General features: G+C 43.8%; 1 protein-coding gene and 1 long non-coding RNA gene across 3 annotated transcripts; one reads left to right on the plus strand and one right to left on the minus strand.

The window, feature by feature from the left end:
- Positions 1 to 46233: 46233 nt before the first annotated feature.
- On the plus strand, positions 46234 to 58739 carry LOC142184573 (uncharacterized). Of its 2 annotated transcripts, none has more exons than XR_012711841.1 (5): positions 46234 to 46258; positions 46423 to 46514; positions 46598 to 46848; positions 46989 to 47087; positions 58540 to 58739. It is a non-coding gene; the product is annotated as an uncharacterized LOC142184573 (long non-coding RNA). The 2 variants fall into 2 exon arrangements; XR_012711840.1 differs by having other exon boundaries at positions 46598 to 46762.
- LOC142184210 (small ribosomal subunit protein uS3mA-like) lies at positions 51227 to 51840 on the minus strand. Its single transcript, XM_075258967.1, has one exon. The coding sequence runs from the start codon at positions 51826 to 51828 to the stop codon at positions 51313 to 51315; it is 516 nt and encodes a 171-aa protein (XP_075115068.1). The 5' UTR covers positions 51829 to 51840; the 3' UTR covers positions 51227 to 51312.
- Positions 58740 to 72089: the final 13350 nt, after the last annotated feature.

A 72089-nucleotide genomic window follows, 5' to 3' on the forward strand; every position in this document is an offset into this window, starting at 1 on the left:
AGCTGATCACTCTTTATAACATTCTGGAGTATATGCAAATTGCCATTAGAACAACTGAAGCAGTAGACTTTGTAACAATTAATATTTGTATCATTCTCAAAACTTTTGGCCATGACTGTATATATGAATACCTCACTCCCATAGGAATGTGTGTTAGCGGCCAGCAAATGTTCACAACGCTTAACCCCTTGGTGTTCTGCCGCTTCCACGCATTCCTATGGGAGCGAGGTATTCGACGAATAGTTTCAAATACTATTCGCTTAACACTAATCATCACATTCAGGACTCTTCCTTCAAACCACAACGCGCCAAATATTCTATTTAGATAAGTCTTTTGTTGACTCGCTTCACTTTCTCAATTGATAAAAATAAACTATTAAAACTGCAGCAACAACTGCACCAAAAATTGCTGCATTTCCGCAACGTGTGGCATTAGCCTGATACTGTTTACAGCAGAAATTTAGATTAGAGAGTCTTGTACCGGGTTTATCACAGTAGCTGATGTGGTGCATGTATAGACTGTCTAGTTGATACCAGCCATGATGTCCTAATTGTGGTCGGGTTATCTTCTCATACATGTAGTGTCCTCCTGATAACCAGCCATAAGGTCCTAATTGTGGTCAGGTTATCTTCTCACACAAGTAGTGTCCTCCTGATAACCAGCCATGATGTCCTTATTGTGTCCAGGTTATCTTCTCATACATTTAGTGTCCCTCCTGATAACCAGCCATGATGTCCTTATTGTGGTCAGGTTATCTTCTCATACATATAGTGTCCTCCTGATAACCAGCCATGATGTCCTTATTGTGGTCAGGTTATCTTCTCATACATATAGTGTCCCTCCTGATAACTAGCAATGATGTCATTATTATGTCCGGATTATCTTCTCATACATGTAGTGTCCTCCTGATAACCAGCCATGATGTCCTTATTGTGGTCGGGTTATCTTCTCATACATGTAGTGTCCTCCTGATCACCAGCCATGATGTCCTTATTGTGATCAGGGTATCTTCTCCTAGACATAGCATCCCTACCTCTTCACAATAAGGAAATCATGGCTGGGCTTCTGACAAGTGCCAGACCATACAATATTCCTTCATTCTTGATTGTATCCCTTCTCAGTGGAACAAGACTAAAGACTGTCATACCTAAGATGGTTGGGGGAAATCTTTAAAACTCTGCAAAGTTTTGAATTACTTATATTTGCAAAAATGTTTCACTTTTAATTGTCTACATAATTTAAATATGGTTATATATAATTTGTGGGAAAACATGTTTAAACCTGTGGAAAATCCCCAGAATATGCCAGAAGTGCCAGACATGGAAATATTAGGTAGAACACAACAGGACTCATACATTAGACTTGGTAAGTGGCGTTAAATTCTAAGCAGTTGCAATTTTCGGTATCAGACAAGAGAAGAATATTTAGCTTGTAGAAATCTTCAGTGTATTGCTCTTTGGTAGTATAAGCCATTTTAATGAAGTCTTATGGGGAAACTCTAATGCGATTTGAAAAAGCTGTTAAGTACATCAATATTAAGAACCAACAACCCATTTTATATTGGGTAACATACATAAACAGTTGTGTGTAGAATCCTATTAACAGCGTGCATCCTGCTTTACACCCGTCTCAGAGGCTGCGACCTGAATGGAATACTGATGCTTTATCTCAGGGTTTATAGGAAAAAAAAGAGTTGTTACGTCTAAAGTATAAGCCAACATAGCAACTGTAAGCCAACACCGGGGGAATTTCATTATTTTTGAGGTTTATTTCTAGACTTTTCCTCTAGGTTTAATATTGCTTTGCTTGCGCCCTCGGAAATGGGTATTTGAGCCGCTTTTATACCCAATGGATTCACATCAGTGTTCCAGAAATAACAGCTATCCAATGGGCCAAAGTGCTCAACCTTCCTTTCTTTTAGAAACTGTCAATTTTTTAAAATTTTCTTTATGGGTTCAAGTTTTAATTGTGAAGGGTTTGTCAGAACAATGCTTGAGTCCTTGGCCTATGAAGATCATGAAGAGCATGACCAATGACTTGCTACGGATGACACATGTCTACGCCTGCCAATGTCCTCTGATCGGATATGTGAGTATGATAGGAACGTGGTAACATGGTGCATGATTGTTACTTCTGGTAATAAGTAGAGGTGTCAGTATATACACTAATATATATACAGTAACATATACACTAATGGTTTGTTTCATTGCATGAATTCCCATGTCTGCTGATGGCAGTCTGTTTCATCCGTCTCATTTGCACACTTACCTCTCATTTCTTGCAGTTTATTACTGTTTATAGCATGTTCTATGTATCTTTAATTCAGCGATTCTCTGCTTGTGTTTATTGTTATAATCCAGGGTATTCCGAGTTCTGTTCTTAGTTCTAGTTTCTTGTGTTCTGTTTATTTCCAGTTTCCCTGTAGAAATCTGTTCCTTGTCTTATTTCTGGTGTTCTGGTCTGCTTGGGCTTTCTTGTCTCTGGTTGCTAGTGCCCTATGGTTAATGTATTGTAGGTAAAGGATTCAATTATGGATATCTTCAGGGACAGCGAGGATAGAAGTGTCTGTTGCAAGAGTCAGTATTTAAGGATAGAACAAGGGAAAGATAGAGTCAGGGTCGCTTTTGTGTTCATCATGCTATCACCACCATCCATTTGTCCATCATTCCATTATCATCACCATCCTGTACCAGATACGGTCAGATCCCCACTATAGGTCCTGGTCCTGAACCAGACATTGCAGTAGTCCTGTATGTGAAGTCCAGTTCTTCACTCTTCTGTCCATGTTGTTACAGTCTCCTTTCTATAATTTAGACATTGGGATGGTAAGATTTTTTTTCCTGTCCTAGCGGTCACACACTGTGTGAAGCAGATGGAATATAAGACATTACATAGTTTCTTATACTCACTTATTTATGTTTCATGCAATGTTGGAAAGTACTAGGACAACTGCATTGCACTTGTAAAATTAAGGCACATGCACGTCATGATGGGATCCCCCTAATAGATTCACTATACAGTACTATGCAATACAATACAAAGAAGATTTTTTGGCATGTCCGAATAGGTATTTGGCATTGCCAAAGCAAGTAGAGTGGGGGGAGGGGGTGGAGCGGTCGTAGAGTGAATGGATGGGTGGGAGGGTGGGTGGTTTGGCGTACAATAGTCCTTGGGGTCTCGTGGTTCTCCTCATTTGGTGGCAGGTGGACAATGAACACATGGTGGGTATGGGTGGGTGAATGGGTGGGTGATTTAGGGTATAATAGTCCTTGGGGTCTCATCTTCCCCTCAGTTGGTGGCAGGTGGACACATATTGGGCAGCAATCTCCGTCTGTCTTTTCACAATATTGGCCACTGCATAGGAAACGGGTGGCCAGCAGCAGCTGAATTGTCATTGAGGTCAATGTGAAAGAGGCTTGTTTTTATGTGACAACCAACTAAAGATGAAATCTTGGACCATTACTGATGTTCGGAAGAACCTATAGAAAGCATCAACAATTCACTTATCTACCTATGTAGAAAATAGAATGTATATGAATACTGTTCCATTGGCTTGAAAAACAATCTATACATATTGGTCTTCAGAAAGGTGTTTTCAGCAGATTTGTCGTCTTCATCTCTGGATTATCTTTTAATGTGTATCCACTTCTACGAAAACAATCCATTGTTCTCTAGTCATTACCCTATGAGCTTCATGAACTTGTCTGAAATAGTGAGTGTACTACTTCATGAACACCTTATTCTTGGTCCCACCACTTAAAAAAAAAAAAAAAATGCACATCAAGCCAATGGTAATAAATTCCACCCTTGTGATCATTGCTTCTTTAGCAACAATAAAACAACATTTCTATCCCCAATGCATTCATATAGTATCATCAATTACAGATTAAATAGAATATTATTCTGATTGCCTTTAACCTTTGCGATTCTTTTCATGTGTCTCTTCTTGATGTTCTGCTTTTTATGGCCTCCAGATGTCACCATTTCACTGAAGCTTTGTCAATGACTCGAGTCTATTGCATTTTTGCCATTGGCTTTGTGTCTCTTAAATGCGAAATCTTTAATTTTAAGAATCAAATAACGGTAAAACATTGTAGATATTTTTTTTTTTATAGCGGCAAAGTAGGAGGATTGGTTACATGGAATCCACAGTAAGAGTTACATATTGGATAAAACTATTATTTTGGGAACAGGAGAGCACATGGAAGATATAAATGTGATTGACAGCTCATGAATACTCATGAGCTGAACAAAACGAAAATATGTAATAGAAGCCATATATCGGCACATTGTCACATTTACAGTGCAAATCTCCTGTAAAACCTGTGAACAGGTAGGATAAGACCTGTATAGAACGTATAGATGATTAGTCAAAATCACTGATGAGCAAGTAGTATTCGATCAAATACCTCGCCGGCATAGGAATGCGTGTAATCGGCCGAACACCAAGGGGTTAAACGCTTTAAATATTCAATGCATTTAACCCCTTGGTGTTTGGCCGATTACACGCATTCCTATGCCGGCAAGGTATTCGATCGAATACTACTCACTCATCTCTACTCATAATCCCATCCACTTTGCAGGTACGGTGTGCAGTATTTTTTGCCACAACGTTTACACACCACATAAGGCCTCTGTGTTTCCAATAGAATAACACTTATTAGACCTAACTGGTCCACAAAATTCTTTCTGGACTGACAAAATTGAATAGGGTAAGAACCCATGAGCTGAACAAGTCTGGTGCCCACCAAAAAGACTACATCTATAACTATAACAAAGGTAAAAAATCTCAAGAGCATAGCTCACGTGAAGCTGACACCAGATACTTTTCTGGCCCTCATTCACACTTAGCCCTATTCAATTTTGTCAGTCTAGAGGAAATTTCTTTGACCAGTTAGAAATTGTCTTGGAAACATCGAGAAACAGAGATATAGGATAATATTTCAAATCCACTCCTAGTATTTTATAAACTGTCCAGCTTAACATGCCCCACGTGGCACAGCATATATGTCAGCACATAATGATAATAATGATAATTGTAACAACATAGGAAATAGAGAATAACCTTTTCATGCAAACTCTCTTTCTTCTAGATTAATTCACCACTTTCCATCGCAGTGAAGGAAAAATGATGATCCCTTTATCCAACACTGGCTCTGTATACCTGCAACGCTGAGCCTTGTCACATTACATTATACTGGGTTATGTCAAGCAGGATGTGGCTCTGCATAATGTGACATGGCAGAAATATTAATGGATTGAAACACTCCATCAAGATTTGCTTTCATACTGCAGATGTGTTACAAACCTTTGTAGATGTGACTACAGACATCTTTTGCATCAATTGGAAAAATGTGAAGGAGTCTTATTGTTATACAAAGTATCCATAGGGTAAGGGCTTCACAGCGAACGTTAGGGATTAGGTAGCTCATGTATCAGAAATGGGATGGAGATACTAAGTTCTTTGCCCTTTTACTATTCCTGACTACAAAAACTACCATTGGATAGAGGGACATCTTGATGTTAAATAAATGGGCCCATGTAAATAAATGACTGCACTTTTAACTGGGACATAAAGCAAAGCTGTCACAGTTAACAATGCAGGCTGTTATAGCGCAGGAGGAGCTGATCAGATTGATATATAGTGTGGGGGGGGGTTCTTTCATTTTAACATTCCCAGAGCCATATAGGGGCTTATGTTTTAAAGGATAAATTGTATTTCCTAATGACACTTAATATATTTATTGCTATATATCATAATCCTCTATCTGGCTGCTGCACCTTTAATATTACTATGCCAACCTTGAAAGCTTTTGCAGTTTCGGAGGCTTCCTGGCTTTTGGTCTAGTTAGCTGCCGAGGAGGCCATGCCCTCCTGACACTAGTGCCGACTAATTTAGTTTGTTTCCTAGTTTGGCTCTCCATCTTGTCTGTGTATACCTGTTTTCTTACTGACCTCTGACTTGCTCCCTGGATTCCATATTTTCCGCCTGATTCTGCTTTGACATTTCCAGTTGGCTTGTTTCCCATGTATTGCTTTCGTCTCCTGTTTCTGCTTGGTTTTAACCCTGCTAGTATGACTTCTTTTGTCTCCACACCGCTCTGTAAGTTTTAGTGGACTTTGTGTTTGTTTCTGCACCAGATTGGTGACAATTCAGATCCCCAGATTCAGCAAAGGTCCATCTTTCCTTGCAGTGAGCTCTGGTGAAGTATAGAGGCATTGAAAGGTTCCGCCATGGACATTGCTAGCTATTGCAGCACATAAATGAATTCCGTGAAATCTGCCATGTGTCATATCTGTCTCCGAGGAAAATATAATATACTTCATACAGAAATGTTACCATTTTAACGCACGTAACAACTGTAACTGTCCTTCCCTCCTGGAAATGCGGGAAGTCAATTAGAAAGTAGATTGATTTTTCCTTCAAGGAGAAGCCGAATATTTGACATATAGAAACATAACACGAAGCTTTGAATCATAATAGGATTATCTGCAACAAGTAGTATGTTTATATGTCAATGTGATGTTATGGACACCTTTATATCTAAGTCTAAGATACAATATATGCATAGTGAAACCTCGGAGCCGACCACCCAAATCTGCACAGAACGTCCGTCACATGGTCATGTGAACATGGCCTTATGGAACGAGGAATAGGCAAAGACCCAAAACCAGCAGGATCCATATATGATCTCTAGCTGCACTAAATTTATTTTATTTTCTCTCTCTCTCTCTCTCTGTTGATTCGAATACTAGATTCGAACACCTCGCTCCATAGGAATGCATGTTAGTGGCCGGCGCTTAACCCCTTGGTGATTGGCCGCTCCCATGCATTCCTATGGGAGCGAGGTATTCCAAACTCTAGTTTCGAATGCTATTCGCTCATCTCTAATATATATAGCCATCTAATATATATAGCCATCTAAGGAGGGATTGTGTTTTTCTTTGTAGCGATAGGTACTCTTTAAATGAGGAGATATTTCGGAGATCCTGACACCACAGGGAACATTCGCACAGTTGGATTTCTGGTCCGTTTCATCCAAATCCTTCTTGCACAAAAATGAGACGTTCTTCATATCAGAACAGGCTGAACTAAAAAGTGAACAAAGTTCTAGGTAACATCTATTTGGCTCTATCCTAATAAATGCTGTGCACTATAATATATGACATTTACCTTAGCTATATAAATATGACAGAATTTACTCATTAGAATCTGGGTACAGCGCAGCACCCACTGATCAATTATAAACAGCGGAGGGGGAGGATTATTTCTAGGACACAAGAAGTTGTCATGGAGATACATGTCGCTAAGCTTAGTGTGGTACCTATTTAAAACCTGTTATGTTTCCATGCAAGATGTGTGGGTTAATAGTAATGTATTGGAGAAACGTATCCAAACCCGTAAGCGCGATATCTTAATTAGGGCAACATGTGAAAGGGTTCTTATATAGGATTGTATCCAGTAATCATTCTATTCCATGTTTATGCAAGTAAGGTCAGACACAGGGGTGTAACTACCAGGGTAGCGGCTGCCACAGGGCCTGGGACATTAGGGGGCCCGGCGACAGCCGCTACCGCTGCTTTTTTTTTAAAAAAAAAAAAGGCCGTTACCTGCTGGTGTAACTCCATCAGGTAACGGGCCCTATTTACTTATCGATCCTGGCTCCTGCTCACAGGCACTGTCGCTTATCCTTCTACAAAGGCTGTTAGCAGGAGTCAGGATCGATAAGTAAGGCCGTGGGCCTGTGATCCCCACAAACACTATCATTATACTTGGGGGTCCCAGATGTCACATGGACCAGGCTTGCTTCATTATGCATCGCGAAGCAAGCCTGGCTCAAGTGACGTCCCGTATGTCATTGAAGATGGCCGACATCAGCAGGGACTGCACCGGAGCCAGGGAGAGGTAAGTAACAGTGTTTTTATGTTTGTATCCTCCCCTGGGTCGTCCAACTATTATACTCTGGGGTCTGAAATAACCAGTGGTGAGCTAGAGTCAAGCTTAAATAGCCCTGGCTCGCCGTCTGACCCCCTGACCCCGGAAGTCCACGCTCCGGTCCCAGGAAGAGATTGGCAATCCCTGCAAACTACCATGGAGGTTCCAGTTTCTGGAAGCGCCGGACCAGGCGCAGACAGAGGAGCGGGCAGGCAACCTCTATGCACAGTCACAGAGGCTCCGATGTTCCCATGCCGTACTGCCCATATACATTAATTGGCATTAACTATACAGTTCCTATAAGGTAATAATAAATCATAGGGTCATGAAGCACAAATCCATTTTCAGCTGATATCACCAACGATCGAGAGAAAAATCTGGATTTGGAGCACTATCCCTTATATAAATCTCTATGCTGTAATTATAACTATAGTTATCCTCGAGATACCATATATACAGTGAATTAGGCTGTTTGTGTTACTGAACATATGAACGTTGCGTCTCTATCGTAGCTTTATTTTATAAACGTAAGCAACACAATCCCATGGGTCCTGACAGATGACTGTAGGTGACAATGCAATATGTTAATGTGTCATATTAAAGCTGGGTACGATTTTGTGCCAAGAATGAACACACAAATGGTAGGGGGTGAGAATTTTCTGGGACACAAGAAGTTGTCATGGAGACACACAGGCTTAGTAGAGAACCTATATTAAAACCTTTCGCATTCATGTGCTACATGTCTAGAATTCTGGGCGAGTTTGGATTCAGTGTTTCATTTTTTCTGGCAAACTTTAGATCCCAAGATCTATTGGATCTCTTGGAGCGCAACTACAGAGGGTTGAAGGGGTATATAAAGACAACCAGGAATAATAAGGTATATAGGTGGAGGTCCAGGGGATGTGCTCATGTAACCGATGAGGCCCAATCATGATGTCACCAGGAGTGCGCCGGACACCACAAAGAGGCCTGTAAGAGGTAATGGAAGGTGAGTATGAATGGTTTTTTCTCTTTTCGTCACCTTCATTGAGCTTCTACCTATTATATTGTATAATAATGTCACTCTTACTTTGACATAACTTTGGCTGTGTTTGCCTTCGAGAGCTACAAATTGGATACATTGATCGGAGATTGGAGAGTGTTTTTCACTATGTTTTAAGCATTTGTGGCTAAAGACCCACGTTGCGGAAACTCAGCTTTTTTATTGCAGTTTTTTGAGCCAAAGCCAGCAGTGGATTGAGCAGAAGGTTGAGTTATAAGAACTTTCTATACATGTCCAATTCCATTTGTAGCCAATCTGATCAGGATACTGATAATTGTAAGGGATACAAATATATATTAGACAATGATATACTGTATATACATTGTCAGGGTCTGAGGTTGTTAGGTGGGGGGGCATACACACACAAGTCCAGTTTCTTTAGTCCAAAACAAAGAGAGAGTTTATTTTCACTCTAAAAAGTAGTGCAGCAAAAAGGAAACAATATAAAAATAACTCCCTGCCCGGCTCTAGCTAAACATAGAATAGGTGACCTCACCTAGAATAACAGTAATCAAACAGCCAGTAGAATCATTCAGGACACAACTCCAAAAATATGACCTCTCTGTTGACTCTTCCAGCCAAGCTCTGCCAAAGTCTGCTGTTGGAGCTGGCTTCTTAAGCCTCCTTGACGAGGAGACTCAACAGCTGAGTCGCTGCCGAAACACCCCCAACGTGTGGACTGGAGGGGGGTGGAATGACAGGACCCACTACCAACCTACCTGCCATTCCTAAAAATCCAGCCCAATACTGAGCATTTACCAAAATGCTCAGCAGACAAAAGTTGTCTGCTGAGAACAAACATTCCTTCTGGAGTTTTCTCATCTCACCCACCTTAGTAGTCTGGGCGAGATGTACACCCCCTCCATTACCTGACCAGCCATCCGCTTACACCCCATCCATTATCTGACCAGCCATCGGCTTACAACATATATAAAGGATAAGCTTTATTTGTAGAAACCATTAACTGGTTTGCATTAAATGATGCAATATATTCTTGTCTTATTTGCCCTTGGGTTGGGATTAAATAAGATCTAGTTGCCAGTGGCCTTCAGATAATTTTGTTACATGTTAAATTCTATTAGACCATTGGGTTTTTTTAGCGTACCAGAAATCTACAGGCTACCGGACTATCATGTCTGCACTTGGTTGTATTATACACTGTCTGATCAAGAGACTCCTCAGGACCACCAGAGATCTTCAAACCAAAAAAGGTTATTGTTATATCCCCTGAATACAATAACTGCAAAGAAGTTCCGAGGCTGACCCAGGAGACTATGTACGGGAAGAGAGGGAGACTTCCTCCCCAGAGGAATGCTGCTGAAGAAGACGTGTCATGACAGAATGAATAAACTGGTATATATGCTGTTCTGTTGTAACCTGCAGCTGAGTGGCCTGTACGGGCTGTCGTCACTGTCATGGCCGGTTTTAGACAAACTGTGGTCCTGGGCAAAATTACAATAGAGCCCCAAATGCTGATATACCAACAACACCATCATATTTCTAGTGGCAGCCCCTTTAATAACGCCTCTACAATTGAATGGACTCTAATATAATTCTTTATTGGCAGAACGGCACAATTGGTTTCATAACAACACCCCCTTTTAGACCAAGCTTATCCTGATAAATTTGTCAACTCTGTCGAGCACCCGCTGGATCAGTTGTTTTGCACTTGAGAAAGGGCTTTGTACAACCTGAAACACATCATGCTGTTCTGCCAATAACGAATATATTATAGTCCATTCGAGTGAGTCGTATGTCGGGACCAGTGAGTGTGGAGGTTGTGTTTTTGGGATAGTCCTATCTTTTACTGTATCCATCCGGCCTGTCCGTGTTTGCCCACCCCCATTGCCACCACTCTCGCCAGGGACCACAGTGTTCATGCAGGTTTTGGTGTTGTGACCAATTCACAACACCCAAAGGTGAGGAATCACCTGGTCCGAATTTAATCATGTGATTTCCTTATATCTACTTGATGGTGTTACACTATAGTGTGCTCAGTGTCTGTTTCCTCTTTTGTCTCTTACAATAGTGCCCCTTATATTTAACTAGAGGGAGGACGCGGCTTTGCACGGGTATATTACATTTTATGTTTGTGTAGTGGCCCCATAAGAAATGTCCAATTTAGCACTGGTGTATTTTGTATGTGGTTTGTGTGTATGTCCATAAGCGTCATGTGATTATGTGTATCTCATTATGGATATCAGTGAAAATCCTTCCCCGTGTAGTACTGTGTTTAGATGTAAGTATCTAATACTTCTTGGTGTGGTACTGTGTGCAGATGCGCATATCTAATCCTCCCCCGTGTGGCATTGTGTGAAGAGGCATGTATCTAATCCTCCGGTAAGTGAAACTGTGTGCAGACGTGCATATCTAATCTTACGGCATGTGGTACTATGTGCAGATGCGCGTATCTAATCCTCTGGCGTGTGGTACTGTGTGCAGATGCGCGTATCTAATCCTCCCCCTGTGGTACTGTGTGCTGAGACGTGTATCTAATTATCTGGCATGTGGTACTGTGTGCAGAGGCATGTATCTAATCCTCCAAAGTGTGGTACTGTGTTCAGACGCACGTATCTAATCCTCCCCTGTGTGGTATTGTGTGAAGAGGCACGTATCTAATCCTATGGCGTGTGGAACTGTGAGTAGACACGCGTATCTAATCCTACAGCATGTGGTACTGTATGCAGACGCGTGTATCTAATCCTATGGCGTGTACAACTGTGTGAAGATGTGCATATCCAATCGTCTGGCATGTGGAAGTGTAAGCAGATGCACGTATCTAATTCTACGGCATGTGGTACTGTGTGCAGACATGCTTATCTAATCCTCTGGCGTGTGGTACTGTGTGCAGATGCGCATATCTAATCCTTCCCTGTGTGGTACTGTGTGCAGATGCACATATCTAATCCTCTGGCATGTGGTACTGTGTGCAGATGCACATATCTAATCCTCTGGCATGTGGTACTGTGTGCAGATGCACGTATCTAATCCTCCCCCGTGTGGTACTGTGTGCTGAGACACGTATCTAATTTTCTGGCTTGTGGTACTGTGTGCAGATGCATGTATCTAATCCTCCAAAGTGTGGTACTGTGTGCAGACACACATATCTAATCCTCCCCTGTGTGGTATTGTGTGAAGAGGCACGTATCTAATCCTACGGCATGTGGAACTATGTGTAGATGCACGTATCTAATCCTACGGCATGTGGTGCTGTGTGCAGATGTGCATATCTTATGCTCTGGTGTGTGGTACTGTGTGCAGACGCATGTATCCAATCCCTCAGTGTGTGGTACTTTGTGCAGACGCGTGTATCTAATCCTTCGGCATGTGGAACTGTGTGCAGAAGTGCGTATTTAATCCTCTGGTTTGTGGGACTGTGTGCAGATGCGTGTATCTAATCCTCTGGCGTGTGATACTGTGTGCTGATCTGTGTATCTAATCCTCTGATGCGTGAATCTCAGTTTGGATATCAATGTTGGGTTGTGTATATGGAGTGACCGTGTGTATTGCAGTTGGAATATGAGTGAAAGACTTGCAGGTTTGTATTGGCTAAGGGGGGGGGCACTGTGTTTGGAATGCTGTATCTCAGCAACGGTACGTCCGAGCGAGTTGGAGTCTCATCGTAAACCTTCCCGGATGCTTGAAGTATCTCTGTACCAAATTTGGTGAAGATCGGTCCAGTCGTTTGGTTTGCATTAGAGAACAGACAGACAGAAATTCATTTTTATAATATAGATAGTCCCCACCCATAAATAATAAATAATAGTTTGCCTCCTCAGCAGGTGATCCCTTTCCCTTACCAGAAAACAATCTTGTACTCACCTTACCATGGTCCCACGATAAGCGGAGCAGTCAAAGACTCTCCCTGTAGTAGTGGCACAGGGGGTATAATGCAGTGATGTCATCACGCCACCTGCACCACAACGTCCTTTCAGCTCCCTGCCCTGTCATTAAATTAAATAGTATTGGTGGGCACTGCACAGCACAGTGCGCCGATACACCAGTGGACAGTGGAGGCTAAAAGCATGATGCTTCGGATCCTGGGCCCCCCCACCCCAGCCTAATGCTTGGCCTTGGATGCCTGCTGCAGAAACCATTTCATTTGCAAATACAGTATATGTGAATATATCCTTACTTTACCACTGACTATCTGACCGATCAAACAGGATGGGTAGGAGTTTGCAGCTATATTTGCAGCGATCGCCTATTTGGTAATGTTTTGATCTTTACAGACCAGTTTCCTTATAGAATACATTAGTTTGATAGCAAGCAAAGCTTACAGCGGGTGATGTATGAGAAACAGCGTGTGCAGCCATCATCCATGATGTTACTTATGACAAGATGTGTTGCTATGGTTCCTACAGTTTATGATTTTTCGTATATGACCCCCGGTGCGGTTTGCTTTTAGTTTCCTATATTGCCAGTAATGATGGAGAGAATTAGTGGGGCACAGTTACCTAAATGGCAATGATTCTCAGAAGAAGAGGGGAATAAATCTGCGGATTAATAGAGTACATGGAAATATCCGTCTGACATTCAGGAATCAGGATTAAACTATAATATACCAACTGTGTCTAGGAGTGGTCATTAAAATAGCAGGTATTTAATAGGGGCGCAATAACCAGCGCTGGATTATGTGATGTCTTCTGATCACAGGATACCTGGATGGCGGACACTGGAGCAGGGAAGACAATTGCTGGGAAACCTGACAATGTTAATTATGTCGGCACAGAAGAGGTTTGATGGAGGAGCAGAAGCGTCTTCTTATTACTCACATCTGTCAGAATGAAGAGTAAGGGAGGGAGGACAATTCATTAGATTGGGTGACATACATGTCAACATCTGAGTCTCCCATATAGACAGCTCATTGGGCAGCAAAGCCTCCTACCAGCACCTACACATCTATATACAGACTCATTCATTTTGAACAACCTCTGCATTTACTTTGTGCATGGTCCTGGTTTGACAAGATCTTCATTACTTTGCGAGCAAGATATATATATATATATATATATATATATATATATATATATATATATATATATATATATATAGGGTCCTAGTTCTTGCTTCTATCACAGAAATAAAAAGTGCTGAATTGGAGGTGACAAAGTAGCACCATGTCTAAGTATTAGGAGGCATAAATAACGGATTGGGGGTACTGTCTCACCTTAGGGAGACTGGCAAGTAGGAATAATCCTCCATGAGTAGTCCTTCATTTTGTATCTGTCATCCATTTTGTATTCTAATATATAATTACGAGGGGAGGTCACTCTGTGTGTGAAAGGATGTAGACATAGACATGTCTGTACGCTGCTTATCTCGGAGGCTTCGTTGTGAGGGGGGCACCAAGTTCTCCCTGAACATATCTAAATCTTGAATAAATATTTATCATTGTATTAATCACATTCTATATGTTTTATTTGCAATGCCGAATTTATGATCATTCTGATTTCCAAAAATGTAACAATCTAGATTTATCTAGTGAGGCCACCCAGGGAAGTTGGTATGTGTAGCACTGGCGGGGGACATTGTTGCGTTCCGCGGCTGGGTACCGGATGCTGCGCATGGATGGGAGTGGCGGGCTTCGGTGTGGTACAGCGAGGAAACTGGCTCGGCGATGCCGCGCATGCGTGTGGAAGGTGGCCGGGTGCGCGGGGGAGTGTTGGCCTGTGTAAGTGGTGATTGGCGCAGGGAGTGAGGGTGGCGCGGACAAAGTCGCGGGTAATGCTAGTAACCCATAAGGGGATAATATCACTCCATCAATATCCACACATTCTTGTCTCTCATGCCACGTTAAGTTGAAATTCTCCCTTCATATAATACAAGGGTTTGAGATATGACAGTAAACTTCTTTTCCTGGCTCCGCTGCCCTCTGTCACATTACATCTAAAGCTAGCAGGAGTTTTTTCTGTCATTCTACTGAGCTTTGTAGTAGAACAAAACCCTGCAAGTTGTTCAAAGGCTTCTAGACACCCAGATCTCAGGAAGGGAGATCAATGGAGCTCAGAACAGACGCTTATTAGCCGGGATTTAACGAAGCATGTAGCAAATGGCAAAGAAATGAAATATTTTCACACATATCCTCCATTTATGCCAGCTGGATGGCAAGGGTCACACAATTTTTTTAAAATCATTCTTTGGAACATATTCTTCACCCCAGAGTTCAGCTATCTGTGAAAACTGCAGTATAAATCCAAGCACTATTATAGGAGCATAACTATTAGCTCCATATAGAGAGTACTGGAAAATACGTTACCAATTGGCTGTAAATGTCAGGGCAGAATTTAATCAATTGTTTAGATGATACTTAGTAACCCCCCCCACCAAAATATATATATATATATATATATATATATATATATATATATATATATATATATACACACATACACACACACACACACACACACACAGTGTGGACCATAAGTTTGGATATACCCAGATAAAATGAAATGGAAGTGGTTGCTGATATCACCTTGTGGTTAGTACATGGGAGGGGGAAACATTTGAGGTCGGATGACACCCATAGTGGCCATCTGCAAAACCGCCATTTTGGTTTCAACTTTACATTTTTCAATGGGAAGGGGGTCATGTGGCACATCAAACACATGGAGAATTGCACAAAAAAGACAATGGTGTGCTCATTTTTAACATAGCTTTATTCATTAACATGTTATTGACAAGTTTGCAAGATGGAGCAACAACAGGAACCCACTAAAGGATGAGCTCAAAGTGCTGCCCATTGCATTGAATTGTCAGCGCGTCAATGGCCCCAGAGATAGAAGTCCAAGGGAGTGAGATCCGGAGACCTTGGGTGTATCCATATCTGGGTGTATCCATACTTATGGCCCACCCTGTATATCCTAGGGACAGGATTGGCCAAATGAGCTACTGCACTTAGAACAAGGAGTGCTCCAGGGAGTGTTTCAATACTTACTTCCTCCATTGTTCTATTTGAGATGAACCACAAGTTTCCAGACTAGTTCCTAGCTTACGGGACATTCACGCCATTATGTACTCCTGTTACTCTTATCCATCATAGGATGAGAGCAATGGACATTAATGGCAGTAGAGCGACTAATGCAGGTGAAGCCCTGTGTCTACATGTTTTACCATAGACTCTAATGTAAAAAATGTCAGAATCTTCCATCATGTCTGTTTACTTTTGTAATGAAAGAAAAAGTCCTGCATGGACAACTTTTTCTTTCATCAGAAAAATGCGAAAAGGATTGAAGAACGCCTCTGTTATCCTCTGTTATATTTTTTTTTACGTGAGAATGAATACAGATGGACACCAGCTATCTGCATTAGTCACTTAGTGAACATTTTTCACATTCTAGGACAGATGACAGCAATGAACATTAGTAACGGCAGTGTGAAATTACCTCTACTGTTATAATTATGTATTCCAGCCCCAGTAAAGGTAACTACCAGTGAACTCAGGAAGGAGGGAGGATGTAGAATGACTTTGGGGTTGGGTGCTGTTTCCAACCATGTGCCCCAAGATTGCAACATCTTTGAAACCTGTCACTCATCACAATTGGAACCACGGAGGTAGGAGCATAACTAACAAGGGCTGGACCCCATAGCAAACTTTTGACTTGGGCTCCACAACCAGACAATTGCTAATTTGGTATTAGACTCTCAACTTTTGCCTGGTTTCATATAGGATAGCGCTAGTGACTGTACTGACAGTATAAGGAATCCCTATGATGCTGTTAATTTTTGTTATTAACTAGTAGTCAGTTTGGTACATTCAGCTGTAATATGGGCGCAGAAATGTACCCACATTATGCCTGTGTAGACCAAGTCTTAGTAGTAATGGTTTGCTTTTAGAAGCTCATTTCTTAGGCTAGGCGACAGGTGAATGAAGGATATAACACAGAAGCAGTTGCTACCATGTAATATCGGTACCGCTATCTATAACGCCCGCTGGTCACTATTAGGACAGATGAGTGTCAGTGTGAATGGCAAAGGTCTCCTGCAGGACCACGGCCACATTTAGATATTCTATTTACTGTTACAGTCTGCCAAGCTATTCCACCATCAAGATGAATGCATTTTATTACCTGTATGGAAAAGGAGATTAGGACAAGGCTGTTCTACCAGAAATTGTGAGCGCTCATAAGTAGGCTCCTGGACTCAAAACGGGGGTTTCGATATGATGGATGATGTGAGTGATCTGAACTGAGTAGCAAAATGGCCTTATTATTCTTCATTTCTTCCCTGCCTGTGGCCCTTCAATGGTGCTACATCAAACCTCCGACTAATTACATAGGTAACAATGGGAGATATAAGAGCATGGATACCACAAAGGGCAGCGTTCTCCTGCAAAGAGCGTTAACCCTGTCCTGCCCCACTCCTGCTACTAGGTACTGCGCTAACATTGAATGTTACATGCAAATACTTCATGTATATGGATATGACAAAGCCCAAAAGCTGCTGCCCCTGGAGCTAAAAAACAACTATATTTATAGAAGGGATTATAGCCAAGATCTTAAATTAAATTTCACTTTATTAAAAATAAGACAAAACTAGTAGTGGACAGTCCCAAAACCCACCAAAGAGGATAATTATTAAAAATACTAAACTTTACTGATGTTCAAATTTAAAAATAACACCCTTCTAAAATAGTGCGCAACTAGGTGATTAAAAATCACTGACCACCAAAAGCAACGCGTTTCTAGACTGTGATATCTTGCAGCCATTCATCAGAGGCAATTTTTCATATTTACAAAATAACCATCGGAAAAAGAAGACAGACACCGACAAACTGGTAGTGGCGTAACTTCCACCATAGCAGCGGAGGCAGCTGCCACAGGGCCCGGGACATTGGGGGCCCGGTGACAGCCGCTACCGCTGCTATCCTTATACTCGGCGGTCTTTTCAGACCCCCGAGTATAATGATTGGCGGATTGAGAGAGGTAAGGAACATAAAAAACATGTTACTTACCTCTCCACGATCCTGCCAGGCCTCCTTCCTGACGTCTCTGACGTCACATGAACCCGGCCTGCGTCCCGGGTCATGTGACGTCCGACGTCATTAAACAAGGACAGCAGCGCAGAAGGCAGCGGAGAAGACCACGTAGGAGCCGGGGGACAGGTAAGTAACAGTAGTTTTTTATGTTTTTATTCCCCCGGGTCTCCAATTATTATACTCTGGGGTCTGAAAAGCTATATAGAGTATAATAATTGTTTATGGGTGTCCACAGTGGGACATAGTACTGTGTGTAGGGGCCACTAAGGGACATAATACTGTGTGCAGGGGCCACTATGGGACATAATACTGTGTGCAGGGGTCACTATGGGACATAATACTGTGTACAGGGGCCACTATGGGACATAATACTGTGTGCAGGGGCCACTATGGGGCATAATACTGTGTGCAGGGACCACTATGGGACATAATACTGTGTGCAGGGGCCACTATGGGACATAATACTGTGTGTAGGGGCCACTAAGGGACATAATACTGTGTGCAGGGCAGGGGTGAACCTGGGCTTTCTGCCGCCTGAAGCGGCGTCAGAAAGCCGCCCCCCTCCGGAGGAGGGGCGGAGCTGAAGGGGCGGGGTCACAAAAGGGGCGGGACAAAGCGGAAGGGGTGGGGTCAAGTGGAAAGGGGGCGTGGCCTAGCGGAGCAAGCGGCGTTCGCAGGCAGAGAGCAGGCAGGGAGAATACCTGCTCTCTGCCTGAGTGTGAGGGGTGGCCACTAGAGCAGCGCTGCGTCCAGCAGGGCCGCCCCAATACACCGCTCGCTTCCCCGTGTCAGGCTGCAGACACGGTGACGCTAAGCCAGTCCAGGACAGCTTGTACTGGACTGGCTTAGGTCAGCAAAAATGCCGCCCTCCCAAGGCCCTGGCATAGCGCCACCTGAAGCGCTCGCTTCAGGTCACCTCATGGGAGGTGCGAAGCTTGTGCAGGGGCCACTATGGGGGGATAATACTGTTTGCAGGGGCCACTATGGGACATAGTACTGTGTGCAGGGGACACTATGGGACATAATACTGTGTGTAGGGCCCACTATGGGACATAATACTGTGTGCAGGGGCCACTATGGGACATAATACTGTGTGCAGGGGCCACTATGGGGGATAATACTGTGTGCAGGGGCCACTATGGGACATAATACTGTGTGTAGGGCCCACTATGGGACATAATACTGTGTGCAGGGGCCACTATGGGACATAATACTGTGTGCAGGGGCCACTATGGGGGATAATACTGTGTGCAGGGGCCACTATGGGACATAATACTGTGTGTAGGGCCCACTATGGGACATAATACTGTGTGCAGGGGCCACTATGGGACATAATACTGTGTGCAGTGGCCACTATGGGGCATAATACTGTGTGCAGGGGTCACTATGGGACATAATACTGTATGCAGGGGCCACTATGGGACATAATACTGTGTGCAGGGGCCACTATGGGACATAATACTGTGTGCAGGGGCCACTATGGGACATAATACTGTGTGCAGGGGCCACTATGGGGCATAATACTGTGTGCAGGGGTCACTAAGGGATATAATACTGTGTGCAGGGGCCACTATGGGCTATAATACTGTGTGCAGGGGCCACTATGGGGCATAATACTGTGTGCAGGGACCACTAAGGGAGATAATACTGTATGGAGGGGCCACTATTGGGGATAATACTGTGTGTAGGGGTCACTATGGGACATAATACTGTGTGGAGGGGCCACTATGGGACATAATACTGTGTGCAAGGGTCACTATGGGGCATAATACTGTGTGCAGGGGCAACTATGGGGCACAATACTGTGTGTAGGGGTCACTATGGGACATAATACTGTGTGCAGGGGCCACTATGGGGCATAATACTGTGTGCAGGAGCCACTATGGGGCATAATACTGTGTGCAGGGGCCACTATGGGACATAATACTGTGTGCAGGGGCCACTAAGGGACATAATACTGTGTGCAGGGGTCACTATGGGACATAATACTGTGTGCAGGGGTCACTAAGGGAGATAATACTGTATGGAGGGGCCACTATTGGGCATAATACTGTGTGCAGGGGTCACTATGGAGCATAATACTGTGTGCAGGGGACACTATGGGACATAATACTGTGTGTAGGGGCCACTATGGGACATAATACTGTGTGCAGGGGCCACTAAGGGACATAATACTGTGTGCAGGGGCCACTATGGGACATAATACTGTGTGCAGGGGTCACTATGGGGGATAATACTATGTTAAGGGGCCACTATGGGGGATAATACTGTGTGCAGGGGACACTATGGGCTATAATACTGTGTGCAGGGGCCACTATGGGGCATAATACTGTGTGCAGGGGCCATTATGGGGAATAATACTGTGTGCAGGGGCCACTAAGGGACATAATACTGTGTGCAGGGGCCACTATGGGGAATAATACTGTGTGCAGGGCCACTATGGGACATAATACTGTGTGCAGGGGCCACTAAGGGACATAATACTGTGTGCAGGGGCCACTATGGGACATAATACTGTGTGCAGGGGTCACTATGGGGGATAATACTATGTTAAGGGGCCACTATGGGGGATAATACTGTGTGCAGGGGACACTATGGGCTATAATACTGTGTGCAGGGGCCACTATGGGGCATAATACTGTGTGCAGGGGCCATTATGGGGAATAATACTGTGTGCAGGGGCCACTAAGGGACATAATACTGTGTGCAGGGGCCACTATGGGGAATAATACTGTGTGCAGGGGCCACTATGGGGAATAATACTGTGTGCAGGGGCCACTATGGGGCATAATACTGTGTGCAGGGGCCACTAAGGGAGATAATACTGTATGGAGGGGCCACTATGGGACATAATACTGTGTGCAGGGGCCACTATGGGGGATAATACTGTGTGCAGGGGTCACTATGGGACATAATACTGTGTGCAGGGGCCACTATGGGGGATAGTACTGTGTGCAGAGGCCACTAAGGGACATAATACTGTGTGCAGGGGCCACTATGGGACATAATACTGTGTGCAGGGGTCACTAAGGGACATAATACTGTGTGCAGGGGCCACTATGGGATATAATACTGTGTGCAGGGGCCACTATGGGAGATAATACTGTATGGAGGGGCCACTATGGGACATAATACTGTGTGCAGGGGCCACTATGGGACATAATACTGTGTGCAGGGGCCACTATGGGACATAATACTGTGTGCAGGGGTCACTAAGGGACATAATACTGTGTGCAGGGGCCACTATGGGACATAATACTGTGTGCAGGGGTCACTATGGGGGATAATACTGTGTTCAGGGGCCACTATGGTGTATAATACTGTGTGCAGGGGCCACTATGGGACATAATACTGTGTGCAGGGGTCACTAAGGGAGATAATACTGTATGGAGGGGCCACTATTGGGCATAATACTGTGTGCAGGGGTCACTAAGGGAGATAATACTGTATGGAGGGGCCACTATTGGGCATAATACTGTGTGCAGGGGTCACTATGGGACATAATACTGTGTGCAGGGGTCACTATGGAGCATAATACTGTGTGCAGGGGACACTATGGGACATAATACTGTGTGCAGGGGTCACTATGGGACATAATACTGTGTGCAGGGGTCACTATGGGGATAATACTGTGTGCAGGGGCCACTATGGGGATAATACTGTGTTAAGGGGCCACTATGGGGCATAATAGAACACGCAGAAATGCATAGGAGGGGGTCGGTTGGGATCTTCGGCGTCGGTGTCGGTCGGGGTAGGGGGGGGTCATGTCAAAAGTTTGCCACGGGGCTCCGCCATTCCTAGTTACGCCACTGCTGGTAAGTATGTCTCCTACTGTCATAAGACCCTAAAAGAAGAGAAACTCAAGTTCACTAATCAACAAAATCAACACCCTCACTGATTACACTTAGAGTATGCACTGAAGTCCCGATCACATAATGGGTTAAATAGATAAATGAGCTATCTATATAGAGCCGAAATCACACTATAGGCTAACAAGAAATCCCGACGTAGGGGCAGTATTCAACCAAGGAAAATAATAAAGAAATATGATATTGGTATACTCAAATAAGTCAAGAGGACATGTTTAATGGGGGCGTATTAATATAGTATTTAATATACAGCTATAGTGGCGTTACCAGTTTAGATAAAGCATGCATATCCTATTGCATCATTCAAACCCCAGGGTTTAACAGTTTTTAATAGGAAGGTCCATCTAGGCTCACACTGGAGGACCTTGCGATCAAATTCCCCCCCTCCGGCTGAAGGAGTCACAACTTCAATTCCCTGAAATGACACAAATGAAGCATCCCCCTCATGCTTCTCCCAAACATGCCAGGCAACTGGCATATCATCCTGCCTCAATATGGTATTAACATGATCCAATATCCTTCTACGGAATTCACGGACAGTTTTGCCCACATATTGGGTACCACATCTGAACGTTATCAAATATACTATCCCTCTTGACTTGCAGTTGATGAAATCATGATTGTGAAAATATCAATGCTTTGCATGTGCCACAGCGATGGGTACCGGACAATTGTATCTTACAGCTTTGTAGCCAATTTCCTTGATCCACCGGTCTTAAATGACTATGTACCAATTTTTTCTACTTCATATTCTAGTTCCCCTTGAACCACTACAAGCGCAGGTGGACTGGACAAAGGAAGGACAGGAGAAATATATTTTTTCAAAAGCGACTTATAAAAGACATTGTGGATACGGAAAGTATCCAAACCAAACCAAACTTGATCTCCAACCCGGTATTCCGGACCAGGTAAACGTTTTTTATTAGCCTGTCGTTTTTGACATTCTTGGGCTTTTACCAGGCTCAGGCGAGCCTGGGCCCAGATTGTGCACAGTCGTTGAAAAATCTGTTCAGCATTGGGATTAACAGACGCAGTACTATAGAGAGAGGAGTACCTGGGGTTAAAACCATAGTTGCAATAAAACGTTGCATTTTAGTGGTAACCCTGTTGTTTATTGCAAACTCTGCTAGAGGAAGGAAGGCTCTCCATTTTTCCTGAGCATCAGACACAAAACACCTTAGATATTGCTCCAAGGTTTGGTTGAATCTCTTTGGCCGGGTTCACACGGAGTTACGTGCCGCGAGATTTGGCACGTAGACGCCGCGTGACCCTTTGCGTGCCGTACACGCTCCCATTCATTTCAATGGGAGCGGGGAGCGTATGCGCCGCGCTAGTTTGCGGCCGTGAATAAATGCACGGCCGCAAACTAGCGCGGCGCATACGCTCCCCGCTCCCATTGAAATGAATGGGAGCGTGTACGGCACGCAAAGGGTCACGCGGCGTCTACGTGCCAAATCTCGCGGCACGTAACTCCGTGTGAACCCGGCCTTTGTCTCAGGACGGAATGCTGATGAAAAAGACAGAGAGATCCCCAAACGACTACAAAATTCTTTCCAAAATTTAGAGACAAATTGTACCCCACAATTGCACACAGTATTTTCAGGTATGCTGTGTAAGTGGAGTATATGATTAATAAAGTGCGAGGCTAGACGTGGAGCACTTGGGATTTTCTTGAGGGGTACAAAATGACACATTTTGGAGAACCTATCCACAACCACCCAAATCACAGTTTTCCCTTGGGAACAGGGCAAATCAGTAATGAAGTCCATTGAAAGATGAGACCACGGTCTACTAGGTACAGGAAGAGGATGCAGAAGGCCCTCTGGTAACCTTCTAGGTACCTTCATCCTAGCACACACCTCACAGGCTATTACGAATTCATGTAAATCCCGGGACCAACTAGGCCACCAGTATGAGCGAGAGAGCAGATATTTGGTACCAGCCATGCCAGGATGTCCTGCTAAAGGGGAGCAGTGAATCTCCTCCGACACACAGAGACGAAGGTTAGGAGGAACAAATAATTTCCCAGTAGGAGTATTTCTGGGAGCAAGATCTTGCAATTTAACCACAGACGTCGCAAGATCAGGGTTTATAGTGACCACTACCACACCAGGGGACAGGATTTTTTCTGGCACAATCTCTTGGGCATCACTGGGACAAAAACTGCGGGAGAGCGCATCGGCTTGCACATTTTTAGTACCAGGACAATGGGTTACCACAAAGTTAAAGAGTATGAAGAACAAGGCTCATCGAGCCTGTCAAGGAGATAGTTGCTTAGCCCCATCCAAATACAATAAATTCTTGTGATCGGTAATGACTGTGATTTTATGTTTAGCCCCTTCAAGGAAGTGTCTCCATTCTTCAAATGCCCACTTGATAGCGAACAGTTCGCGATTACCCACATCATAATTGCACTCTGCAGGGGCGAACTTCCTAGAGAAAAATGCCACAGGTTGCAAACATGTGAGGGTCTCTGGACCCTGAGACAAAACTGCACCAACCCCCACTTCTGATGCATCAACCTCCACAACAAAGGGTTGCTCCAGGTCTGGTGGCATAAAGACCACATGTTTTTAGTTGTTCAAATGCCTGTTCTGCCTCAAAAGACCAATTGGTCAAATCTGCCACCTTTTTTGTTAGATCCGTCAATGGCTTAGCAATGATAGAAACATTTTTGATAAATTTTCGGTAGTAATTAGAGAAGCCCAGGAAGCGTTACAGTGCCTTAAGGCACCTTGAGTGGGTCCATACAGAATGAATCAGATGAATGAATGAAGTAACCCAGGAAAGTGACTCTTTAGACTCCAAAGAGGCATTTGGACAGTTTGGCAAACAGACTGTTTTGGCGTAATCGCAACATAACATTCCTGACATGTTCCACATGTGTAGCCCGATCTGGAGAAAAAAAAACAGGATATCATCCGGATAGACCACCACATACCGACCCAGCAGGTCTCTGAAAACATCATTGATAAAGTGCTGGAAAACTGCTGGTGCATTGCATAACCCAAAGGGCATAACCAGGTACTCAAAGTGACCCTCCGGGGTGTTGAATGCAGTTTTCCACTCATCTCCCTCCTTGATCCTGATCAGATTTTATGCCCCCCGGAGATCAACCTTTGAAAACCAGCAGGCACCCACAATCTGATTAAAAGATCCCGAATCAGTGGAAGTGGGTACTGGTTTTTGACAGTAATTTTGTTTAGTTCACGACAGTCAATGTATGGCCGCAAACCCCCATCTTTTATGTCAACAAAAAAGAAACCAGCTCCCATGGGAGAATTAGATGGACGGATGTGACCTTTCAGAAGACTATCCTGAATGTATTCACGCATAGACTTACGTTCTGGAGCAGAAAGATTGAAAATCCTTCCCTTAGGGTATTTAGAATCAGGGAGGAGTTCAATCGCACAGTCATAAGGTCTATGCGGGGTAAAACCTCAGCAGATTTAAGATCAGAAACATCATAAAAATCAGACAAGAATTCAGGAATAGAGATGAGCGAACAGTCAAATATTCAATATTCGTTTCGAATAGCCACTCAATGTTTGACTATTCGAACAGATATCGAACCCTATTATAGTCTATGGGGAAAAATGCTTCGTTTCAGGGGAACCCACCATTCGATTCAGGAGGGAGGGTCACCAAGTCCACTATGACACCTCAGGAAATGATGCCAACACCTCTGGAATGACACTGGGACAGCAGGGGAAGCATGTCCGGAGGTCATCTAACACACCAAAGACCCTCTATTACCCCAACATCACAGCCTAACAACTACACACTTTACACATTCAAAAAAAACCTCTATCAAAGTGGGAAAATACCTGGAAACCTTCTTTACTCCCCAAATGGATTTATACAAACCCCAATTTAAGCTAAAGAAACATTAACAAGCACCCCTTTAGATCACGTTGCCCATGACAACCACAGATGGAATAGACAATTGGAAATCCAACAGTCCCCCCCCTGACCTGTCATTGTGGATGTGTGTGATGTGGTGAGACCTTCCAAAATTCACTTTTCTGGCCCTTAACGTGAGCCCTTCCAAATTAAGTTACAGGCCCTTAAGCTGAGCACTCAGCAGAGATTGAGGCCCTTCAGGTGACTTCAGCCTCTACCTGCAGAGTTTTTTGCCCATTGGGTGAGTTGAGTCTTGCACCAGCAGCGTGTTTGCCCCTTTAAAATTGTTAGCCCCTAAAACGGTGGTTCCACAACCATCACTCTCATTGTGTTGGATTGATGCAGTGGATTGGACTGAGGACCCAGACATTGACCTTGATTTTGATTGGGAAATTGATAACATTGTGGCATCAAGTCCTGGGGGTAACTTTTATATAGAGGACCGCAAAGGGGGAGAATTGGCTGCAACCACTACTAGCGGTAATGGTCCTCTAATATCAGACTCTACATTACCTCTACAGGGTTCTGATCAGGTGTTAATAGTCCAAACAACATGCTCCAGTACTTTAGATGTAGATCAGAAACCACTTTCCCTTCCGACACCAGATTTAACCAAGCCTCACCATCATCACCCTGCTGAGATGGAGCCACTAAAGGAAACCTTGCCTTCCAAGGCATGTCCTGGAGCTGCGACTGAGCCAAATCTAAACACAAAGACCTTTGAAACAGAACAGAATTCACCAGCAGTGTTTTTGGCCCTTAGGGTAAGTTGAGCCTTGCACCAGCACGTGTCCCGTAACATCAGGCGGGCCCTAAGTTCTGCGCTTTGCACAAAGTTCCACCTTGACCACCGACGCACCGAGGCAGAAAACATTCAGAGCACACTCCTCTCATCTTCACACCGTTAGCTGGCGGAGGAAGACGAGGGGGATCAAGTGGCATTTGATGTCACTGTCCCACACGAGGCTAGAGGGTGCACTTCAGTGCATCCCATTGCTTCACCACAGATGGTGTGAAGGGGAGTGGAAAATGGAGGAAATGGAGAGTGACCCTTACAGTTGGGGGCAGTGAAGTCATGCCAAGTAATTGGATTGAGCTTATATAGCGTAACTGAATTGCTGTGTCTCCCACTTAGCTTTGTGGGTTAGACCCTTAAAAATTGGATTGACCTGATATACCCTGATTGAATTGCTGTGTATCCCACATAGCTTTGGGGGGTACAACATTAAAAACAGGTTTGACCATACATGGCCTGACTGAAGGAACGGCTGTCTCCCACTTAGCTTTGGGGGGGGGGGGGGGGTACAGCATGTGGAAAGCATGTTGAGCATATATGGAGTGAATTTTTCTGTATTCCCTGTTTTGGGGTTACACACTGCCTGAAAAGCTGGGTTGAGCGTATATAGCTCACAAAATTTTTCTGTATACTTGTTATGAGTTTGTGGGGAGACTGCCTGCAAAGCTGGGTTGAGCATATATAGCTGGACTGAATTGTTCTGTATCCCTGTTTTGGGGTTACACACTGCCTGCAAAGCTGGGTTGAGCGTATATTGCTGGACTGAATTGCTCTGTATCTCTGATTTGGGGGGACACCCCGTTGAAAGCTCGACTCCTCTCCCTGCAGTGTATAGCTCTGAAAAGAGCTGTTGTTGTTCTTCCGTTTTTCCCTGCCTACTAGAAGCTAATCCTCTCTAGCCCTCAGCAGCACATCTGTCCCTACATCTACAAGCCGCAAAATGACACGAAGATGGCGCTGGCTATTCTTATGAATGGGAAGTCACATGTTTTCGGCAGCCAATGGGTTTTTTCAATTTTTTTTCAATGCCTCCGTTGTCGTAGTTCCTGTCCCACCTTCCCTGCACAGTTATTGGTGCAAAAAACGCGCCAGGGAAGGTGGGAGGGGACACAAATTTTTACTGCGTATGCCGCGTGGTATTCGTTTGGAAACGAATACCTTGAACGGCCTGATATTCGATCAAATACCTATTCGATCGAACAGTGTTCGCTAATCTCTATTCAGGATTAACAGTTTTCTCGTTGAGACAATTGGAGGTATACAAAGCTTTGCAATGAGAAGAGCATTGATTCCCCCATTTTACCGATTCTTTTGTGGGCCAATCCAAAGTAGGGTTATGGAGGCTTAACCAGGGAATATAATATAATATCAGATGACAAATTTTCCATTACAAAGAAACTTAGGATCTCAGTGTTTATTGAGCCCACTTGTAATGAGATCAGCAGGGTTTTAAAATGGATTTTACCCCTGGCCAGTGGAGTAAAATCTGCTCCAGTAACCACTAGGGGAGTGTCTAATGGCACAAGATCAAGGCACAAAGCAGAAATAAATGAAAGTTTCACAAAGTTAGTGGCAGCCCCGAATCTACTAGAGCCTGGCCAGAAACAGATCTGTCCCCAGAGGACAGAGACACAGGTAACATCAATTTATGAAAATATTCGGAAAATACCTGGTTGCCTGAGTGGTTCTCCCGATTATCACTAAGGCCCTGAAGTTTTCCGCCGGTGTGCGTGGTTTGACGGGACAGTCTTGGATGAAATGACCCGATTTACAACAATACAGAACGAGATTATTCTGGACACGATATTCCCGTCTAGCCTTGGTATCCAGCGCTCCCAGCTGCATAGGCCAGGGGTGACAGGAAGAGAAATAGATTTTTTAACAGGAAGAGAGTGGTAGACAGAAGGCTTAACAGAATCAGACCCTACCCTCTCTTTATGTCTGTCCTAGAGTCTCCGATCAATCGGAGAGCTAGGGTCATGGCCTGTTCTAAGGTGGGGGGATTAGGGTGACCTACCCAAACGTCCTTAACTGAATCATTGAGACTCTGTTTAAAGAGAGCCCTCAACGCTGCATCACACCAACCAGTTGTTATACTAAACTTCCGAAATTCTGAGCAATAAATTTCAGCGGAGCGTTTACCCTGCCGGAGGGTAAGGAGTTGTGACTCAGCAAGTCCAATTTGGTCAAGCTCTGCATAAATATCCCCCAAAGATTTGAAAATTTTTTCCAAATCTGTTCACTCCTCTGCCGCAGGGGGAAGTTTAAGGGCCCAAGTCTGTGGATCCCCCTGTAAGAGAGAGATGACCACCCCCACCATCTGAGACTGAGATGCATGAGGGTTGACATGAAAGTATAACAGACATGACTCCCGAAACGTCGGTAGGGAAAGCCAGAGGTCAAGGATGAGAATACAAGTAGTGTTAGCAAGAGAAAAAAAAACTAGCACACGCAAGGCAATAGCAAGCACCAATGTGAATGTGAGCCTACAATAAGTAGGGAGGAAGAACCCGCCCCGGAGTTGATAGGCGGATAGGCTGTCAATCACAGGGCAAGACTGAAATTAACTATTAGAGGAGCAGAGGGAAATGAAGGTGAAGGAGATGGGTGTGGTGGAAAATCAATTACCAAGGTGAAAGAGTAGGACAGTGTTCAGACAATGCAAAAAGAACCCAAGGAAAGAAATCAGAGCTGAACATGCCTTTTGTGCCGCAGCATGCGGCCAGACAATAATGCCAAAGCCCGGACGGGCAAAGATGTTACAGTATTAACTTTAGATAGATTTCTACTTTTGATATTTATTAAAAATAATAACAATAATAATAATAATAATAATACAAAAACCTCTATAAGAAAGAAGATAATGGGATCCAACTATATAGGGCATTGTAATACATTTAAGTTAGAAAATGTAAAATAAGCAATAATTACAGCAATCCTATACTGGTGTGTGGGCAGAGGAAACATCAGAATTAGCATATTGGGTTTTGACACAAACTCATTACATTAGTTTACTAAATATGTTTTAATTACTTTGGCTTTATGGAATTTTTCATAATGAAGATTATTCTTGCTTTTTTTTCTTTGAATTTACACAATGTTCATTTACCACCTCAGCCATGATCACATTTTTGCCATTAGTTTATAGATACAGGACACTTTGGTTGCCACATACACCCCATGGCCAAAAACCAGATGTAATAGGCTTGTGGTCAGAGCTGCCAGACCACACAACTAATAAGCCAGGAGGCAAAGTAGCACCAGCTACCAGGTAGGTACACGTCAAGTGGTGGGGTCTTTATGGTGAACGACAGTGGTGAACCTAGCCTCTCTGCTGCGTTAGGAGGATGATCAAAAGATGCCCCCTCCCATATATTTGTGGGTCCCTTGCAATGTCCCTTGCACATGGAATTACACCCCACGGTGGCCCCTGCAGCCTATATGATTCTTCACAGCGGCCCCTGCAACCTCTATTATACCCCACAGAGGCATAATAGACTGTGGGGCATAATAGAGGTTGCAATGGCCACTGTGGGGTATAATAGAGTTTGCAGGGGCCGCTGTGGGGTATAATAGAGGTTGCAGGGGCCGATGTGGGGCAAAATAGAGGCTTCAGGGACCACAGTGGGGCATAATAGAGGCTGCAGGGGTCAAAGTGGGGCATAATAGAGGCTTCAGGGACCACAGTGGGGCATCATAGTGGTTGCAGGGACCACAGTGGCCCACTGTAATTCCAGCTGCAAGTCTTTTGGTGTCTGTCTCTACCAGCTTTGCACATCTAGAAACTGAAATTTCTCCCCATTCTTCTTTGCAAAATAGCTCAAGCTCAGCCAGATTGGATGGAGAGCATCTGTGAACAACAACTTCCATGTCTTGCCACAGATACTCAAAGGGATTTAGGTCTGGACTGTGACTGGGCCATTCTAACACATGAATATTCTTTGATCTAAACCATTCCACTGTAGCTCTGGCTGTATGTAAGGTGACAAAATGTGAAAAAGTTTAAGGGGAATGAATACTTTTGCAAACCATTGTACTATCCTATCAGTGCCCTGGGAACAGGAATACTACTTGATTGGGCAGTAAAGGATTCTATTATTCTATTAGATCGCACATTTTTGCCTGAGCTATAGGATTTCATGGCTTCTACGCTATTCAGATTCTCTTTATCCCTGACTACATGCGTACAGATGTGATCACCTGCTGAGGTGTTTGTCATTAGCTTAATGAGTGCTCCGCCATAATTTCCTCTCCAATACGTGGCCTGTCATGTACGTTCCGTGTCTCCATGTCTGGTAATTGCTGTCACTGGCTGGTTTTATACATGACAATCATTATGTAATAATGTGAGGGTTTTGTCTGTAAATCCGCAGTAACACAAAGTGATCTAATTGCGACGACAAGTGAAGAATTATCTCACACGCAGCAGGTCTAAGTCTGAATCCTCTGCTATGCTCAGCATCTAAGCCTGGCATGACTAGATTATAAAAATGAAAATTATTAAAATACTAGTTTATGCCATATTTATAGACAATTTGTCATGAGACAATTCAATTCAATCTACAGGCAGTGTGTTATAGAGCAGGTGTGACTGAGCAGAATCATATAGAGTTTAATGGGTAAAGAAAATTCAGTAAAACCTATCATTTATATCAGATCACCATGCCATCGATCAGTGTGAAGGACCGCCCACTTGACTACCAAGCTGAGAATGAGCTGTCATTAAAAATAAGCAAATGCCATAAACTATTGCTGCTCCCGTTCCCTTGGACTGGGTTGTTGGGTTTGGACCCCATCCAATTCCATATCAAAGACATGTCCTTAAGGATAGGCTATAAATATGTAGTTTTGTAGTTTCAGTTAGGGGGCATTCACACTTGCTCCCGGTGTGCGCTCTGTGTCACTCCGGCGGGTTTCCGTCCTCAGCCCCAAAAAACTGGACAGGGGATGGCTTCCCGGCGGTCAGCAAAAAAAAATACGTTCATCCCTGTCTATCGCCCAACTCATGCTTTCCATTGGCGAATGACCTAAGACCAATATCCTGTTGTCAGAACCTCCAAGGTTTCTTCCGAGTTGCACCACTTCTCTGGAATGCTCTATCCAATTAGATTAACTCCCAACTGCAACTGCTTCAAATGCAACCTAAAGACACATTCTTTAGACACGCCTATCACATTTCCCAATTTAAACACATCTGCAGATACAATCCCTAAAGCTAACCCTCCTTTGTTCATGTTCCCCTCGACATTATCCCACAGGACATGATGGCTTTATCAGACTGTAACCTTGTATGCTCTGGGACTTTGGATCTGTTCTTAAAAGGACACCAGGTCCTTTTATAATTCTAGTAATCCTTTTTCATAAAAAATGGCTGGTCCACTATATAAGCACGTCTACGTCTTCTGTCACCCCCATCTGCCTTGTAGATTGTCCAAAATCAATATAATTGCCAAAAAAGGATTGAAGCCTATCTATGTTATTTCCTGGAACTAGCTATAAGTGGTAGAATAGGTCAGGAAAAAAACTGGATGGCAAATAAGGCAAACACGGCACACAATGATAGAAAAGATAGATTTCCCCACAAAGGTCAGTTTTGTAGGGTGTTCTGTAATGAATTCTTAAGAAAAAAAATGTATTGCTCTTTTTTGTGAATCTTATTTAACAGGTAGTTTGAAAGAAAATCCTGTAGAATCAGAACTTTGGAAGACGATAATAATCTGAAGAGGGACCCAGGGTTATTTACAAGAAGGATTGGCTAGCTTTGTGCTAGCAACTATGGCATTGGATGATTGGAAATGTTCTAAAGCAACAGAACGAGACTTGGGGTACGTTCACACAGGGGAAATGGAAAAAGAATTTGTGGTGGTCTTCCATATGAAATTCCTCTTCCATTTCTTCCCCTCTGGATTTCCACCACTGAGTAGACTCGGATGAATGGGGCTGATCAGATATTAATATCCTATATGTTCTTGTTCCTTGTCTTTGGTTCCTGCAGAAACACACTTGAGGTAGCGAGTTTGTGAGCAAACATGGAATGGAAAACGCCAACATTGTCCTTAAATGCTTTCTTGTGCTGGAAAAGATTTTGCTATGACCTATTGCAATATGTGTGCCTGCCCGCAAAAGTCAACAATTCATATCATTTCTTATTACCAAGGAAACAAATACTATGTGACCGTCTCATGGAAACTCAGACGTCCTGTTACTTGTCTCATGTTTTAACACTATTGGCTCTGTAATAAATAATGTGCTAAACAGATTGTTGGCAGAAGCGAGACCAAATAGAGACATCTGATCGAATCCATTTTCGTTTGATTCCCATTCTCCGATGTCATCCAGAAAATGTAGATATTTTTAGTAGGTGACTGTCCAACTTTTGTGAAAAATAGTCTCAATATTAAAGATCGCAACATGATGTTGTTGATGTGTCTTCCAGGGTGTAGGGTGTAATATATGGTATCTGCACTCTATGTAGGATTTCAGCTTTAATAAAACATGGTGACCATTTTTCTAGTTCTTGGCCCAAATTTTTTAAATGTTGCTTAATTAATAAATATATACTGTGTATGGGTTAACCGAACTGCAGTGCCAGTAGTATAGCAGGGGGATTGAGAAGACAGCTATCAATTAAAGTTGGACATTCTTATTGGGCTACATACTTTATGGTGAGGCCTTGGAGGACCCATATAAAAGTGATCAATGGCTGGAAGAAGCAGCGGTCACCTATAACAGAGCTGTCACGGAGCAAAGGTATACGTCTTCCTCCGGATGGTCTTTTGAATCAACACGGACGCAAGAGGTCGGGAGACAACAGCAATTTATTGTAATCCACAAAGTTAGTAGCCGGCGGCGGTCACATCAACCGTAATAACAATAAGTCCACAGAAGTCACAATCCAATGATAACTTTGGTTCCTTGGTCCTGTAACTAAATCCTGGCTCTCTGCAGAGCTGTGCACAGGCCGGCTAACACATACTAACTCCAGCTACAACTATATACTAAGACTGTTACACCTATATCTGTGGGTGGGAAGGGCTGAGTCACAGATCCTTCCCCCCTCACCTATGCCAAACAGAGCAGACTCCCTGTCTACTATGGACAATGCATCATCCAACATCTTCTTGGAGACACCGATCAGATTATCTCCACCCATTGTCCTCACTAGTTAGAGGTATTTGCATACAATGTGCTAACACACTAGACCCTAATCAGCCAACTACACATTGATGTATATAACAGGTTAGAGAATACATTCCACATGAAATATATATTACACATTGCCTATAGTATAGACTCTAACCATCCCGTGACAACCCCTCCCCCTCTCAAAACATGTGCATGACACAATTGGCCTACACAGGTAAATTGGGGAATGCACATCAGTCTCTATAGCTCATATTTCCTCCTGCCGGGATAACCCATCTGTGTTCTGGTGTTGGTTCCCTCGGCGGTACTGAATGGTAAAGTTGTAGGGTTGAAGGGCTGGCATCTGTCAGAAAATCCGGTGGATCCATGTTGGCTTCTCCCTGAGCTTGGCTTCGGGTCACTGCTCCCACAAAGTGGCACTGTAGATTTCCAACATCGTTGCCTAACAGAACATCGGCCGGCAGCCCGCTCATCACACCAATTGTGCATCGTTTTGGTCCATAACCATAGTCGAGTTCCACGGTAGCTTTAGGAATACGTCTTTGAGTACCCCCTGCCAACTTGATAGAAATGCCAGGGCCCTCCTCTAGGGCCTCGGGTCGCACAACTCGGGGGTCCGCTACCGTTAGGAAAGCTCCCGAGTCCCGGAATCCAACAACTGTTCGGCCATCCAGTAGGACCTCCTGCAAGTGCTTCCTCTGAAGGTTTGCGGGATGTGTGGCGGAAGGCTGAATCCCATAGACCCCTGGAGGTGGAACAGATGGGTCATTCATGGGGTCATCTGGAAATGGGGCCACACTTTCTGTCCTAGGGGTGGTTCCCAGGTAGTGAATAGGCCGGGATGCCACAGTGGCCCGTGCCCCCATGTTAGCAGGGCAACTAGCTTGCAAATGTCCAGGCCGCCCGCACCCAAAACATCTGCGCTCTAGCATTCTTCCAGTGGGTCGTTGTCTAGGGACAGGGTTGTTCATAGCTGGAGGCCGATGGGCTGGGGCAGGGGTAGAGGGGGAATTGTAATCCTGAGGCCGGACACGAAAGGTGGGTGGCTGGCTGAAGGGTGTCTGGCGGACTGTGGTAGTTTTCCGCTCCTCTGCAAACAACCTCTTCCACTGCGGCTTGATGGTCAGGCCCTCATCTGCAAGAGAAGCAGCTTGCTCAACTGTGGCTGGGTTCCTTTCCAGCACCCACTCACGGATCTCAGCGGGGCACTGGGAAAAGAACTGTTCCTTAAGTATGACTTGGAGGATCTTATCGACTGTGACAGCCTCCTCTCCTTCTAGCCAGCGCTTGCATGCTTGCTTCAACTTGTGGGCGAACATGTGGAAGGAGCTTCCCCCATTGTAAGACAAAGAGCGGAACTGAACTCGGTAGGTCTCTGGAGTGACTGCATAATACTTCTGCACCGCTCTTTTAATGGCCTCATAGTCCCGCTGATCACTAGGGTCCATGGCTCTGAGAGCTTCCGCAGCCCCATCTCGTAGGTGTCCCACCAGATACCGGACCCAATCCTTCTCTGGGACTTCCATCAGGCGGCACTGGTGTTCGAAGTCCTGAAAATATCCATCAACATCCCCAGCCGCTTCCTCAAAGGTCTTGAAGTGTTTATGGGAGACATATGGTGGTTCTCTCACTGTTGGGCTGGGGGTCGACGTTTGATTATAATTCCTCATAGTTATCTCAGCCATTCGCATTTCATGCGCCATTCTTTCCTTTTCATGCGCCATTCTCTGTTCCTCCTTCTCCGTTTCCTGAGCCCTCTGTAATGCTCTACTCCTTTGCTCTGCAGTTGCTTCTAGCCCCAGCACTGCCAATTCCTCCTCATACAAAACAACCCATCTGCTCTTTTGGGTCTGTACCTGCCACTCCTGTATCTCTCCAGTCTCCTGGGGGCAGCCCTCCTCATGGTCGCTTTGCAGGGTCATCTCCTCCAGTGCCTCGATCAGTTGATCTTTCGTTCTTCCCTGGTAACTCAGGTTTAGTTCCCGGGCCCTTAATTTTAGACTTGCCATAGTCCAGTTCCTGTATTCTGAGGTTGTGGCTCCATTAATCGCTGGGCTGCTGTAGTCCATCTCGCTGTCCGCTGTTGATCCCACCGCTGCCAACCAGTTGTCACGGAGCAAAGGTATACGTCTTCCTCCGGATGGTCTTTTGAATCAACACGGACGCAAGAGGTCGGGAGACAACAGCAATTTATTGTAATCCACAAAGTTAGTAGCCGGCGGCGGTCACATCAACCGTAATAACAATAAGTCCACAGAAGTCACAATCCAATGATAACTTTGGTTCCTTGGTCCTGTAACTACATCCTGGCTCTCTGCAGAGCTGTGCACAGGCCGGCTAACACATACTAACTCCAGCTACAACTATATACTAAGACTGTTACACCTATATCTGTGGGTGGGAAGGGCTGAGTCACAGATCCTTCCCCCCTCACCTATGCCAAACAGAGCAGACTCCCTGTCTACTATGGACAATGCATCATCCAACATCTTCTTGGAGACACCGATCAGATTATCTCCACCCATTGTCCTCACTAGTTAGAGGTATTTGCATACAATGTGCTAACACACTAGACCCTAATCAGCCAACTACACATTGATGTATATAACAGGTTAGAGAATACATTCCACATGAAATATATATTACACATTGCCTATAGTATAGACTCTAACCATCCCGTGACAAGAGCATTTTACAGTCTTTTCTGCAATAAGTGGCCTATAAGGTTTATAAGCATCGGGAGAATGTGCAGTCCATGTATTCTTCATAATTATGTATTGATTATTTTTTTCTTTTACGTTGTCTTGGTGCCGAGGTCACTATAAAATATAAAGAATTCCTGAAAACTTCAGTGAACTTTGGTTTTGTAAAGGAGATAGCTACAGTATTCCTTATTCCTACTATCTCTATGCTTCATTGTGATCTACAATCCTATAATGGCCACCATATCCCTCCTGATCATATTTAAATGATGTTCCAGTTGCAATCTTTACCCTACAGAAGCTTAAAATAACAAATACTGTATACTCACTTCTCCATTTGACTGGGGTTCTAGCTTTAATTCAAAGTTTATCAGCCAAAAAATGGGTCCAAAAGTAATAATACAGCGTAGGTTATCTTAAAATGATAGGGCTGCCTGGACCCAAGTGGCCTCTGCACACAATATAATAGTCCCTACATCTGGTATAGTCCTCAGTAGCCCTTATGCACAGTATAAGGGTTCCCAGTGGCCCTTACACAGTATAATGGTTGCTAGTGACTCTTACACACATTATAATTGTCCCCAGTTACCCTTATACACAGTATAATGGTCCCCATTGGACCTGACACACTGTATAATGGTCCCCATTGGCCCTTACACACAGTATAGTGGTCCTCAGTGGCCCTTACACAGTATAATGGTCCCTAGTGGCCCTTACACACATTATAATGTTCCCCAGTGGCCCTTAAACACAGTATAATATTCCCCAGTGTCTCATACACTCAGTATAATGATCTCCATTGGCCCTTACACACAGTATAGTGGTCACCAGTGTCCCTTGCACACAGTATAATATTCCCCAGTGGCCCTTACATGCACTATAATGTTCCCCAGTTCCCCTTGCACAGTATGTAAGGACCACTGGGGACCATAATACCAGACGTAGGGACCATTATACTGTGTGCAGAGGCCACTTGGAACATTTACATTGTCTTTTGTTCTGGGTATTTAGCACCTGAATGGTGGAGCAGGAAACTAAAGGCTTCCTGCTTCACCTCTATATTGTTGAAAGTCAATGAGCCCAGGGCAGCCACCTACATTCCCCCCACCCCTCGCCAGATTCTAGAAAAGTGGAATAATTTTCTATCTGCCACTACCATATAAATATTGGTCTTGAACATTTGACACAGATATAATATTTTACTACATTAAACCTGTGGTTGTAATGGTAGATGGACGAAGTATACATGTCACAAGGTTAGCTTCAGAGAATATGAGCCTTATGTAACTGCGTTTTAATAGAACATCATCATTGCATCACTTTGAATACAGTCTATACTTTAGGTCACACACTATGAACTGAAGAACCTCTCCTGTCTGTAGGTGACCTCTACTTTCCATGTTCTTGTCACATATTTACTTAACATAAAAATCATCCCACGGCTAAGGGCAAAATGTCTTTTTAATAAGCTTCAGATCTCCTCCCCCATCTTTAATCCCATGACTCATATTCTGTTTTCATACATATCACAGCAACAAATTTACAGTAATCCATTTCATATCTCTAAACATGGTGATAAGAGCATTTAAAGGAACACTAAACCTAGATATTATTGATAATAGCAAACAGGAGATATAATCTTTCCCCACGCTGTAGGATTTTCTGAATATATATAAAGGAGTAGAAATCCTGAACAGAACACGAGGGATAATCTCCTGCTGATCTGATCCATGTTCTACAAGGGAATGTCTGGGGTGGAAAAAAAAACTTAGCTACAGTAGATGTTTTATGTCCTGCTGTAGACAAGGCAGAAGGAGGAGACTCCTACTCCAGAAAGTTTTCTTAGGCCGAGTTCACAACTGCGTTCAGTATTCCATTTGGGGAGTGGATCCCCCAAACGGAATACTGAATGCATTGACAAGCTGTGAGCTTATGAAAGCACATGGACCCCATAGACTGTAATGGGGTCCATGTGTTTTCTGCATGGTATCCACACGAGTCATGCGAAAAGGAAAGTAGTTCATGAACTACTTTCCTCTCCACATGAGTCATGCCGACACTGCGCAGAAAACATACAGACTCCATTTTAGTCTATGGGGTCCATGTGCTTTCATAAGCTCACTGCTTCCCAATGCATTTGCTATTCCGTTTGGGGGGGTCCCATCCAGACTCCCTGAACGGAATACCGAACGTAGATGTGAACCGGGCCTGAGTCTGGTCATAAACGTCAGTCAAAAATCATCAACAAAAACTACCACAAACAATTATCGTCAATAGTGATCATCATTGGACGCCTGTCTCCCAAAAATAAAATCCATTGTCTTTGAATTTTTATCCATGAGTTGGGCCAAAATATAAGATTATGGCTGGGCCAGCCCATTTTTGTCAATCATGTGCCATTTTGCACAGACTCAAAGCTTTTTTTGGAGGCTGATTTTGAGGTGGATTCAGCGTCAAGATCAGTGCCAAAAAACTCAGTGTGTACTGACCCTTACCCTTGGTTCACATCTGCATTCGGTAATCTGTTCGGAGAGTCTACATGGAGACCCCCCCGAATGGACTACCGAACGCATTTGCAAGTGGTGTGCAGTGAAAGCACACGGATCCCATAGACTATAAAGGAGTTGTGTAGCATGTGCTTGCCACGAGATCTTCGCACGAGTCATGTGGACAGGAAAGTAGATTGTGAAGTACTTTCATGTCCACATGTTTCCTGTGGAGATCTCACGGCAAGCACATAGACCCCATTATAGTCTATGGGGTCCGTGTGCTTTCACTGGCACACCGCATGCCAGTGCATTTGGTATTCCTTTCGGGGGGTTCCCATGTGAACTCCCCCGAACAGATTACCAATGTAGATGTGAACGAGGCCTTAGCCTTCTCTCACTCCATGGATCTTCAACCTTTTTCAAGCCCAGTAATGAGCCAAGGACTCACCAAGGAGCTGACCCGCACTGGACCTTGATACTTGGATTTTATTCCATAGGAGATCCTTTCCTCATGCAAAATTCAAAATAGTTTCCAATTTTCCAATTATAATACATTCTTTAACATTATATTTCCATAGTTAAACAATCCTTTTACACCCTTATATGCAGATCTACTTCCATCTTCAATACATCTCATGATATAGTCACACATTCAGAGAGTTCTAAGCAGCTCTGAGATTCTAAGAAGTTGAGTTTAATCCGTAACTTTTCTTACAATTGTATTTTCTGATTTTGTTGATTCTTTAGTGAACATTACACAACATCTATATATATTCAGGCCATTTCCCTTGTCGCTTTACTGCATTAGGAGCAGTTTAGGCTTGAAGGTTAGACTTCTGGATGAACGTTCAGCCTGCTAACTCTCATTATAGTGTTCCCCAGTGACGTTGTACTGGAGAGGTGCAGCCTGAACAGGTAAATGGCAATTATAATGCTGAGCTTCCACTCAACTCCGCTGCTGAATCGGTATTTTGTAAGCCAGAATTGACAGAGCAATTTAATACTACCTACTGCTCAAAAAGAAGATTCCTAGTGAGGCACAGCTCAGAATAATAAAAAATAATCACAGTCACTATGGGATCCTCACAATGTAATGTGTCTGGAATATGAAAAAACAGAGCACACTAGCTGATGCATCGAAAAGAATTGCAAGACACTTATTCACACTATTTGTCTACATCAGGGGTCCTCAAACTTTTCAAACAGGGGGCTACAGTAGCGACCCCCCCCCCAGTATTATATGCTCTACAGCAGGCCCCACCACAATATTATATGCTCCTCAGTACGCCCCCCCACACACAGTATTATATGCTCCTCAGTACGCCCCCCCACACAGTATTATATGCTCCTCAGTACGCCCCCCACACAGTATTATATGCTCCTCAGTACGCCCCCCACACAGTATTATATGCTCCTCAGTACGCCCCCACACAGTATTATATGCTCCTCAGTACGCCCCCCCACACAGTATTATATGCTCCTCAGTACGCCCCCCCACACAGTATTATATGCTCCTCCGTATTCCCCCTCCCACACAGTATTATATGTTCCACTTAACGCCTGTTACGGTCAGCAGGATATATTAAAAAAAAAAAAACTAAAAGAAATAATATCCTGCAGAGCCCTCTGTACGCTGGCTGCTAAACACCCAAGTGTGAATATGGGCTGGCAGTTAGTGTCACTAACAAAAGTAATCGGGTGTGCTCTTGTTAGATTCACAGAGCCACCTGTGCAGATCAGAGCAGCCGCTACAATAACAAACTGTCTAGCCAGAACTCCTCCTAAACCCTGTGTGCTGCCGTTCCACCCAACCACAAGGCAACTACTGCCAAAGCAACTAGCTGTGTGAACACAGACTTAGAAGTACACAGCTAGCTAAGGCCGACAGAGATTTTCCCCACTCAAACACACAAGGCAACATGCTGCCCAACTAACAGTGCCATTGCTATCACTGGGGGAATATTGCTAGCTAGGCCAACTAACATTTTGTGAGGCAGGAACGCGCGCACGCCGCCACAGCCACAGCCACAGCCACAGCCACAGCCACAGCCACAGCCACAGCCACAGCCACAGCCACAGCCACAGCCACAGCCACAGCCACAGCCACAGCCACAGCCACAGCCAGCAATTAGGATTTGTGATTTGATCTTAGAGCGCTGGGTGATCAGACCAGCCCCCTTATATAGGCAAGGGGTGGTCACAAGTAAACAGCCCAGCTGCCCAATCCGAGCGTCCATTGGTCGACACCCCAGTCCGTCACACAGTCGACCACGCCCAGCTGTTGCAAGGCAGGTTAACCCTTGCAACCCTGGAATATGCAGTGGAACAGGCAGTGACACCTATATCATGGCCGCAGCTACTGCACAATCCTAACACTATACCCCCCCCCCCTTCCAAAGCGCAACAACGCCATGCATCTCCGGATCGGAGATGAAAATGGCGAGGAGTGAGCCAGACAGGAACCCCCGGGGACAACTCCGTACCTGACCTAAACATGAAGTCAGGTGTTACTTAGAGATGAGCGAGTACTGTTCGGATCAGCCGATCCGAACAGCATACTCGCATAGAAATGAATGGACGTAGCCGGCACGCGGGGGGGTTAAGCGGCCGGCCGCCGTCAAAGCAGAAGTACCAGGTGCATCCATTCATTTCTATGGAGCGTGCTGTTCGGATCGGCTGATCCGAACAGTACTCGCTCATCTCTAGTGTTACTGCCTTCCTGTCCTTAGCCTGCCTCATGGCAGAGTGTATAAGCCGTGGAGCTTTGTCATTTGGTAACTTAACCACAGGACTTGGCAAGTCTGGGGAGTAAACAAGCCTAGTCCTTTTAACCTGTCCAGAAATTGTGCCTTTACTACGCGTAGGGTTCGGTTTTTCCCTATTTTTCCCTTGTGGGAACCTGATGGCAGGGGAACATGAGACTTTTTAGCAGATTTCAGCCTCCTGCTTCTGTCTGGAGGCGGCGTTGCCCTATGAGACCTAGGTCCTGGCACAGTTTTAATACCATTTTTAGTAAATACATCTGCAGGTTGAGGGGGTAAGTCCTCCTGCTTTGAAGGCCTCACTGGAGGGACGGGTGGTGGTATAGCCTCCATACCCCTTGCAATTCTATTGTTCAAAGAGACTTTACTGACTTTGTTTTGTTCAGGGTTTCTACAGTTTCTGCATATTAAATGAAGGAAATATGAAGCCTACTGTGTAATGATCATATATGTAGAAAGTGTTAATAACATACCGTAGTTCCTGATCGATATTCTTACTATAATAACACCTAGCCTTTAGTGTTCAGTATGGCAGTTCTGTAGCGGTAAGAACATCTGCTCTGAGTCTTCAATTCCTTGGCTCCTGCCTGTTAAACTTTAGGAGCCTCTCAATGGAAATCAACGGAAGAACAGAACAGAGGATACAAGCGAACAGAGACGATCACACAGACTGCAGTCATTGCTGATTTGTTCAACTTCAGGGTCATTTTATTAAATAGGAAAAAAAGGAATCCTGCTGGTAAAACTCTGACGCTCTTTAAGTTTGGGTTGACCATGATATCATCACAACTAGCGTAAGAATGGACAAAACTGACGAGGTTGATAAATGGAATCATATCCGGTGCCTTTAAGGATTTACAAGTTGAAAAGACTTTTCTTGTAAAAAATTGTGTAACCTTTACTTTCCTAGATGTTTGTGGAAAGTCATACATTAATTTTTTGTAAATTTTGGGCACTCTTGTAAAGAATTTAAAAGTTGGAAGATCGCCTGCTACTTGGTGTCAAACCCAAGTTCTCCCTCCTTCTAATTCTCTTGTCTAACCCTACTACGCTCCAGAGTGTCAGAGTCCGTCCCCCCCCCCCACACACGTACCCTCTCCCTTCTGTGTGGTGCCCTCTTGGAGGTGTTGATGGCAGGCGTCCCTCCCTATACCAGGACCTGTCCGAGTGGCTCCAGGATTTCCTTCATATACGTAGGATGGAGACCCTGGTCGCAGAGGATGCCTTCTAGCAGCCATGGGTAGTCTTCCAAGAGTCTGTGGAATATACCAGCCTCTCCCCTTGACTCCCCTTGCCGATGTTCTTCCTATTGTTACTGCCCCCCCTTCTGTCTTGTCTCTGTTCTTGTTTGTCTTTGCCCCCCTCATTATACCTTATTGGACCGCAGCCTTGCCCCATTAGACCCCTGATTGTCCTTATGGATGTATTTCGGTCCTCACCACTGCCCTTGACTCAAGCATAGCTTGATGCAGTACCACTGCTGTGGCCTCTTAGCACCCTACAGGCCCATGGGTGATGCCCTACTCCTTACTTGTTGTTCTCAGACTACGTGTACCATTTGCACTGCCATATATCTTACACTTCATTTTGGCCTTGGTTCCTTTTCCATACACTGTCTGTTTTATTATTGCTGTTATGATTGCTTGTACTTTCATTTTCTTATGAATACAAAAGCTTAATAAACTTTGATTAAAAATAATATTCAGGCCTAAAAAGTCATGCAAACATGACTGTTTCACATGCTGAAGTCAGCGGATACCAAAAGGGCCCCACTATAATCAATGCGGTTCCTTGGGATTTGTTGTTTGCCCTCAAACGGATCCATCTTTATTATTTAATCCATTTTTGTATTCCTACAACAGAACAGAAGAACAGATTTAGCAACAACAATCAGTGTACGGTAACAGCGATCCTAATGGTGCACTAGAATGTAGGACACCATAACTAGCACAGGTTACAGCAATAGACAAGCTTAGTTTCAAAGGTATTATTGAATGGAAGTGCACATCAATACCAAGGTATCGCACATTACAGAACAATGGCAAGTACAAAGGAAAAATAACAAGCGGTATTACATAATTATCAGGAAATTAGTCTCTATAGTGCAATATATGTAAGAAGATTACCTACTGAACATACATGAAAAAATAGAAGAAATGGAATCGTGTATCACTTATAGGAGCATCGATCTTTTCAAACAGCATAACAGTGTCAATCCATGTAATGACTTCCGATATCAGTGGGGCTGGGGTCCTCCATTTGGATGCTATGTGAATTCTAGCCACGATATATTGAAGCAACTTTACATGGAACTTGGCTATCGGAGGCCCAATAGAAAGATAGACGGTTAAAGGGCACACACATTGACTCAGTAGCCCCTGTAGCATCCAATGTCTGATTTATGCAATGTAATTTAGTTGGGACCATATAGGTCCTGTGTAAATATATTAGAGAAAATTCCACAAGTGCTGAGTGACCCGGTTGGTTGCCCAGTTAGTCCCCTCATTGGTCCACTGACTGAACCAGCAGACTAGCTCATCATCTTCAACTTGTAAATTGACCATGGCCAATGCATAGCCGAAAGAAGCAATTGGTTGAATGATCATCACCTGTCTACATGCCACCAGCAGCCCTACCAACACAAACCATGAGACCATCATGGCAACTTACACGTTAGAGTGTGGATGAGTATGTTATACTCATATTGGATACACGGTTTACTCAGGATGTTTTCAGCAAGCTCTGCTGAGGTTGGGTATATCCATGGGTATACCTATAGGGCAGTGACAGTGAACCTTTTATGGACCAAGTGCCCAAACTGCAACTCAAAAACCCACTAATTTATCACAAAGTGCCAACATAACAATTTACCCTTAAAGGGGTTGTCCCATCACAAGGATCCTATCTATACTGCTAGTTTATGTGGATTTAAGACTTTTCCTAAATGCATTGCTATATCAAAACTGCTTTGTTTGGCCGCTATCTTAATTTATTCACTTCATTGATTACACTCCATTTCTATGGCCCTTGGGATTATCTGCTCATTTGTCAAGTGATGTAGCTGCCTGCTCTCAGGGGAGGAGGGAGGGGCTGAGAGCAGCTCTGAGCTGTTTGTGTCTTTTAAGTAGTGGAGCTTCTCAGAGAGCTGCAGGATTTCTGAGCTCTTAGCAGTCGGTTTAATTGAATTTAGCTGATAAGGGCTGAGATAAGGAGTCCGTTACCTCTGTATGTAATGCAAACTGACTCAAATCCAGCTCTGCTACATCAGTTTCCACATTCAGCTTCACACTGTGGTAATTCATTTACAACCAATCCCGTGCAAGTGAAAACCCGCCCACCTATGTGCCAAGAAAAGCAGGAAGTGAAGAGAGCACAACAGCCTGCAGGTTAGTGAACAAGCGTCATGGGAATACCCCTTTAATACTGTGCAGATCCACAATTGCAGACAGTTATGGACCCACAAAATACGGCCGTGTGAATTGGGCTTTACTTTGTACTGCATTTTGTATAATTATGAAAAATTATTGTTCACTATTTACATCGCACAGATTTGTTTTATAGTGACCATGCAATGTTATTACAGTCTGTACTAATATCACATGTCTACTATAAACAGATAGTCAGTGATATAGTGAAGGTCCCCTGTACAGTATAATCTGCTCCACAGTGGTTCTTACACAGTACAATCTGCTCCACAGTGGCCCCCACACAGTATAATCTGCTCCACAGTGGCCGCCACACAGTACAATTAGCTCCACAGTGGCCACCACACAGTACAATCTGCTCCACATTGTCAGCTTGTGTAACCTCCATTATGTATTTGAGATGTGTGCTGACGGCAGCCATTTTGTGAGACCATGCCATGTGGTCACAGACTCCATTTTGGATTTTGAGACACCTTTGTTCAAGAGCTAACATCCCCCATCAGCCCTCAGGGAGGTGTGACCTCTCTCCAGTTTCTTATCCAATAGACATGCATCAGGGCTATTGTTACAGCTTGTCCACCAATCATGTTATGCTAATTATCCTAGCCAAACCTATTCCTGTGTATGCAATGTGTTACATACTGCTTGATTGTCATCATTAAAGCAGAACCACCATTTACACCACAGCTGAGTGTAATTTGTGCGAATCTCTAGCATATGCTAATATGTCTTTATTAATTTGGACTTCAATACGGTGATACTTAGAGCGAATTGCGCTCACAGTAGTTTCTATCAGGCTGTGGACCTTGAGAAGGATGCAATGGTCCCTCTGCCACATTATAGACCACCATTCTAAATGACACAAGATAGACAGAGGACCCTTTACAGATTTTGCACTGGGGCTCAGGAACTTCAAGTTACGCCTTTGGGTTTTTGCAGCGGTTTCTGTGTAATACTGTTTTACTTGATATAATGTTATGTTTTATCTAAAGGTAATGGCTGCCATTCTACCTCTTACTGCTACTTTCAGTGAAATGGACCCACTAGTCTATAATGGTCTCCAGTATATGAAATTTTAAATTGAAGCCTTATTCCATTAATAGTCGGAACCCGCTGAGTGACAGGCACTGGCAGCTGCTGGATGTAAAATCTAATTTCATTCTGCATAGAGCCTGCTCTGAAGAGAGATGACTCCGGGGCCAGAGAGGTGAGGCCGGGCTAATCCTGTGCTTGTCAGTCACAGTCAGGTGCTACTTGATATCTGCATTACATTATAAATTAATAAGATTTTAACCAAGCAAGAGCCATCCATGACACAGTGACTGCTTCCTTCAGATGCTGATTGTTTTGTCACTTTGCTTGTTTTTGCAGCAAGTGGCATCTCATGGACACAGCCATGTAGCCCGTGTATCCCTTATTATGGGTTTCATGACCTCCCCCCACTGCCTTACCAGCTTTATTGTGTATGTATGGAGATTTATTCCCATAGAAGATATATCTCTACATTCATAGTTCAATGGAACATGCCATTTTTTTTTACTAATAGGAAAGAAAAAACGGGGATCCTAGCGCAGTTTACTACTAGATGAGTTTGGATGATGTCACCGGTTCCATCAAGTCCAACCTACAACCCTACAGTGATCCAGGGGAAGGTTACAAACCCCATGAAGCTGCTGCCAATTTCCTGTCTATTTTGGATGAATAGAAATTGGTATTGTAGGCCTGATTTATAGAAATGTTATTGGATCTACTTTGCATCATTGGGAATACACCCAGTTTACTTCTGTATATAGATATGTACGGTTACTATTATTCTATTTTATGATATTATATGTAATATATAATGTAATATATTATGTATAATATATCTACTAACATTTGAATGCTGCAGATTTCTGGATTTCTATCCCATATAAAGCAGATCTTGTCCCCTACAGGTTATCTCCCCATTCCAATGCACCTGCCAGGATACAAATTACATTTGACATGTAAAATAATTAATAGGACATCGTCCCATCTGTGTCACTGCTGCTAAGGTGAGAATAACAGCTTTCTACTTAATATAGAAGACTGTCAGATTGAGTAACAATGTATCAAGAAAATGTATTAAATAATCAGCGTATTTCTGTATAGGATGGCTGGAGAGGATTCATTACTGTCATATAGTTGGTGCAATCCATTGCTATTCGGTACTGTTACACACAATGTCATGACTGTATCTTTCAGATAGAATTATACGCAAGGACTGGGGTGTAATGGTCAATTAGATGGAAGGTTTTAGTAACGTGGTGGAGAGGAATAGTATAGTCATTTTATCTATAGGTAAAGTAGGTACATGCCTATAGGTGACCTGAATGTATGTGATGTAAAGGCCTTTCTAAAGTGATAGCTATAAAAAATAATTGTTAGAAAAGCTCTGACGTCATAAGCAAGTTAGGCCTCAAGTGCAAGCTATGCCTCATGTGCAAACTAAGCCTCAAGTGCCAGCTAGACCTCAAGTGCAAGCTAGGCCTCAAGTGCAAGCTGGGCCTCAAGTGCAAGCTAGGCTTCAAGTGCAGACCAGTGATAGTCAACAGGTGCTGCTACTCTCTATGTGGGGCCTTAGTCAGAAACACAGAATGTGAACTTTACCTACAGAAAACAGAATTTTTCCATCCTCAAATCCTCATGAAAAATGGACTTTTCACTCTACATTTTTCGTACCCCAATTTTTAAGTCAACTGGGTTAGGGTTAGGATTAGGTTTTTGAAGTGATCAAGTGGACCTGAAGAACAGAAACTCGAACACTAGTAACTAACCATCCCTACAAAAGCATATAAGTGGTTAAAAAGTGGTTTAGTGGTGGTGTTAGACTGCCTTTAACCATAAAGCCTACAAAAGATATCACTATATAATCATAGACCAATGTTCGACATAGACCATAGTATCAGTGTCACCATGGAAAGGCACATAAAAACCATAGAAGTCTTCCTATGAGCACAGAGAGCCTGAAGATAACTCTAAATACTACAGATTAATATAATAATATGGCCATTTCTTTCTTTCTAATGGAATTCTAATTTTATTAGTACCCCTCAGGGGCTTTAACCTGCAATCATTTGATTGCAAGCCCATAGACTGCAGTCTATGGGAGATTCGCTACATAGCTATTGAGGCTGATCAATGACCAGCCTCAATAGTGATAATGCAATGACAAGCTTGGGAGCCCTCAGTAGTTTCCCAGCTGTTAGAGGAACAGGTTGACTCCCGCAATCTTCTCGCGTGGAAGCCGGCCTGCAATGATAAAGGTACTGGAGTCCATTTTATTTTTATTTGGGGAAGGGGTTTTGGCCTGAAATGCCCACGATCTAAGTGAACTCTGGTCGCGGGCATTATTGCTGGGTCTCCATTGTGGACTACAGCAGAGACCCGGTAACTATAGTGGCTGCTCTGCAGTAGTGCGGCCATCATCTTTAAAGACCCAGTGGATGTTGGGAAGGGGTTACAACTTTGCAAATTTTTGTAATTTATTTCTATTTGAAAAAAATGTTTACCTTTTAATCATCTACAAATTTAAGTATGGTTATGTTTATGGGTAAAATCCCTTTAAAAGTTTGGAAAACTGATGTTAAAAAAACTAAACAATAGATTCATACAATATTTACAAACCAATAACAAGGACCAAACAAAATGCAAATGGCTTTAGTCGTTTGGCTTCTTGTGGGATATTTTAGAAGACCAAGTCAGTTTTTATTATTACAAGCGTGCTTGGCAGAGAAGGGGTTAAAGTAGTCAGCGTCTGGTTACAGTCCTCATGGTGGGGTGATTTGCAAACGCCCACATTGATAGTAGAGAATATCAGATCTATTCTACATCCCACACAGCCAGCCCACAGATTGAAGACTACAGTGGCATGTTTCGGGAAGGTCGGCAGTATGACAGTGTCACATGTTCTAGAAGTTCAGATGTAGCCTCATTAGACTGATTAGATTATCATTGCCTGGCAATGGCTGTTTCTAGCTCGATGTAAATACCTGTTCCTGACTTATCTTGAAATCCTGCCTGTCAGCACGGAGAGATAATTTTGCAAAGATTTTTTTTTTTTCAATGGACTAATTGGATGTTTTGCTTACGATTCTTTTACCATTGTATGTAGAACTTTCTCTACATAAAACTTTACTGCACATCCTCACATTGTAGATACAATTATTTGTTCATTGGTTCCTGTAAGGGTCAGTTCACACAGTGTTTTGGCAAGGATTTTGACACTGAATCCGCCTCAAAATCAACCTCCAAAAAGCCTTCCAATAGAACTCGCTATAGATGAGCTAGTAGTATTCGATCAAATACCTCGCTCCCATAGGAATGCGTGTAAGCGGCCGAAAGACTAAGGGGTTAAGCACATGGAATATTCACTGCTCTTAACCCCTTGGTGTTCGGACACTTACACGAATTCCTATGGGAGTGAGGTACTCGATCGAATACTACTCCCTCATCCCTAGAACTCGCCAAAAAAACTCTGTGTGAACTGACCCTAACCAACACCGTGTTCACAAGGCTGCTGAAGATTTGGGTGGAGGCACTGTGTGATCAAGCTGGTGAAGAGGTCACTATTTCTGAATCCTTAAAGCCCCCCAACTGGATTCCCTCAGAGGGGGTGTTACATTGAAATCTATGAAGAATCTGTGCAAACAAAGGTCCCTTGGATACAAAGTGGTTTTGAAAAATGTCAGTTTTGTACATCGGTTATGTGCATGTAGCCTTGGATAGGATCAGACAGGGACACTACATACAGTACATAAGAAGATAACCCACCACAATAAGGAAATCATTACCAGGCCATAGTAAGTTCCTGCATTCATGGTCGTATCCATTAGCAAAATATCAATACAATAGACATCACCATTAAGAGGTTAGAGAAAATTCTAATTTATTATATTTGCAAAAATGTTGCCCAATTTTAAATATGGTTTTATTTATGGGAAAACCCCATTTAAACCTAAAAAAACTAGATTTCTCCTATTCTTTGCTCTTACTTGACTATAGACCGAGGTCAACTTAACCCTAGATTTTGATTCCAGCAATTTTTTTCATATAGGATAAGATGGGACTCGTCCTCAAAGGTTTTTTTATGCATTTATGTATCATTGTGGTTTTCTACAAGAATTGTGGATCTGCTTTGAATCCCTTATGTAAGTGTGATTGTTACATAAAGTGGAATATATTCTTAATTACATTGAGCCTTTACTTGCTGCTTTTCCAATTGTTTTTCAAAGCCTTGATTATATCATGCAGATTTGCGTTGAACTTGGTCGCTCTCTTCATTAAGCCCTGAGTTTCTCTTATCTCAAGGGTGGCTGTAGAAGTAGGGGAAGGCTGATGGGCTATTTATATCATTGGTAATTAGCAGATGATGCCGACATTTGCATCGCATATAATTAAATCTGTGAACATGCCTTGTAATTTGGAAAAATAGATTTACATACTGAAAAGGGTTAATTTCCTGCAACTATAGAAGCTTACGCTTATACTTGTAATGTGGCCAAGTGATCAGCGGCAGATACAATCTAAGGGCTCGTTCACACGGAGTAAACGTGGCGCGCAATGCGCCGCGTTTACGGGACGTTTGTGCCGCGATTCGATGGTGCATGTTTGGTCAGACATTTGTTATGGTCAGACTTTTATCCTCTAGAAGTAACAGAATGAATGACAGCAAGCCGAAATGTAGAAAACCGTGAGGAACTGATACAGAAAGTATATTGGAGAATTAGATATCATTTTATTGTACATTTATTGGTCAATATTGGTCTGAAAGTGGCCAACCCCTTGAAGGACGGGGACCCCATATGGTGAATCCCATCTGCAAATTGCAAAAAATACATACAGCGGGCTCACTTTGATTTCTAAAACTATTGCAGTTTTGTCAACTGTACCTACGGAAAAGCCAGCGGTTTCCCTATAGGTATAATGGAAGCAGAGGAAATAGGAGCGCAAGAGAAATCCAAGTGCAAACATTCCGTTCTCTTATTGGCTGTTTGGCATTCGTCTGGGACCCCTCCTAGATCCATTTTCACAGATCCCTCATAGATTTCAGTCTATGGACAGATCCACGAAACCAGACAAAGATAGGACATGTTCTATTTTTTGATGTTTCATTTATATACAACTTTATTTTACTATGATACAAAACCTCAGGGAGACAATTTGTGAAGCTTGGAGACTACGCACACCATACAGAGCAGTCCATTTCCATAACCCGTAGACGCTGGCATTGGTATGACCTTACAGGTACTTATAGATGACCTTCTCTTCCACCGTCTGCAGTTCCAGCTTCACAGCACATTTGTACAGGTAGGACAGTAATTCTTCAGTGTAGCCAGTCAGAAAGTAGAACTTCTGAGGGGGCAACTTGCGGATTAGTATGGTGCATATCACTATGAGGTTGGCACGCCGCTTGATGACAATTTCATTGGCCAGGCAGCCATGGAATGTGCCATACATAAATCTGTGGATATAGACATCTTCTATGGTGCACTCCACGGCGCCATCTTCACCATCAAGGTTACTTGTGTGTTGAGAAAGCCAGCCTTTCCTATGGGCGATGTAATGAGGAGGATGCACCTCTTCGTAAGTCACTGGCTTGTCTCCTTTACCCACACAGACACGAGCCGCACGGTTCTTTAAACAAACTGAGCTTGTCTGAATACAGCGGGCCGGACAGTGCCGGGGTAAAGCGCCTTCCAGTCCTCTGAGCAAAACCTGCAGCCGGCTCGCTGCACTACACATGGGCACCGCCATCTTCGGAATGGACCACAGCGGTCCATATTCTATATTTTGATGGTCCGTTAAAACAGCCAATCAAAAGACCAGACATGTGAATAGATACATTAAAAGCAATGTGTTCTAAAATGACCATGTGATGGCTATACAGAAACAACTGTCGCACGGCACAACCATATTTTACCTTCATGTGAATATAGACTTAGGTTGCCCATGCATTTCAGAGAGGTCGCTGGCAGGCACAACATGGATGCAAAATATGGAAATACATGCAGGTTTCAAATAAAATATATACGTACCCCTTTATTACAAGGATAGGGGATACATATCTGCTCACTTGTGTGCCAAATTCTGGAACTCCTACTATTCACAAGAATGAGGGTTCACAAATACCACCGAATATTTCATCTAATGCTTCACTGTGGCTCCATTTACTTCTTTGGGACTACTGGGGATGCCCCCTATTGATGACACCCCTATCCCCTATCCTGCAAGGGCTTCGCTCTAAATAAAAAATGGAAGATGTCCTTTAGAGGGATTCTATCATTAGAATCCTTTTTTCAGTTAATATCCATCTTATTCAGCAGCGCCTCTCCGTTGTGTCATCCTCGATGTCATCTCCCGGCTGAGCTTGCATTTGGAATCTAAATTCCGCGCATGCGCAGTTGGCTCTGCCATTGGGCTTCGGGCAGAGCAGAGTATGTCTGTTCAGCCATTTTACTGTGGCCATGTGCTGCCTGAATCACGTTCTTGTAAGTGGCCACAGTAACATGGCCAAACAGACATGCACAGTTGGTTCTGCCCGAAGCCCAATGGCAGAGCCGACTGCACATGCACGGAATTTAGATTACGAACGCAGGCTTAGCCAGAAGACTACACGAAAGATGTGGCAGAGAGGCCCTTGTCAGTTAATTTGTAATTTGTATAGTAATAAAATCCTGATTTTTTTAAAATGGAGCTGCAATGATGAATAAGAAAGGCAACTTTGGAAAGTGTAGTATCCACCCTATTCATCTAATACTGATTTTCCTGCTGACAGACTCCCTTTAACAAGTATTAGAGTAAGTTCACACTGAGTTTTTTGGTCAGGGTTTTGAGGCCGTATTCGCCTCAAAAACCCTGACCAAAAAGACGGCTCCCATTGAAATCAATTGGAGCTGCTCAGGAGCTTTTTCCGGGAGACATTTCTTCCGGCTCCCGTAAAAAAAGAAGCGAGATGTTCATTCATCGCCTCGCGATTCGGCCTGAAGACACTCCCTCCTCCGGACTAGGCCCATTCATTGGGCCTAATCCGGAGTAGAGTGCGCGGCTGGATGCTAGTGCAGTGCACCTGCCTTCAGCTGCAGCAACCCATCTTTTGGACCGGAACGTGACGTGGCCTCTGCTTCAGGTTCCAGTCCAAAAAACTATGTGTGAACTTACCCTTGTGGTCACTCCACATAGAGTTTTTTGGCGCTGATTTTGATGCTGAATCCACCTCAAAATCAGCCTCCAAAAAAAGCCTCCCAATAGAGTTCTATTGGGAGGCTTTTTTTGGAGGCTCATTTTGAGGCGGTTTCAGAGTCAAAATCAGCAGCAAAAAACTCTGTGTGCACTGACCCTAAGTCAAAACAAAGCACACCTGGAAGATTTAACCTTTACTTAAGATGTATATTAATAAATGGAACCAAGGATGCAATACTGGAAGTCAAAAACAAAAAATGAAAGTCAAAAATATTCCTCTGGCAGGAAGGAGTTAATAGTTTACAAATTTGGCCATGTTCATAGGAAAAGCAATTGCAGGCTGTGGCCACATGATGCAAAAATGTTGTGAAAAGAAACGTTTAGGAAATGTAGCTGACAAAAAACTGCAATGAAAACGCTTGAGTTTTTCAGTGTTTTTCCACTGCTGTTTTCATTTTTAGCTTTTTTCACTCCACAAAAGTCTATGGGAAAAAAAAAACACAACATCTCTGCAATTAAAGTTTTCAAAAAAACACAGACATTTTTTACACAAAATCTCCTTTCTCTTTGCTGGCACTATAAAACATTTTTTAGCATTTTTTTTGTTGTTGCGTTTGTCTAAGCCACACAATCATGGTAGAAAATGGACCTTAAAAATGTATACTTTTCATGGCTGTTTTGCACCCGAGGGGAACCTAATTTTATGGATTTCATACTTTGTGTTGAGGGTTCCATGAAAATAGACAAAAAAAGGACACGACCTATCTATTGACAATCAATTAAAACAATCAAAAAGTCAATCGTGTGAATAGCCACAACAGATGTGGCCTTTCCTGTTCCCAGTGCTTCCGAGGGTGGTGACAGCCTCCATTTCGATCATGTACTTCTCTGGTCTGTACGATGCATTTTCAATGGGTACAGAATAAAGCCTACACTGTTTTATACACCAGTCTCAACCTGACTTGCACAAGATCCTTCTCTTTTATCAAGAGTCACCACTCATGCGCCAGAATGGAAATCTACGCCAGTTGGGCATCTCCATCCTGTCCTGCTCATTGCCCACATTCCCAGAAAGTGCAAGCAAGGTGCAGAGTGGGGAACGTTTCATATCTTTGGCAAGCAAGGGACTTCGACCAAAGATGCGCCAGATTATTACCCATCTATACCAGAAAACTGTCATAAATGGAGTTGAGTTTATTTTATAGACCTCGACCCGACAGAGTGAGAGAGACAAGTCTCATTGCATAATATTTAGTCAGAATGAGGCTGTCTTTTCATGGTAGATGGGATGGGATGGGCTAATATCACAGGTGATGACATCACAAACTGGAGTATGAGTGGTGATGTCACCACAGGTACTGCCTCCATAAATAGGGCACCAAATGCCCGAACTGCCGGTCAGTCTTGATACCTATCCAAGGGACCAACATGCATTGTATTCCCCAATATGCGCAACGTACAATAAAATCACACACTGGTGCCCAATTGATGTTACAATATTAGGTTTAGGATGACACCAGATTTTTTTTAACTGTCTCTTACAATATTATACAGTTGTGCCTTATAAACTATTTGTACATTGATTTATGCTATCTTCCACATAAAAACGAAAGTGCGAGAAACAAAACCTTTTTGTAATGTAACAATAAGTGGCGCAGCAGCGGAGCCAGGAAACCATTGTCATAGCCTGATAATTAGTATTTTTAATAATAGCAATGAGTTAAATCTCATATTCTGCGAATAACAGCATACTCATAGGGGGTAAGACATCTGCAGCGAGAACTCGTATCTCAAGCTAATTAGACTGTCAGCAATAACTTCATCTTCATTAAATAGTCAGTGGAACGGCACAAGAAGGAAGCTACAGAGCAGCCCTCTCTGTGTGTGAAAACATATCACATGGAACCATCTTGGTGAAACTGAGAAAGCCTTTTCTCCGTATTTTTTACCATTCTTACATTTTTCATTGCATTTTTGTAGCATGCTTCTCTGCAGCACCAGCAAAAACACAGTATATAGAACCAGAAGTACATTGTGTAGTAATTGATCACAGCTCTGGACACTGTGCAGTAATTGATCATAGCTCTGTACACTGTGCAGTAATTGATCACAGCTCTGTACACTGTGCAGTAATTGATCACAGCTCTGTACACTGTGCAGTAATTGATCATAGCTCTGTACACTGTGCAGTAATTGATCATAGCTCTGTACACTGTCCCATAATTGATCACAGCTCTGCACATTTTACAATAACTGACCACAGCTCTGTACACTGTGCAGTAATTGATCACAGCTCTGTACACTGTGCAGTAATTGATCCAGGTTACTGCAGCTCAGTTCTGATTCTGTGCGGGACCTGAGCTGCAGTAACCATGCTCAGCCATTTCACAGTGAATGGTGCTGTTTATGGAATCGACAGTGTATAGTGTTGTGTGTTTGCCTGATTCTATCAGTTTTTTGGTAACAGATCTATGTATTGGACAAAAGGGAAATAAAACAAAATTGCACAACACTGTAGTCACATACAATTCAATAGAATTATAAGAGAAGGAAATGCAACTTGCAAAATTCATTTTAAAAAATCAACATTGTGGAATTCTTTACAGTTATGATATTGAAGTTGAATGAAACATGTAAATGTATGCAAACCCATAGAAGTAGACTGCCAGCAGCATTCCGCTGCGATAAATCTGGATTCTTTATTTCCGTAGAGTTATCCATAGCGGTATCTCCTCTTTAATTGTTACTTTCTCAATGCGTCGGCCACAATATGTTGCTGGTACATTGATGTGGGATAAGAATATTCAACAGTAGTTTAGAGCATTCAGCTTGTCTTTCACTGAATTCTATTAAAGTATCACCAAGGGAACTTGAATGCAAGAGAGGGATTCAATCAGACCATCTAATTCACTCTGATAATGAAGAGGTGATGAATCACACTGGGCTTATGGAAATAAGAGCATGGACACATAATAATATTTAAAAATGACTAACAGGGAGATAAACAGGGAGCAGCCGAGGCTTCATTTGTGAACCAAATGAGATTATAATAGTTTACTGAAAATATAGAAAGTTTTCAATGTCAAATAGAATGCAGTTGAGATGAGTCACTATATTTACACTGAGGTCTTTAGATGGCCACACACATTGGAGTAATGTAGGATGAATGTCCAGTGCACCCAGTGATCAGGTAACAGGTACAGCTTCTGACACTCCAGCTGATTTTGCCAAAGATCTCCATGGACAGCTAGATTCTTTCCTCCCACTAGTGTGTTTTATTATATTTGCAAATTACACGGGTGACGTCAAGGACAGTTTACTTCACTGCGCATGTACCTGATATGCGGCGCATGCGCAATAGAGCACACTGTATAGGTTTCATCTGCACAGAGTGGGTAGTCAGTTTTATTATGGCAGGGGTTGGCAGCTAGGAACCCCATCCATGTCTGCCATTCAGTATGGAATAAGTAAAGTTTTCCAGGTTCTTTGGGTTCGTAGTCGCTCATAGCTATAATTTGTTACAACCATGATAATAGTCTCAGGAAGTGGACTATAAGGTCCACCATTTGACCACTGAAATGGAGTGATGGTCATAGTTCTTATTATATATTAAGAGATCAACTAGCTACTAATCTAGGGATAGTCAACCTGCAGCTGGCCTCTGCTATCCTGTAGGGGATACAGGTATATACTATATCCAGCCTATGCTGGGGATTCCTAAGAGCTTCCCTCCTCCGTTGGGCCAGGGAGTTTACCCAGCTGTACCAAATGCTGACAACGGGCCAGATTCTGTATACCAGGGTGGTAAATCAGGTGAGGTTGGGGCAGAAAGAACACAATTTACCTATTGGTTATTGGCAGGCAGTTGAGAGGGATATCCACGAGGGACATGTTGTCGCCTCCATAACTTAGAGCTTTTCTTAGAATGCCACAAATAACTAATTTATATCAGTTACCTTACCAACATTCAATGACTGTTTTTCAAAACTGGTCTCAGCTGTTTTGGCTGATAATATGCCAAATGCCAAGTTCTGAGCTTTGTGGACTCAGCTGCCAGTGGCAGGTGTGCACTGAGGAAGTCGGATATGAAGTGTTCAGCTCCTTGGCAAGGTGAACATGCACCATGCTGGATAAAGAGACAAGAGACTATAATGTCTTACCAGAGGATACAAGTGTTTAATGATATAAAGTTACCAAAATTATAAGAAATACATTTTGTTCCTTATCTCACCCAACAACGTCATTGTGTACCTGTCTTGTGTATTTCCATGGAAGTCATTGAGCCATCAGTCCCTAAAGGGGCATTCACACGGAGTAACGCCGGGCGTGTATCACAGCCATACACGCCGGCGTTACGGCAGACTGCCGAACACTTCCCATTCACTTCAATGGGAGCGCTCATAACAGCAGCGTTTACGAGCGCTCCCATTGAAGTGAATGGGAAGTGTTCGGCAGTCTGCCGTAACGCCGGCGTGTACGGCTGTGATACACACCCGGCGTTACTCCGTGTGAATGCCCCCTTAGGGTTCATTCACACAGAGTTTTTTGGCGAGGATTTTGGCAAGGAAAAAATCTGCTTCAGGAATTAGGAAATGGTTTTTTAGAGCGCCCAATTCTGCACCCAAATCCGCAATGCGGTTTTTCCGCCTCCTATTGACTGCATTGGTTTTTGTAGGCGGAATCCTTTTTTTCCACTAGTGGAAAAATTCTGCAAATGGAAAAATAAAATGAGCGGAACCCATAGAACTCTATGGGAAGGCGTTTTTTTTAGACATAGATTCTGATGTGGATTCAGCATCAAAATCAGCGCCCAAAAAACTTTGTGTGAATGGTCCCTTAGTGAGAATCTCCTATAAACTCATGGCCAATGACTCGTTTTTGGTACATTCTAATCGGGTAAACTGTTAATGTCATACCTATATAACTTACATGGAATTGCTATCACGGGAGGAATATGCAAATCAGTCTTCCAAGATGTAAACAGGGAGACAGTGCATTATGCAGTAAAGGCTTCTGGGAAAGTCGGGCATGATGTTCAGGGTGCTTCCCATAGAGGGCAGCATAACAGAGGCACTGTCTCCCTGTTTACATCTTGGGAGACAGATTTGCATATTCCTCCCATGATCCCTTGCAGTGGAGCGACTATGGCTGTATAAGTCCTCACACACCTGAATAGGTGGTCTCTCCCTAAGGATAGACGTTATGACCCATAATATGGAATTGCTACAAATTCAAACTTCGCCTATATATATATTTTTTTTTTAACAAACTTGTGTTCCTTTGAAGATTCTTGTCTAAGGCGTAAAGCAAAGAATCAAGTTTCTGCAGATAAAAAGATTTCCTCGGCTCATGTAGATATTTTTGGACCTCACATTTGACATCACCATCGAACTGGAAGCGAAGGCCTCAAAGATGTTTCTTCAACTTCCGAATGAGAAACTGTAAATAAAACACTTAGAAGAATTTCATAAGCTTCATGGTATACCGTCAACCCGCAATAAAAAGCAAGACTTTTAGTGGGTTTTTTTCCATGTCGTAAGTAGGTTCTTGCAAAGTCATTTATTGTGAGCTCGTTAAGAGTCTTCAACTACTTGTCTTTGGAGGGTTCGGAGCTTAGTGTCATGCTGAGCAACAAGTATAAAATATTTATTCAGTAGATTTTTATGTGTATACATGTATCTAATTAGACCATGACAAGATATTCCCGTTCAATAGGAGAGCAATGCTCTGTATTATTCTCAGCATCTTGGCCTGATAGGAAGCCAGCGGCGGGGGTTGGTGACATTCCTCCATACTGAGATTTATGTAACTTGACTTTGATCAACACCTAGCTTCGGTTGATGGGGCACAAGGTGTAAGACTTGTTCTTTCTAAGATGTGCCTGTGTCTCGTTCCTTCTATAGCCAATTATTCTCAGGCAATCAGAGGGAAAAAAAACGAACACCATGAAGACATCTCTGTAAAAATCTGGACTGTCACTCCAAGCCATGATTAACCATCGGCTTGCCAGAGTAAATATTCTTCAACCAAGTGACAGTTTTTACCAATTGACCATAGATTTTCCAATGATCTGGTCAGGAATTAATCTGAGAATGAGTTATAGGTTTTATAATAGTAATAAGGCCACAATTGTTGTCTTATTACCTGGGAACCTACCATCACCCACATATCCCATGAGTTTATGGAAGCTTGGCAAGAGACCAGCACCCTGTCTACTTGGATGGCTTCAGACTTCTTTGGGCAGTAGAACACAGTGGTAAGAAGAAAGGAGGAGGAGGGCTTGTGATGAAGGACATTTGGGGCATTTTTCATGGTTAATGGACAATAGCGCTGATACAAAGACTGTTGTGCAGGTAGAATGCTACATCAGACAAGAATGAGGCAACAAATCACTCCCGAAATTCCAAAAAAATAGGTCTGAAATAGAGAAATGTCTAACTCTCACCCTCTGATATGTTTTCAATGTTCTATCTTGCATAAAATACCATTACGTGAGATTTCCAAATCCATTCTTCTTTCCTTTACACAACGTCCCAACTTTTTTGGAATTGGGGTTGTATGTTGGCAAATATCCTTGTCCTTAATGCCGATGTTAGTTCAAAAAATCAAGATATGTACTCTTTAAATAGAAATGTGACAGCAAGACATAAAAAATACTGTCACGTGTTTATTGGAGCAATGCAGTAGCTCGAAATCCATTAGTACAAGAAAAACATACAATAAAATCACATGAGCGGGCAAAAAAAATCCCGGGCTCAGCAAAGTAATACCAGTAAGAAGTCTATGGCTCGTAATTGTGTTGTAATAGTAAACCTGTATCAGTCCGCTTCTTTTCCCTATGGATGTTTGTTGCATTTCACACCAATGGCTTCTACTCTGCGCTGTCAAAGAGTGATGATTAAGACTTACTATGACATTTCTTAATCCTAGGACTCAATAGAAAAAACAGCTCAGCGTGGTCAATTACTTCTGTAGCCTGGAGACATGAAAGCCAAAGGGTATCATAAATGGAACAGCCTAGTGAAACAAGCATTAAGTATTCCCAGTCTGTGCAAAGTAATAATGTCACTTTGGTCACAATAATGTGTCCTTCTATGTTAAAGTGGATATACACATTAGACAAGTCATCTGAACCAGTCGCTTGGAGTGGAACGAGCCAACCATCTAATAGATATTGAATGTTTCACCCGTATTGGTTCAACATGTTGATGGGCGAAAGGTTGCTAAACATGACAGATATTGCTATTCTATCCTCACTCAGGTTAGAGGCCCTGGTTTCTGCCAAAAATGGCAAACAAAATGGTGCAGAGTGATTGAAAACTAATTTACCAATTATACTCAATGGGATCCACTTGGTATTTCCAATGTAAACGAAGCCTTGTAAGGGTGCATTCACACTACGTAACGCCGGGCGTGTATGAGAGCCGTACACGCCGGCATTACAGCAGACTGCCGAACACTTCCCATTCACTTCAATGGGAGCGCTCGTAACAGCGGCGTTTACGAGCGCTCCCATTGAAGTGAATGGGAAGTGTTCGGCAGTCTGCCGTAATGCCGGCGTGTACGGCTCTCATACACGCCCGGCGTTACGTAGTGTGCATGCACCCTAAGAGTGTACTGGCTGACACAGTGAAGGCTATGGCTGATACTTCATGACATTCTGACATTCTCAAGAGCATAACTATGGATGTGACTAACACAGGGAACACATCCTTCTTTCAGTAGATGTTCTGAGGAGCGTCAGCAGTGTGCGGAGACTGCCGGCCCTCTCCCCGCTTTGCTCCCAAGTCCCCACTTCTGGGTCTCAGGAGGCATGCCGGAACCTCTGCAGTGATGTGTGGCTGTTGCCAGTGTAGTGTCCCAGTCAGTGGTGAACCTAGCCTCTCAGCTGCCTGAGGTGGACGATCAAAAGACGCCCCCCCCCCCCCGTATTGAGTTGGGGGGGGGCTTGTTCATCTCTTGATCGTCCGCCTCAGACAGCGGGGGGATTGGGGGTGCTAGCAGTACCATTACAATGAATTACAACATTACAATAAATACAATGCAATGTGATATTTTGTGCAGTAATACTCACAGGAGACGTCTTCCCACATTTCCCGTCTCTTCCCTTTGGACCGCCATCACCACTTCTTCCAGCTGTGACTTGACTCTGTAAAGTTTTAAACACAGACATCTTTGACTCCTCACTTCTCCACACATCCAACCCATATATATATATATATATATATATATATATATATATATATATATATATATATATATATACACACAGTATATATATATATATATATATATATATATATATATATATATATATATATATATATTATATATCTCACAGCAGCCCCTGCAGCCTATATTATTCCCCATAGTGGCACAATAAGATAAGATAAGATAATCCTTTAATAGTCCCACATTGGGGAAATTTCTGACTGTGGGGCTTAATAGAGGTTGCAGGGGGGCCGCTGTGGGGCATAATAAAGGTTACAGGGGTCACAGTGGACCCTTCAAGCTCTATTATGTGCCACAGTTGCACACCCATGAACTATTATTATACTCTTATACTCTTTTCAGACCCTGAGTATAATAATTGGAGCCCCAGGGGAGGTGAGGGAACATAATAAACACTGTTACTCACCTCTCCGGGATCTGATGTTACTCCTAGCAGGCTTCGGGCCTATATGGTAATGTGTCAGACGTCACGTGGACTGGGATATTACCATATAGGCCCAAAGCCTGTGGTAGCAGTAACATGTTATTACTACTAGCACAGGCTTCGGGCCTATATGGTAGTATCCCAGACCACGTGATGTCTGACACATTACCATATAGCCCCGAAGCCTGGGGCTATTAACACCGGATCCCGGAGAGGTGAGTAACACTGTTTATTATGTTCTCTCACCTCCCCTTGGGCTCCGTTTATTATACTCGGGGGTCTGAAAAGACCCCCGAATATAATAATAGCGGCAGTGGGATCGCGGCCTGGCCCGGGCCTATTCACTACCGCCCGCCGCGGCCTAAAGTACAAGGGGAAGCGGGGGCGGCAGTGAGCAGGTCCGGGTTGGTAAATAGGCCGCTGCCTGCTGGTAGATACTCCAGCAGGCAGCGGCCTATTATAAACCAAAAAAACTGTTATTATACTTACCGACCGAACGCGCACTGCTGCTCCCGCTGCCGCATCCTCTTCTCTCACAGGACGTCTGTGTATCAGCGTAGGTGGCGTGATGACGCCGCCTGCGCTGATACGTAAATGTCTGAACCAGCGCAAGGAGAGCCCGGGCTGCCGCCTCCCCCCCCCCCCCCCCGGACCGCCGCCAGAAGCGGGCGCATCACATCGCCTCATTAATGGTACGGCCCTGGTCCCAGTACACTCCTTCCTGCCATTATAATAGTTGTATGCTATGTAATGTCATGTCTCTCACAATGTACTAATACTGAGTTCCCCTATCTATTGTATAATCTGTATTTCCTGTGTGCATACATTGTGGTTATTGCCATGTACTATTCTGCTGCCACCTATGTTTCACTCTATGTAGGTGCATGTGATATAGGATCCCAATCTCTCCATACACAGCATGAGCTCCTGTAGAAGTTTCTAGTAAGCTGTGGGTGTAGACTTTAGCCCCGCCTTCCTCTTAGCAGGGGAAAGGAAAGCAGAGCAGCCATGTTGTAGAGAGTGCAGTGTGTGAGGCAACAGCACCTGCTGCTACTCCAACTCTAGGCAGGATTTTCAGATTCCTCCTGCCACACCCCAGGAGCTACATGGTGACTATCCCAGCCCATGTAAGATACAGAGTCTCCTAGGACCATTCACCAGTCCATACAGAGGGGATAATACCGCCATACTGCTACTGCCTCCAAGCAGGAGAGAACCTGACAGAAAGGAGCAGCTAGAGAGGAGCCTTTCTGTATTCCTGGACCTAAAGAAGGCCTCCGGTCATGTCCAGTGCTCCGTGGTTTCCAGGCCACGTGTATTAGGTCTGCGTCCGGCTATCGGATGCTGCGGCCCAGTAACCGTGAGTAACTACATATACCCCAAATTAGTCACCTGCCGGGAGCCAACCGGTGAAGATCCCTCTTCTGTAGCTGTAACCTGCACTGTGTCTCCCCAATACTCTAAACTACAAGATCTGAGGAAAGTTGTGTCAGCATCAGCCATTACCTGTCAGCTTACAAGGGAACTCTGCATCACACGCACCCGCTGTATTGTACATGAGACTGTATCACTGTGAGGTATGGCGGCACTATATGGTAGTCCTCCTCACACGCACCCGCTGTATTGTACATGAGACTGTATCGCTGTGAGGTATGGCGGCACTATATGGTAGTCCTCCTCACACGCACCCGCTGTATTGTACATGAGACTGTATCGCTGTGAGGTATGGCGGCACTATATGGTAGTCCTCCTCACACGCACCCGCTGTATTGTACATGAGACTGTATCGCTGTGAGGTATGGCGGCACTATATGGTAGTCCTCCTCACACGCACCCGCTGTATTGTACATGAGACTGTATCGCTGTGAGGTATGGCGGCACTATATGGTAGTCCTCCTCACACGCACCCGCTGTATTGTACATGAGACTGTATCGCTGTGAGGTATGGCGGCACTATATGGTAGTCCTCCTCACACGCACCCGCTGTATTGTACATGAGACTGTATCGCTGTGAGGTATGGCGGCACTATATGGTAGTCCTCCTCACATGCACCCCCTGTATTGTACATGAGACTGTATCGCTGTGAGGTATGGCGGCACTATATGGTAGTCCTCCTCACATGCACCCCCTGTATTGTACATAAGACTGTATCGCTGTGAGGTATGGCAGCACTTTATCAGAGTCCTCAGTAAAGAAACTTTTGGTTAACAAAGGACGGTGTCTTTTGCTATCCTTCTTTTGACAATGGACTTGCTGTGTGTCCTATGAGAGGTGCCCGACAGTCAGGACCACCACTACAGCTACTGTGACCATTACACCAGCTCAGCTATCAGAGGGACTACTACCCCCATTAGGCCCTACTATAACACCTGCATCCCTTGGGATACTACACCAGTCTCCACCTGAGCCAGACGGGGATCTTAGGGTTTTGGCCTAGCAGCGTGCCGGAGCCTATTTAAGGAGGGCTCTCTCTCCGGACCGCCGCTGGCTATTCAGTTGATCTCCGTGTCCTGGTAGTAAGTGTTCCCTGTTCTGATTACCTGTGTGTCTGACCTTTGACCTTGCCTTTGCCTCCTGATTTCGTACTCTGCCTTTTCCTGTTAATGACCCCAGCTTGCCTCTAGACCTCTGCTCCCTGAACTCTGAGTATTACTTCGCTACCATTCCTGTTACCGACTTGGCCTGCCTGACGTTCCATTTGGATTTTCCTCTGTACTGTTTTGCCCTCTTACTGACGACCCGGATTGTACGTCTACGCTTTACTCTCTGCCACTACCTGCCTCAGCTTTCTGGATCCCTGGTCCAACACCGCAACCCAAAACATCTGCTGGCAAGAGATCTGAGTGTCTGATTTGCTGTGATTTGTGGTGTGTTTTGTGTTTGAAGATTCCCGACCCATATCGCTCCGCTCAGCATTGCAGCCAAGTCCATTACCACCATCTGGGGCTCAACACCCAGATGGTGAGTGAACACCATTGTGGGATTGGAGTTGGTGCGGCCCGGGGGGTGTTGAACACACAGCACCGTGTTAACCATTTTAATAAGTTTTTCTAGTACTGGTTCTTACTTTGGCTCTGCTATCCTAACAGTAGAGTAAATGGGGGCTAATCCTGGGGGGTATTGTGGCTGATACAGGGACATTCTCAAAGGCTGTGGTCACTGGCACTGTATAAGGTGCAGACTATAGTTTACAAGTTGTAACAGACGTCTTAATACCCATTTCACCTTCCACAGACCCTCATTTGGAAGACAAGGTTCACATCACGAAGTGAGTCAGTCATTGACCTGTTTCCTTTCGAAAAAGCGTCCCTATTCCAATTTTTTATGTTTTTTTGTTTGTTTTTTTAAAGTATTTGATATATGTTCATGGAACTCCCTGGTGATTTCTAATTCTCTCAGTATGGGGTACATTATCTAAATACATTATATACATTATATACACCCACATTAAGATTCATTAAATAACACACCTTATTTTAAAGTAATCTGATCCTTTAAGTGTCACGGACGAAATTCTCAAATCTAAATAATAGATGAATTATTATATTTACTGCACATTTAATGTTCAGTCTGATCCTATATATCCATGAAAGTCAGCATGGTCCTCATCTGCCACTTTGTTTAATGGACTTTGTAAAACCCAAATGTAATACAAGGTGACCCTGAGATTGCGGATCGGATTGGCCACATTTGTCACAAATGTCAGGTCTCCTCCTAATGTGACACAAGTTGGGTTTGACAATCAGAGAGATTAAATCAATTAAGGTGTCTTTCATTTTAATTTTCGCAGCAAAGCACAATGCCTTGGGGGGAATCGCCACTTCTGAAGCTGACAGATAAGATTTAATTATAAATTGGGATGGGTAATTCTTACTGCAAATATTTAATAAAGGTCAGCTGGAAACTTTAAAATGGGAGCAAAAAAAAAAACGCAGGAAAATCGACTTCTAAGAGGATTGATTATGTGGCCAATAATAACATTATAAGGCAATGGGTAAAGCGTATGTAATATACAGTATGGGTAGTATAACACTATACACAGCAATGTAAATTTTCAGACCCCAGAGTATAATGATTGGTGACCCAGGGTAGAATACAAACATAAAAAACACTGTTACTTACCTCTCTTGGGCTCTGGCGCACTCCCCGCTGATGTCGGCCATCTTCAATGATGGACCATACATCATGTGAGCTGGGTTTGCGTCGCGACGCATAATGACGCAGGCCCAGTCCATGTGACATCTGTGACATCACCAAATAGGCCCGAAGCCTTCAGAGCATAGGAGAGGTAAGTAACAGTGTTTTTTATGTTCCCTCACCTCACCCAGCCCTCCGATCATTATACTCGGGGGGTCTGAAAAGACCCCCTGAGTATTATGATAGCGGTTTTTGTGGGGTTTGCAGGCCCGCAGTCTTACTTACTGTTGTGATCACAAAAGGGAAAGCACCGGTCGCCGTGAGCGTGGATCAGTAAGTAAATAGGGCTTGTTACCTCCTGGAGTTACTCCAGCAGATATAAAAAAAATCAGGGGTCCACTAGGCCCCCTAATGTCTTAGGCCCTGTGGCAGCGGCTACCCCACTCACAAAATCCTCTTATTAGTCAAAGTGGAAAGTCAGTACCAAAGCAGTTTATAGTCCTGGTCTATCAACTCACATGGCCGAAATGAAATTTTACCTACAGAAGCCAATGATCTTGATGCTGTACGAAAGGCGTTGGAATAAGTAGGAAACCCCTGTAATGGCTCTGTACTTAAAGGCTACCTGTTTTAATAGTTCAAAATATATCTATTCACCATAAGTCAGAAAGTAAAAATTTGGCTTGCCCATAACTTGGCTGTTCCAAGTTGGAAGCCAGCACAGAGATTGTGTCCCCTGGATTCCAGAAGTCAGAGCCCCCTTCCCCTGAATAAGGAGAGCTCAGTTGCGCTCTGTACTACAGAATTTTGTTTGTCCCCTTTGGGGTTAAATGTTTCCCCCCATCTCTCCACTTCTTCTATTGAATTTTTAAATTTGGCTGTGTTCCAAACAGAGGATAAAAAATTGCTACAAAAAATGACTTTAATCCGGTTGATACGAAGTTATCTTTCTTTTTATAGCAGTCACTTACCAAATTAGCTTTCGAAATCTACCATTTGGATCATATTAGTTGAAGACCACCAACTATTTTGGCGTGGCCAAATTAAATTTTTTAATAACTATATTACCCGGAAAGCTAAAATATCTTTTTGTGTAGAATATCTTAGATCTTCACAATCTCTTTACCCAGCATCTTCAAAGTTTTTAAGCTAAAAGTTACATGGAAGAAAGTTCTATCAGTTTAACTAAAGGATTTATTACTTTATGTTTTGAGTCTTCCCGAATCCTAACTTTTCCGCCTTGAAATAAAAATAGAACTTCATTTATAGCAGATTTGGCCCGCAGACCTTCGGGTTTCATACCTGATCTCCTTTATATAAGAATTACAGAACGGTAGTGTAGGTGCTTGAAATACATTTGTCAGTTTCCTTTGCGCGTATCCTTCATGTGGTGATAATACATCTCTTTGTGGGTAAGGTCACAGCTCCTGGTGATTCAGTGTTTTGACAGATTGTTAATGAAGACTTGATAAGTGCTATCCAATATCCTTCTTCCTCTTCTAGAGCTCATCTTTAGTTTTGACCTGTAAAGATCTCTCGGTGACTCTCCGGGTGATAGATTCTTTGTCCAACATGACTTTTCAACACAAAATGTTCTCTTCGCAAACTGTCAACTTTATTCTTTCCTCTTTAGTTATTAGGTATCGTTGGGTAAGGATGTCTTGGAGGAATGGTGAGATGATTGTTACATGTTATAGCCATATCACGGGGTATAAATTACAACCTAGGCATTGGTGAAGTTGTATCTCTTAAAGGGTTACTTTCATCTCACAAAGTGTTGGCGTATTGTTAGGATAGGCCAATACTTTGTGATGGGTCGGAGTTAGACTTCTGGGCTCCTGAGAATGAAGTATGAACATTGGTTCTGGTTCTTCTCTGTATAGTGGACATCCGAGCCACCCGGTATAAAGGGAAATGATAGCGTATATCCCAGCAATATACCATCATTGTATGAGGTGGGAAGACCCATTTGAAATAACAGGGTAATGTAAAGAGTTGAAGAGAATGCGGAGCTATATATATATATATATATATATATATATATATACTCCATTCCCTGCACTCCAATCAGACTATCTACTTTTCGACAGTATTGATAAATCTACCTCACGGTGATATTAGTTGCAGCATGTGAACAAGATGGATGAGCTAATGGTGAGTTTATAACAGTATAATGGGCCCATTTTGCCCCACTCATACTATAATGGCCTCTTTTTGCCCCCAAACACATTTAATGGACCCCACACAGAATAATGGCCCTTATGCTCCCACACACATTAGAATGGTCTCATTATGCCCATCACACAATATAATGGGCCCCTGTTGCCCCCACATAGCGTAATGAGCCGCTTGTGCCCCCAAACAATATCATGTCCCCATTTTGCCCACGCATTCAGTATAATGGTTTCTTTTTTTCTCTACAGTATAATGTCCCCTTCGGCCCCCACACAGTTTAATGGTCTCTTTTGTCCCATAAGTTATTTTCCTGTTGAGGGAGCTGTCTTCAGCATTCACATACAGGTTGTAGCTGCCCAGACTTGGCCCCCATTCTCTGAGCTCCGACTCTGGCACCAAGTTCACAGTGTCTTCAAAAGTTAGTCTTTATTCACATTAGTTTTATGGCCATAAAAATTGGGCAAATCAGTCAGTTTTTGACGAACGTTTGGCATTCAGTCCATGTTTGATGGCCAAGTGTCATCTGTTTAAAATTTCATTGGTTTTCCTTTTCGGACCCAACCCAGTGATCCATCTTTAACAAACATAACTTGGATATCAGTCCATTTTACATCCATTAAAATGGATCCGTTGATTTATATTGAGCCATGTGTCCAGCAAATTGGACAAGGAAAGAGCATGTCCATTATTTTTAGCTGAGGATTTTCCTGTGCATCTTAAAAAAGGACGTGAACACTCATTCAGTTGCATTGTTTTCAAAATGGCGGTAGGACGTTAAAATGATGCCAAGTGTCACTGTTGTGTGAATAAGGCCTTATTCACTCTCCCTTCACCAGCATGTCAGACAACCCCCCTCTCCTCACACACCAAGACCCAACCCCCACCGACCTGCAGTCAACTGCAATCTGACTATGTGATCCTCCAGGAATCTCAGGTGTGTAGGGAAATCAAGAAGATTAAACCAGACAAGGCCGGAGGAACTGATGGTATAAGCGCAAGAGTTCTTAAAATGTGCAGTGACCAGCTGGGTGGTATTATTACACACATGAACAATATGAGTCTAAAGCTGGGAGTGGTAACTCGACTGTGGAAAACAACTTGCGTGGTACCAGTCCCAAAGAAACCCAACCCGATGGGCTACAATGACTACCGACCCGTAGCACTGACATCCCACCTGATGAAGGTCCTAGAGAGACTGGTCCTGACACACCTACACCCCCTAGTGAGCTCCGCTCTGGACCCCCTCCAGTTTGCCTATCGGCTGGGCATTGGGGTAGATGACACAATCATCTACCCTCTTCATAGAGCTCTCTCTCACCTGGAGAATCCCTGGAAAACTGTGAGAATAATGTTCTTTGACTTCTTCAGTGCATTCAACACCATCAGCCAGGGCTACTGAGGGATAAGCTGAACCTTGATGGTGTGGACCATCACCTGTCCAACTGGATTCTAGACTACCTGACAAACCGCCCTCAGTATGTGAGAGCCCAGGACTGTGTGTCTGACACTGTGATCTGCACTACGGGGGCACCACAAGGTCCAGTTCTTGCCCCATTTCTCTTCACACTGTACACTGCTGACTTTAGGCACAACTCCTCCAGCTGTTACTTACAGAAATACTCTGATGACTCTGCTATAGTCGGCCTTATCACTGATGGTGACAATAGGGAATACAGAGACTTAAACCGGGATTTTGTTGAATGGTGCCAGCAGAACCAGCTCAGGATTAATGCTAGGAAGACCAAGGAGATGGTGGTGGACTTTAGTAAACGGAGAAGTGCCCCGACCCCAGTGGAGATCCAAGGAACATGTATTGAGATAGTCAGGACCTATAAGTATCTGGGCGTGATCCTCAACAATAAACTAGACTGGGCTGATCACCTAGAGGCGCTGCACAGAAAGGGCCACAGCAGACTCTACCTGCTCAGGAGGCTGAGGGCCTTCGGAGTCCAGGGGACACTTCTTAGGGCCTTCTTCAACTCTGTGGTTGCTTCAGCCATCTTTTTCGGTGTGGCCTGCTGGGGGAGCAGTATATCAACCAGGGACAGAAATAGACTTGACAGACTGATCAGGAGGGCCAGCTCTGTCCTGGGGAGCCCCTTGGACCCAGTACAGGTGGTGGGTGACAGAAGGATACTGTCTGTGGTGACCTCCATGCGGGAGAACAAATCCCACCCCATGTATGAGACCTTGATGGGACTTGGCAGCACTGTAAGTGACCGTCTGCTTCACCCCAAGTGTGAGAAGGAGCTATCGCAGGTCCTTCCTTCCAACCACGACCAGGCTGTATAATCTACATCAGACCAAGCGGAGACACTCCGCACAGAGAACTAATGATTATGACTATGAAGTCTTCCTTCTTTCTCTTCCGTTCCTTAGCTACTATGGACTCCTAGTATATCTTCTCTTCTCAGCATATGTGTGTCTACGTCTGTATTATATTCCTGTGTATTATCCTGTATCCACTCTACATAGGGACCCTAAAGATGGGGAGTCAGTCCACTAAAAAAGCGGTTACCCACGGATCCCATAGACTATAATTTGGTTCGATGGGTCACCAGTTTTATACCGAAATTGACAGAGAGAAAAGTCCTCCATCGATTTTAGACAGAATCTGCAGCGAAGTTTCTTTGGGAGACTCCAACACAGATGTGAACCAAGCCCAACCTACAGAAGCTTCAAAACATCAGCAAAAGTGACTTTTCACTTGATGCCTAATATATCCCAATCCAGTGGCGTAACTACCACCATAGCAGCAGAGGCAGCTGCCGCAGGGCCCGGGACATTAGGGGCCCAGTGACAGCCGCTACCGCTGCTATCATTATACTCGGGGGTCTTCTCAGACCGCCGAGTATAATGATTGGCAGACCAGGAGAGGTAAGGGAATGTAAAAAACACTGTTACTTACCTCTCCACAATCCTGCCAGGCCTCCTTCCTTGTTGTCTGACGTCTCTGACGTCACATGAACCCGGCCTGCGTCCCGGGTCATGTGACGTCCGACGTCATCAAAGAAGGCCGACAGCGGAGTAGAAGACAGCGTAGGAGCCGGGGACAGGTAAGAAACAGTCTTTTTTTATGTTTTTAGGGACCACTATGGGACATAATACTGTGTGCAGGGGCCACTATGGGACATAATACTGTGTGCAGGGGCCACTATGGGATATAATACTGTGTGCAGGGGCCACTATGGGACATAATACTGTGTGCAGGGGCCACTATGGGGCATAATACTGTGTGCAGGGGCCACTATGGGACATAATACTGTGTGTAGGGGCCACTATGGGGGATAATACTGTGTGCAGGGGCCACTATGGGACATAATACTGTGTGCAGGGGCCACTATGGGACATAATACTGTGTGCAGGGGCCACTATGGGGTATAATACTGTGTGCAGGGACCACTATGGGGGATAATACTGTGTGCAGGGGCCACTATGGGTCATAATACTGTGTGCAGGGGCCACTATGGGACATAATACTGTGTGCAGGGGCCACTATGGGACATAATACTGTGTGCAGGGGCCACTATGGGGCATAATACTGTGTGCAGGGGCCACTATGGGACATAATACTGTGTGCAGGGGACACTATGGGGCATAATACTGTGTGCAGGGGCCACTATGGGGCATAATACTGTGTGCAGGGGTCACTATGGGGGATAATACTGTGTGCAGGTGCCACTATGGGACATAATACTGTGTGCAGGGGCCACTATGGGACATAATACTGTGTGCAGGGGCCACTATGGGACATAATACTGTGTGCAGGGGCCACTATGGGGCATAATACTGTGTGCAGGGGCCACTATGGGGGATAATACTGTGTGCAGGGGCCACTATGGGGGATAATACTGTGTGCAGGAGCAA

Source organism: Leptodactylus fuscus, chromosome 11 (assembly GCF_031893055.1).
Source record: "Leptodactylus fuscus isolate aLepFus1 chromosome 11, aLepFus1.hap2, whole genome shotgun sequence".
Classification (NCBI taxonomy): domain Eukaryota; kingdom Metazoa; phylum Chordata; class Amphibia; order Anura; family Leptodactylidae; genus Leptodactylus; species Leptodactylus fuscus.

Bases quoted from the DNA above. Each gene is read 5' to 3' on its own strand.
- LOC142184210 (XM_075258967.1), bottom strand. From the start codon at position 51,828: ATGGCGGTGCCCATGTGTAGTGCAGCGAGCCGGCTGCAGGTTTTGCTC.